Source organism: Manacus vitellinus, unplaced genomic scaffold, assembly GCF_001715985.3.
Source record: "Manacus vitellinus isolate BGI_N305 unplaced genomic scaffold, ASM171598v3 scaffold_34_pilon, whole genome shotgun sequence".
Classification (NCBI taxonomy): Eukaryota; Metazoa; Chordata; class Aves; order Passeriformes; family Pipridae; genus Manacus; species Manacus vitellinus.
The window spans coordinates 8,741,819-8,813,907 of NW_021940488.1; the positions used below are offsets into that span (position 1 = coordinate 8,741,819).

General features: G+C 37.8%; 1 protein-coding gene across 1 annotated transcript; it reads right to left on the reverse strand.

Moving 5' to 3' along the window:
* Window positions 1-1,919: 1,919 nt before the first annotated feature.
* LOC103766346 (roundabout homolog 1) lies at window positions 1,920-59,278 on the reverse strand. Its single transcript, XM_029961443.1, has 21 exons — window positions 59,078-59,278; window positions 57,603-57,684; window positions 57,265-57,433; window positions 57,000-57,166; window positions 53,276-53,397; window positions 50,604-50,835; window positions 49,221-49,342; window positions 45,536-45,707; window positions 38,116-38,313; window positions 34,660-34,686; window positions 32,037-32,079; window positions 28,232-28,386; window positions 24,570-24,905; window positions 21,999-22,106; window positions 19,278-19,422; window positions 18,717-18,929; window positions 14,998-15,407; window positions 13,171-13,323; window positions 5,690-5,998; window positions 4,218-4,420; window positions 1,920-3,607 (listed from the first exon to the last, which is right to left on the reverse strand). The coding sequence occupies exons 1-21, from the start codon at window positions 59,177-59,179 to the stop codon at window positions 3,593-3,595; spliced, it is 3,483 nt and encodes a 1,160-aa protein (XP_029817303.1). The 5' UTR covers window positions 59,180-59,278; the 3' UTR covers window positions 1,920-3,592.
* Between the last annotated feature and the right edge of the window lie 12,811 nt (window positions 59,279-72,089).

The following is a 72,089-nucleotide window of genomic DNA, read 5'->3' on the forward strand; positions in this document are numbered from 1 at the left end:
CTGTATTAACACAGCACACAAAAGTTATGCATTTTCTAGTAAGGTACTTGTTTTCTTCAGGTATAGAGCACAAACAAAACTTCTGACTACTACTTCTTTTGTTGTGTTGGCTTTTCAATCACTTCATAATTCTTTAGGTAATGTAGCTATGCACAGATGACTTTGTTTTACTGTACCTGAATGCCAAAGACTAAGTAAAGTGTGTCTCAATACCGATGAACAAGAGTTATAATTTTAAAATCAAGCTTGTGCATACTTTATCTTAATTGCATTGGTTTTGGTATGACCACAGTGCACAGAGGACCCAGTGTGGGTCAAAGAATCCTTGACAACTCTGCCACACACTGTCTCAAGACTCTGCTAATAATAGGTGAATGCAATCACAAAACAATCTAAATAACTTCTTAGGGAACTCCATCAAAAAATTCATAACAACTTAATAAAAACCTCACAGGGCAACATTTCCCACCTACCACTGTTTGAAGTCAGAGCTTCACCTGGAGTCTGACTTCCAGATATTGGCTGGGGATCCAGTGTGTGGTTTCCAGTTGGTCACCGTGCCAGTAAAGAATGGAGTGCCTTACCTGTTATTTCAGGCATGCAGCACCAGTGTTTCTGTGCAGATACACCTTAGAGAGGTCTACACACCACAGCTGCAACCAGATCCCAGTTCTGTAATGCACCACAACACCTTTGACAGTGGCTTAAGCTTCTGTGCCAAGGGTTGACGTGCTCAGAGACATTTCCTTGAGCTCCGCCTTGTTCCCCACACCCTGCTGTGGCAACAAGCTTGAACCCAAACCAAGAGGCTGTTTCCTGATGCCAGGAAAGACATTCAGCTGTGCCCATGAAACAACCTCTCCTCCCTTCTTCCTCCAAAGGAAAGGTGCAGGCCAGATGGGTATCTCCTGTGGCACATTCCAGGCTCCGGGCTCCTGTCTGGATAACACTGGCTTTAACACAGGGGGAGTCTGAATTCAGACACAAGGACTGAAGACATCACCAAAAAAAGCAACACAGAAAGGTTACACATATAACTTATTCTACTTAATACCTGCTTCAAAGCTACAATTACAAATAAAAATTATACTTGAGGCTTATTAGCTGTCAAGGCTCTAGCAGTGTTCTGTGGGAAGTCAGGGGTGCTGTAGTACACTGCAGCACCTTAGGATCTAGCTACAGCCTCTTTAAAACTCTCGGGAAAGGCAGTCAAAGGAGGCAAAAATGTTTTTTTGAATAAAAGATACAGTGGGGTTTTTTTGTTTGTTTGTTTGTCTGTTGTTTTTTTTTTTAATGGAACATGCTGGTTATCTTTTTTCTCTTTTCCTCTCTCTCTCTCTCTCTTTTATTTTTTTTTAACTAGGGTGACAGGAATAGGATAAGGAAAAGCAAGAATGGGGTGATCAATAAGAGTACAGGCTTCTGAAAATACAAGAGCCAAAAAGGGACAATCACCTGCCTGGATGTGATCCACAGCAGGACTCTGTCAACCACAGGATGGCTACAGCCCAGCAGGACAGCAGGTAGGTAAGAAAACTTGCATTTGTGCAGGTCCCAACAAACATACGACTCATAATATTCACTCTCTCCACTTATTTGGCCTTTGCAACAAATGTGTCTCACCCCTGAGGTAAATGATTTTGTTGGTACAGATTTTTGTCATCAGCTCTCTCTGGAAACTGGCAGGCTAAGGGAAGTTTTCATTATCACAGTTCATGAAGCGCCCAGAAATCAGATCTTTAAGGCAATCAATTGTAATTATGTAAAATCTTAGGCTGCATCCAGCTCTCCCACTTTGCTCATGCTACTGTAACTGCATGATTTCAGTGGAGCAGATTCTGACTCTTACCAATAGAAATAAGATGAGAGTTGCCCCTAAAATTATGTTTCAGGGAACACAAGAAACTATGCAAGAAAGATAATGTATTTGAGAACATTTTTAATAAATAATGTGACAAAAATTACTTTTCTGATTATTGGATCCTCAGTATGCAAAATTATGGCTAAAATATGAGGTTTCTTACATGAACATAATGAAAACATTAATCACATGGATTTTTCCTTTAGTACTGCACACCCTTTCTATGGAACCTTTCTTTAAAAATTAGCTAAATGAAAAATTTCAGTCCTCGGTAAACACCAAAACACTTTTTTTTTTTCTTCTTTTTTTTTTTTTCCATTGGGGCTAGTCCTGATAGCTGTCAATAAACAAACACACATTTTTCCATTAGCACCAATGACAAAGAAATTTTATAATTACAAAAAAGATCATAAAATCTACAGACAGAGGACATCATTTGGCAAATTCAATGCAACTAATGCCTCTATTTCAGCTTTAATGATAATCCAATGTTGAGAGAGGCCACAGAAAAATTGGTAATTTTCTGTAAGTCCAGGAAAAGTGAGAAGTGTTTTGATTATGGCCCACATTTACATTTGCTACTTTACCGTCTGTCATCATTCAAATATTCCAAATACAAACATAGAGCATTAACAAAAAGATGAAAATATCCCAAACAAATGCTTAACATTTTCAATAAGACAAAAAAAAAAGGTTAATAGTTACAATGGTTTACAAACAAAGTCTAGTGATTGTGCTTTTAAAACCAAAAAAAAAAAAAAAGATAAGCAGTGCATTACAAAAAAATTCATCGCCAAGATCAAACAAAACTTCTTTAAGTGGCACTTCTTCTTTAAGGTGAATTGACACAAGTAGAGGTCTGAGATTTGGGCCAGTAACAGTTGATGATATTACCTAATCATTATTAAAAATGTCCATTGATTTTCTTTTCATAAGCACTGTGGAAACTGAAAATTAGAAAAAGTTTCAGATAACCTTGCTCATGCTATGATTAGGCAAACAGCAATCACATTGGCTTACCTCCTGCCTATCCCAAAGGACATTTTTAATAAGAATGTACTTAATGATGAAAATGGAAAGACAAATCAAAGTACCACAGGGGATTTAAAATGAGTACATATTTACAATAAGAGCCACATCATCCCAAATTAATTTTACTTGCATTCGTCAAACTGTATCATCTGCAGAAGGTTAGCAAGAGACTGGCAGAAAACAAGACACACAGTCTGTATTGGAATGGCAAGGTACCATTTGCCCTGACTGCAGATGAAACCCCAAGAACCAAAGGATGCTCTGCAGGATGCTCACTTTGGGGATCTTTTTAATCACCGGCTCACTGGTGTGCCGGCAGTGCACTGAGCACTGCCTCGCTGGGGAGAAACCCTGGGATCCCAGGCTCTGGAATTCCCTTCTGTTCTACTCCAGAAGCAGCAGCTGGCCCAAGTACCACGAAGAGCAGCTGACCTGCCTTCTCGGGCAGCGAAGGGGATGCGCTTTAGCGTTACGGAACAGGCAGGGGCCGTTCCTAGTAAGGAGGGCTTAGAAAGAAAGAGTAAAATAAAAAGAACTAGCAATCTGATGGCATGAAGGAAAAAAAAGGAAAAATTGTACACTCTGATTGCACTGAACATTATTTCTGGCGTCAAACATCATCAGACTTGAGGCATCTTAAGTGATTTTTTTTTTTTCTGATCAGATTTTAAAAGCCTGTTACAGTACATGTCGCTGTCTTCAGCTTTCTGTTTCCTGTATTAAAAAAAAAAAGAGGACATAAATTACTACATGTTAAATTTTACTTTTTAAAATTTGTTTTACGTACCTCTTAGAGATTTGCTACCTTCACATGATAATTACTACTTTTAATTACGCACAGCAGCGTGACTGTATGTTGGCCACCCTTTCTACAATCAGGATTTAAATTGAATTAATATCATTAGGCAGGAAAAAAAAAAAGAAAAAAGTTCATTTATCAATATCTGAAAAAATACAGAATGATAAACTATTAAAAACTGTGAAAGGTGATGTCAGGGTGTTCTTAGATGCTCTAGTTCTTTATTTTCACTTTCAAAAGAATCTGGATAAGGTAAAGTGCACTTTAAAATAATGTATTTCTGCAAGTTCTATTCCATAAGTTTTAGTGTGTTGACAATTATATTGTGCTCTATATATATTATTTGGTTTTTATGGTTTTGACACATTCTTAAAGTTTATTTTCTTGAGTTGGGCATAACTTTAATAGACAGATAAATTTTTCTGAACAGAAATATTTCTGGTTCAAAAGTGTTTTTTCTTGGCATCTGTCTAAACACAGAAAATAGCCTTATTCTGTCATCTTCAGCATTACAACTGCAGTTACCTCCATCTCTTCTTCTTCTTCCTCTTCTCCTTGTTCATACGCTCCCAGTACTTGCATTTCCGCAACATTCCTTCGGGCTAGATTTACTTGATCTGCCCTCTGTCTGCCTCCTGATCCTCTTGACGACATAGAGCTGGAGGAGCTGGGATCTCTAGGATTATTTGATGTTGGAAACGTTGGTCTAGAATATGGCAGGATGTCCTCTGTATAATTAAATGCATACATTGTTATGGTTACAAGCCCAGCGATACCGTGAACCTAAAATTTCTGCATGCAGTTGATCTATTTTACTTTTTATGATTCCCAGGAGGTTTAAAGTGATGCCTGAAAGGAATATGAAATACACTGTTTCCATAACAGCATTATAGAAGCTTTCTTGAGGAAATTTATAGTATTTACACGGTAACATTCTCCACAGAAAAATTAATTCATGATTACTGTCCACTTCATTTCAATTTAGGATCCTTGCTCTATGTTCTACAGGAAAATGAAAAAAACACTCCTTGTAGTATATTTTCCATATGACTGAGTAGGAGGAAATGACAATATATGTATGATACAAGGAACTCATTCCATATAAATACTGGAACCTGCATTTTCTGGACTGAATTTGAACCACAGTTAGTGGTCATATTTCAAAATTTCAGCATCATCCTCTATGGTAACCTTCTAATAACTTTTCTCTATAGCAATTCACCGTAACCAAACTCTTACTCATGTGTCCATTGAACCAACTTACTACCCAATCACCCCTGATATTACCCATGGATACCTGCAGGTAGCAAGGACCAGGCATTTGTATCAATCTGTGTTGAAAGTCTTAGTGAACACTTGGCAAGTCCCATTAATCATGTTCCATTAATTAGTAATCTTACCAACTTCCATACACAAGAGATTATTTTGATTAGATCTAACTCATACAATGCCATGTCAGTTATAAATACTAAAATTAGTGCTTGACTATTAGGGCTTTCTTATGCTTTAAGCAGGACTAGGTATTCTGCTAGTCCTTTTCTCCTTTGCGAATAGGCAAAATGGGCCAAGGGCAGATTCTTCAGTAGAAAAGTTAAGTATCTGCTTTACAGATCTCTATCTGACTTTACTCAGTTCCCTTATAAATGAGATAATAATCAGACAGATTAAATATAACTAGACTATAAATGTATAGGTAGGAGCAAGGACACTGATCCTTACAACTCTCAAGGAATATTTCTGTTCGGGCTTCCTAAGCATTAGCTTTAATACATGATGGGTCTAAGGACAGTAAGATAGAAAATCTGCTTTTCCTAAGCTTGTATTTCCATTTTACCCTAACAAGAACCTGTGGTGTGACCTAAATTAACACTGTATAATCACAATAAAATGGTGGCAATTCAGCAGACCTAACTTCACTTCAGCAGCCTGAGAAGAGCTGGCCTGTTCCCTGTGATCAGCACCTAATACTTCAGCAAACCCAGGGCAGGCAAAACAACCTTGAAGAAGATGAGTTTTTGCTGGTGTGCCGTCTCGTTTTGGTGCTTTGTTTCCTCGCAGTTTCCCGTCGCTCTGCTGTTCCTGGGGTTCCCTCCGCTCCCCCGAGTTCGTCCGCACGTCCGAGTGCTGCCTCCCGTCCATCCCGTCCCTCCCCTTGTAGCTGGCTCCTTTCCTTTCCGCAGACCTGTCTGTCCTCGCCTCTATGGAAGCAAGTTTTGGCAGCATGACCGGCCGCACCTCCAGCTGGGATTTGGACTGGGCCGTCGGTGATTTTATAGCCGGAGGTGGCACAGGAGGAGGTGGCAAGTCTGCAGAGTGGAAAGAGAATAATGATTATGATGACATCGTACACCAGCGAAATTAAGACATAATATTTAACTTGAACCGAAGAAACAGATGCCCTGTTTACTTTCAGCCCCCCCTCTGCCCTCCTCTCTCCACTCCAAAAAATGTTGTTACTGTTCAAACTGCGTTTCTGAACCTTAACCTCAGAAAACACAAAGTAAGACCTCTCACTGCCTTTTCAAATCACGATATTTTCTTAAAAATCACTTACCAAAAACTGCAATAAACTTTAAGCACATGAATATTAACATGTTAGTTATGAATATCAACACAGAATTAAGGATACTAACATGATATCGCTGATATTTATCATTTTTGCTAAGTCTATTAAAGAGCACAGCAGCTTGTGCTATAATTGCTCAAGATCTTCGGTGTAGTGAGCATTAAAGCAAGCTAGCTGGGGTCTAAGAATGTATATCAGATCCACTACTGACATACATAAGGATATTTATATATAATTATATATTAATTATTGAATTTTTCTTTCAAAATAATAGGTTAAACTAACATATATGTCCTTGATGCCTGTGGGTATGTCATGAGATGTTAAAAAAAAATAATACAGTCAGCCAATGAAGTAATAAGCTCTCAGGAAGAACAAAAAAAAAAAAAAAGAAAAGACACACAGGACTTTAGAATTTAGTTTCTTAAATTAGCACACCTTAAGGGGTTCTAAAATTCTGAATATTTTAAAATACTATTTATAAAGCATGCCTATATTTTACTTTGTTGTATTTCTCTATTCCTGCATTAAGACATAAAACTAGAATGTGCAAATTGTTTATCAGGATTCAACAGTGCTCTGTGGAATATAAAATGCGAAGAAAAAATATAGAAGTCAAGCAAGGAAGCTACAACACAAAAGCAGTTCACAACAAAGCTGTAGGAACAATTCACATGGATATAAGAGAACTGGTTAAAAAAGGTGAGATGACATAGACATTTCTGAGGTTAATATTCTCAAGTGAGATTGTTAAAAAAGACAATAATAGCACTATTAAAAAATGTAACTTCAGCATTTTATAATACCATGCATTCATTCTTTCTACTTCCAGAAAAATCTTGGAGCAGCTGTGTTTTTCAGACACCATTACTATATATACAGCTAATTCTCAGTCTATTCAAGAGAATTTTTCAACCAAAATTTAACTAAATTGGGCCAAAAATAAAGGTAGTACTCCTGAACAAGAAAAAATAGGCATCTAACATATACATATCAATTCAGATGATCCTTGTGGGTCCCTTCCAACTCAGGGTATTTTATGATTCTATGAAAATAATTTCATTTATGGAATGGGAAATATATAGATTATAGACTGCAATATAAAAAGGCAGATCTCTGGGCAATGGGCTGGACTTGTTTATCTGAGGAAACTAAAACTGAAATGGAGACCCAACTTCTGACTCAGTAAGATATGAAATACAATATATTTTGGCAGGAAAGCACAGAATTGGTTATGTTGCATTCTTTTGTTATCCATAACTGCTTAGACATGGTTTACAGAGGTAACCTCTGCTCAGTACACAACCTTAGCAATGTAACTTTGTAATTCCAGCCATTGGAGTAGCACTCAGACTACCTCTCCTAAAAGAGCCCTGTGAGGTCCTGCCACCAAAGAGCAAACCAAACCACTTTCACTGGGCTGCCCAGTCCCGCAGATGCAAATTTGGATTTCTGGATCCCAAGGGTCCACAGAGAGGTCCATGAGATCTTAAGTGTCAATACCTGCTGCAAAAAGTGTTGGTCTGGAGAAGTACATAACCCTCTACAATTCAACAACTATGCTAAAATTTGTGTGAAGCCTGACTGAGACCTCAGAATAGTGTGTAATATGTTCCTTGAAAGCCCAGTGCATAAGGCCACGTCAGCTCCAGACTTGTAGCAATTAAAGAATTTGGACAAGATTTAAAAAATAAGATAAAGTCTGTATCAGGCTGTGGAGATTCAAACAATGTTTTCCTTTCCGAGGAAAACTTTGCTCTCACAATATTCCTTCTCTCAGAAGAGGATACACTGATTCAGAAGTGGATGAAGACACTCAAACCCAGAAGTGTAGGCTTCTGGAACCACAGCTGTTCACGCAATGTCCTGGGTCTCACATGCCCCATTCACTGTCTCTGTTATAAAGTTACCAGAGCACTGAAGAGCCATTCTGCTGAGCCTGCTGATGTAAAGGGAGTGTAGGTACTTAACATCAGCCTTTTCAGCCACCCCTGGAGCCAGTGTCCAACAAGTGTGGCACGGCAGGGCACTGGCTGAATACCAAAGAGAAGGAACAGCATCTTTCCTGTAGCCTATAAAACACAACTTGGAACAAACTACTTTATTCAAGAATTCTATCCAGCTGCACAGGGCAAGGAACAAAGTGGTGTTAAATCTTGACTATGGAAAGGAAAGATGCATCGATATAAAAAGTTTCATAAACCGGCAGCAGCTCTATGGTACAGCAATAACTAAAGAAAAGTGATATTCTCTTTTGAGAACGTTTTTGCAACCTGCAGGGAAACTATAAAAATCTTCATTATAACACAGTACTTCTCGCTGAGAAGAATCCTTTACAGAGGAAAAAAAAAACCCTTTTCAGAGGTCAACACCATTACACCCCTGTGGTATTTATTTTAACAGCTCAGATCACAGAGAAAATCCAGATTCAATCTGCCTCCTCGAGTACAAACTGGCACACTCCTTATTAAAAGCAAAATGGAAGCTTCCATTGTAAGGAATAAAAAGTAAATCACAAAGCAACATCAAACCAATATCAAGAACTCAGAAGTATTTGTTAAAGGTCAGCTGTGCTCACATGTTTAATTCATGTCATGTATTACTTGTACTGCTTCCCATGTAACTCAAACAATTAATGGATGCCATTTCATAGCACAGTCTACAGGAGAAACCTTCCAGATATGTCTTTTGAAAGGAGTGATGATAATTTTCTAAATGAGAACATATACAGGAACCATGGGATAAGCAGAGGAAAAATAATCTGCTAAATTAGTTTGACACTAAAGTAGAAAAACCACAAATAAGCACAAAAAGATGAATTGTAAGTAGTGACAAATGAAGCCTTATTAGGCAACTCTCTCTTTTAAACTCTTATCAGGCTGCAGATCTCCACAGTCATACCCTGAAGAAAAGAGCAGAGTTACAGGTTTGATGCAATATTGGAGAAAATCCATGGACGTGCTCAAGGTCAGGCTGGATGGGGCTCTGAGCAACCTGATCTAGTGGAAGGTGTCCCTGCCCACAGTAGAGGGGTTAGAACTGGATCATCTTTAAGGTCCCTTCCAACCTAGGACATCCTATGATTCTATAAGGTACAAAGTGAATGTTTTCTAATGTGTGTTTGTGCAGGTATGCAAAACTGAATATTGCTCCTGACTTACAAAAAGCTTTAAGAGCATTTAAGATGCCTAGACACATCTTAATCTGAGCTATTATTCATGTACTGAAGCTATTTTCATGCTTTGTCTTTCAAGAAGCATGGCTCAGATTGTACACAATAATCAGATGAACAAATAGATACAGCAAAACCCAATATGATGCATAAAAGCAATGGGTTATTGCCTTTTTTTTTAATCTACATTTACATAATTAGCAAAATGGTTTTCATTCCACGAAACCTCCCTCAGTATCAAAATCAGTATTTAGAAGATATCAAATATCTCACAATGGACCCAGAAGTAGGGACTGAGAAAAGGGCAAGTATCTGAAAATTATTATCATTCAATAACAAGCTGATTTTTAGCAGAGGTAAGAAATGCATTCCTACTTATTTTCTACCTTGCTGAATTGTTTTTTGTACAGAGTAGGTTTTTTTGTACTGCATAGGCAGAGGGAGACAAAAGTACAAATGGTGTTGGCATGGATAATGGCTTAACATTTCCAAATGAAAATTCGAGGAATATCTGGCAGATGTTCAATTGCCTTTTGTGAGAAATTCAGCTGCCCTCACGTCATGTCGCTGGTAACACAGCTAAATAACTCAGTTATAGTCTCAACCAGTCAGTTGTGAAAATGTTTAGTATTTTTTGTCACTTAGAGATTAAAAAAAAAAATGAATCAAGATTTAAAATCTCATGTGAACTGTCAATGGCATAATTTCTATTGAAAGACCCAACGAACTGAAACAATGGCAAAGTACTTTTATCCTTTTTATCTAAATGCTTACAATTCTGAGGGCTTGTAACTACTGATAAATCAATTCAAGACACTTCAGAAGAGACTTTTATATATATATATTTAGAAAAGACAAATGTATTCTTTTAAAGTTTGGTTTCTTAAATTAAATATGTAAGTAGGTCAGACAAGGTTGAGAAGGAGGATCCGTCTGCTAGTTGGTTCATGCAATGCTCTCTTAGTAAGCTCTCTTAAAAGGCCAGAGGAAGAGCAATTAAAAATTCATACATTTTAATCCTCACCACCTACTGAGCAAAGATGTTTTGCAACAAATATGAAGAACATTTCAGTGTCTGGATGACTGTCAAGGAACAAAACAGCTGAGCTGAAATCCCGTTTCACATAAAGTAGTAACTTTCTGTGATTTGAACTAATGCTCACAGAAAATACAAAACTGTTACTACTTGTACAATGCAGAGTAGATCAGAGACCACTGTCCTCTACTATAGTAGACCTTTTACTGGTACATTAGTAACAAACACACCTTCAGAAATACCAATCTCTTTCACAAATCTTGCTGTACAAAGAAAAAAAAAAACAAAGAATTTTTTAAGACTTACATATATTGCTGCTGATAAATACTCTTGGCATTTTCAATCATTCATACAAACATTTATTTATATACCCTTTCTGTCAACTAATCATTTAAATTCTTCATGACACTGGTATTTCATGAAACTTCTGGCAAATACTAATTCAGGTAATTTGGGAACAGCAGAAGATTCTTTATGTGTGAAAGTAAATTCCATCTTAAAGGCTGAGAAAGTAATGAAACAATGTATTTTTCTCCTTTTAGTAGTTATGGAATGCTTCTAGCAACCAACAAATTCTTGAATTCAGAATATCTGCTTTTTTTGCCTCTACTAAAAACACATGTATGTTCACCCACTATGAGGAAATAAAAAATCGTTCTATCAGGCACTCCTTTATAAAGATGATAAATAATATTGTGACAATAAGCCAATGGAAAAACCTAAGTATATCTGGGAAAGGTCAATGGTGCTTAAATGTTTCATTCATGCATCCATCATGGTTTTCTCCACTTAAGGAAAACAATTAGTAAATGTTATTTTGTAGCTAATTCTAACATGACACAATAATACTAGATGTGGCTATTAAAATGAATGGTTAGAATCTACAGTAAGGTTCCAAATAGGCCTATGTAAATAGACTGAGGGGGAAAAAATAATTAAAAAAAAATCAAATCCAAACAAGCCCTTCAACCTTTGAACTGGGTTTTATTGGATCTGCAGAAATTAAAGCCATAATTTGCTATTCCCTGAATGACCACACTGTATTGCACTCTAAAGAGGTTAGTGGAAATTCTTTCCTAATTAAAAAATATGCTGAAGTAAGCAGGTGCTACATAACACAAAACAAATATTGATCATGATTGTCAAATCTATTGCAACATCTAATGATGATGCTCTATGATTTAGCTCTGTATAACTACTTTTACAAAAACCCATCATCAAATAAGACCCACCTCTTATTTATCCCTGTGTTAGAAGCAAATGGCCACATAAAACTCCTGTCCAGATTTTATTTCTGATGTCCTAGCTGTTGTGTTAGTATTGAGGTTTGATGCTCTGCCAATTATTTAGCTAAGAGCATTCTCTTCAAAAGGATAAAAGCTGATAAAACGTCAATAAAATCTTGTGAAACGCCATTACAAGAGTCTCATAAACATAACGTTTCTGGTACAGTTTTGGGATTTACACCTTGTGCTGTCCTTTCACAGAAGCAAACACGCACAAAACCACTGTAACAACCTCTCGAAATCAGATAATATTCCAACAGCTCAGTTTCACTGACAGAAGGGGCCTGGGCAGAAGCCAAGAGGCCCAGGTGCACTGTGTCATGCCAGTATTTAATGCAGCCTAATACCAGATAGATGCTACTGAGAGAAAATACTCAGAATAAAGTACAGATAATAGCACGGACAACCACTCATTGCTAAATTACTTCTGCTCATCGTGCTTTGAGCTTTGTATTAAATTTTTTCATCAAGTGGCAGGAATCACAGGGAGAAGTGGTTCAAAACTCCCTTCTTGTAACCCTGGATAAGGATCTATAATATTAGGCTTTCATATGATAATGGCAAATGATGCCCCTCTTTGAAAAATTTCAGACTGGTAATGAAAGTCCTAATCAGATTGTTGTTGCAGAGGAGGTGGGGGAGTGATGCCTTTCTTTTCCCTACCCCCCCACCCTCCCCTGTTAGCAAATTCAGCAAACTTGACAAGATGAGTTAAGTCTTGGAGAATTTATCTTACGTGAATTTCCAACAAAGCCCGCGGGTTGTTTTATAAAACTGGAAGGTAGTGCTTTAATAAAAGCTGCACCACCTGAGGCATTTTCATTAAAGGCTCTCTCTAGAAAACATCACAATGTTTGCATTATCCTCCTACACCCCCAAGAGAATACAAGCACTACCTTTTCAGCAAGAGTTGATATTGTGTGTGAAGGCACGAGAGAAGATGATTAGATTTGCTTTTACTCACAAAGTAACCGCTTGCAACAACGCCGTGGTCAGGATTAGAATTCATTGATTTGTGTTGTCCACCACTGGGATGGTGAACTGTTTTTTTCAGGAAAAGACAAATTCTGAAGGTTTTAATAGCCGGTCACGTGAATGAAGATTTTAATCCTAACCACACATTATTCTCAATGACTGTACTATTTATGCTATCTGGGCTCTTAAATAATGACGGTAATTAGCCGATTAGGACACTATAGAAAACAGGTGCAAGGCTCTGGAGTGGAAGCATCAATGTACGGTATTAAGGAACTCTGGCATTTAAAATGATTAATCTGCTCAGCGTGTTTAGCAACAGGAAACACAAATCACTGGATTCTGAAACATAATGCTATCTCTGCGGAAAAATTTCACACACACGGGCTGAATGGATATTTAGAAAGGTTCACTGACGTTTTCAACCGTTTCAGTGGACTCACCATCTGTGTAGACTTCTCTGCGCAGATGTCCTGGCTGGTGTTTTTGCTTTTTGGCAGGTCGGACCTTCTGTATTACAACAGCACTCATGTTGCTGTCGGTAGATACAGGGCTGGTGGGTCTAGGACAGTGTGATGCATGGAAATGTCTACGGCCTGGAAATTGTTACAGAACAGTATTATTTTCCTTATCTAAGACCATTCACTTTTTTTAACAGCAGAATGACTAAGTTATACAAAACATAAAAAGACACTGCTGGAACAATAGTAAAATTCATCCAGTTTTAGAGTGATCTGTAACTAAATCAGAGCATTTGCTATTAGTAGGCAGGCTGGCTTAGTTGCACAGAAATTATCCAGCTGCTTAGTAGCTGGTAGCTCCTGCCCCAGGAGCATGAACTCCATTGGCAGGCAAGCACAAGCAGCATTCCCACCCTGCAACTTTCTGAAAAGAGCAAAATGTTTCCCTTTCCAGACAGGTTTCACCTCCCCTAGCTTGGGCCACGTGAGTTCACAGGTGCCATAAAGCAGAGCAAGTCACCAGCAGGTCTCAGGTACAGAAGCCCCCTCTGCCACCTTGAGTGAATTATCAGGAACTGTAGGACTGGATTTTATCACAGCTTATTTGCAGATAAGCAGTGTCACATCTTTAGGATGTGTAGTGAGGCAGAGGTAATATCAGTATATAGAAATCATTATATAACATGAACTTAACTGTTGCAAAATTATTAGAAACTGGGTATAAAAAGACCTTTAGTAAATACATAAAGCTACACACATGTAAACACACATATTTATACGAACTTATGTGTACAGAATGGATAAAATCCTGGCCATGTGGCTATGAATGGGAGTTTTGCTACCTACTTCAATCGGCCAGGATTTCGTCCAGAATTACTAAATTACCTCCCCTCTCACTCTTCATGATGAACAGCTGTGTTGAAATGGAACAAAGGACTGTTAACTGGTAGAGGATATCAGAAATGGGAGGAAGGTTGAAAATCTGTGGAGTCAAGAGTGGACACACTTGTGACAGAATACGTCTTCTCCAGGTCTGGCAGTTTAATAGGACTGGTTGTCAAAACATGAAACTTGTATCCCAGCCTGCTGTATTCTCATTTCTTAGCTGAACTATAACAATATCCATTTGGTCTAGTCAGGTTACTGATTACCTGTATATATCCAGTGCTATCAGTACCCAGTATATTGTATTTCAAATATCGTATTTCATATGTTCAATGGTGATTCAGGAGAAAGGAAAAAGGAAAAAACATATGCATAAGGCCTTGCTGCACATGCATGATCTATAATCCAAACTGCAACTCATAACATCTGTCAAATTATGAAACCAACACAAAGCCAGCTTGTCCCAATAACACAGCAGTAAGAGGCTGGACAGGATTCCTCAAAAGAAAAACATTATTTTTTTTTCAAATCCAGGGGATTTGAAAAAATAGGTTTACTCTTTATTGGACATTTCAGTACAGAGGGATTAAATCTCATGAAGAGTGACTGAAAACACTGGGAGCCTTGTACTAGAACATGACAGAATCCTGTGAGCCTTTTTCTGTTGTTTTTTTTTTTCCCTCATTCAGTTCTGGGTGCAAATCCACCAGCAGGGTTGAGGTTTGTCAGTAGTCAATGAGACCAAAAGATTAGGAGCTACTTATGAAAAACAATGTAGGGCAGCAATTTATTTGAACTGTTTCACAAGTGTTAAGGCCTCCACACCTGAATTTCTGAACATTCTAAGAACAGGAATGCAGAAAGCGTCTGTGGGTAGATTCAACTCACAATGGCCACTTTTTTTCCTCCTCCCATCAAACTCACCTCCTGCTGCATCCTGCATCTGACGCCTGGCTACTTTCAGACCAGCGTATTCCGCAGCTGCTGCCACAGCCTGTGCAAAATCTGCATCGGTAAAAAACGATCCGTCGGAGGAGCTGACGCTGGACCGCCCGCTCGAGATGTTGTCTTCTTCAGAGGCTGAACCCCAGCCATTGATCATGGACCCTGTCACAGAGCTCTCCAAATCCCCAACGCTGGAGGCAGGGGTCTGCTCGAGGCCGCGCAAAAGGAGCCTCCTGTTCTGCATCTTGGCAACCTCTATATCGGCCTCATCCTCCTCCTCCTCCGGTGCGTCGGTATCCATGTCAGAGACCAAGGGCCCTGAGATGTATCCATAGGTATGTGGTGGGGAGATGGGCCTTGGAGGGGGCGGAGGACTCACAGGTTGACGTCTGCACAAAAATACAAGGGAAGAATTGAAGCCACTTAACACAGTCAGAGGAAATAGGAGGCTGATGAAAACACTTCTTTTATTTCCCAGCAAGCTTGACCTGCCTTTTTAAATCACCAGAATTTATATCTGGAAGGTTCAGCACTGTTTGCTTTTTAGTTCTTATTTTTGCTGTAAATCAGAATTGACAGTTATGTCACAAAGACATCTGAATATGGCTCCTTTATCACTAACTTTAATGAAAATGAGCTTATTTTGCATTAGGCTGTTCAATTTCCCTAAGGTAGCACAGGTACAACTAGGCAAAGAGGTGGTTACAGATCACGTGACCATTAAAAAAATTACTTGTGCACCCTTGAGAGTATGAGCAAAAGAAATGTCTGTATATCTTTATAAGCTTAAACAATTGACATCAAGAAATGCATCTATCCAAACAAATTGCTCTGCAAAAGTTGTCTTCCCTCCACCCACCCCAGTGATTCAGAAAGATATGAAAAGAGAGATTGCTATTTCATTATATTTTAAATTGGTCTAGGTGATAAAATAAAAAAAGAATTCTCTACTGTAATGTTAGTTCTTGATATTAGGGATACCAAAATGCATGCAGAGGTATAGGTTAATTTATTTTGATCTTAATTTGCCAGTAATGGTGTGTCCAGCTTAAAGAAGCAAAGTATTAGATATCATTAGATCTGTGTTCAAGTTTAGTTAATACTTCATTCAGAAGTCCCAGATACCAACATGGTCATTAGTTCTTCACTGGGCCACAGACATGATCTTTAACTGCCATTTCTCTGACAGGAAAACATACTTTCTGCAATAATGGTTGTCCTGTTAGCTTTGCTCACCAGGAATTTTTACTGCAGCCTGCAGTAAAATTTGAAAATTTCCACAGTAACTTTCCTTTGTCAGTCTTATTATCTCATTGAGAAATGATGGCTCTCATAAAATAATATATTTTTTTGCATGTGTGACATGCAATTAAAAAAAAAATTAATAAGTAGGAATACATATTAATTTTGGAAGGCAAGAGCAAGTTGGAACCTCCCTGGACTACATCATCTAGCCACTGTTTTTCACTTGCTGTATTAAGTACTGGACAGAATAAAGAACAGGTCACTTACAGATATATATCCAATAATCATTTAATAACACCACTTCCTCACTGCCAAATCCCAGAAGCTGTTGATGCCTGGGAATCTCTACCTGCTTTGACTAGAGACCTTGCCCAACAAAGTTTTACTGCCTTAATTTAAAGCTCTTGTGGCAATTGTCCCTGTGATATATTTGCCAGGTTTCCTATTCTCCAGGTTTTAGTACTAGAGGACAGGCACCTGTTTACAAAATACATTAGGGTTCTTGAAAATATAGCTTGGCTGCCAATCTTTGAGGACAGGCCAATTGAGAGCAGCTGCTTCATGGGCATATGGAATTAACAATACTTATTCCACTTTGATGCAGTGGTTCTCACTTTCACAGGGACACTGTCCTATCTCAGCTCTCTCTTTAACATTGATAACATCTGCTATCCCACTAAATCTTTAGAGTTTTTTCTCTCCTTGTTGACTCTTCTAGAGCATGGATTTCTGTTTCAGTTTGCTATATTTCTACCAAGCTGACCAGACAGAGAAATATTACAGTACACCATCACTACCAGAATGCTATTCTAGGTGCTTGGTTCTGATCAGGAATTGAGAAAATATTCAGCAGAACTACAAGTAAAGCTCATGAAAGGTATGACAAACAGTATGTTAGACATTATTTTCAGTACAAAACTACCATTTACAAAACTCCTGAAATTAATACAGAGACACCACTTGTAAGCTATTCTTAATTCCAAAGTATTGTCACACCATGTTCAAAATGGAACTGCCCCTTCCAGAATGGGCTACAGCCGTTGAGCACAGTACACCCAACTCCTACACAGAAGCCATGGGTCATATCAATGCCATTAGATGGAACAGGCAGTCAGCCAAGCCTTACAAATCAAATAAATAGAATAATATGAATATTTTAAAACTGATGAGATGGATACAGCAAGAAGAAAAGAAATGATGTTTGAAAAAAGACAGAAAAGGCAAATTTAACACTTCTGTGGACCAACATATCAAGGCCAATGGAAATTACAGGAAAATATTATTAGTGATCTAATAAAAGAGTGATTTTAAAGACTCAGGAAGGTAGAGATAAAATACACAGTACAAGAAGTGCTAACACAAAGAGTAAAGAAAACAAACCAAGGCAGATCAAGTAGAAGTGGAGAGCAAAAGTAAAAGCAGATATAGGCCCTTTCAAAAAAGGGCCTATAACTACTGCTTACTTAAAAAATGGGAAACATAGACGTGAACTAACATTCTGGAACATAGACATTCTGGAAAATACATCCATAAATGTCCAGTAAGCTGTATTAATAAAACCAAAGTTCTACAGTTTACTCTGTAAGATCAAAATTAATTTTATCATAATAGGTCTGGATTTCACTAAAAATAGAAACTATAGCTAGAATATTGCAGGTAAGTTTATATATTTGTCATAACAAACAATGTGTGCAAACCACTGGAGGAAAAAATAATAAAAGAGACATAATTTGGGACAGAAATGCTGTGCCTTCTTTAAATAAAGCAAGACAAGTAAGCATCATACATAAAAAGCCTCATTCAAAATTCACTGCTTTATAGAAGAGAAGCTGTGAGAGTGTATATGCAAAATAGTTTGTACTAAAAGCAACTCAGAGAAGAAACAAAATTTCCCCGCAACAAATATCTATCTTTATTAATGTCGGTCACTTCTTTAAATAAGGGCAGATGGAAATGTTAAGAAAATTTTGCAAGCCGTAATTTCCTGTATTAGGATTTATGAGAGGAGGAAAATCTATAGGTTATATAAATTATATATTTATATATATTCATACATATTGGTGACAAGTTAATTGCACAGTTACTGTGAAATAATGCATGCTATTTTATGGTAATAATGCAGTAAATCTATTGGAAACAATGGAACTGTAATTATATGGTAAGCTGTGTTAACGATACCACTTTAATATCCTGATGACTGTGAATTTAACTTATGTCAGCACCGTACGCACCCTAAAGTGATATACGGCATTTCTTTCCCTGGTATGATAATAAAGCAAATTAATTACCTATTTCTTAGCTTAAAATAGTTCTAGCATCCTGGATTAGAAGTTAAATATCCACAGAATAAATATCTAGGGGAAAATCTTGGCCTCACTGAATTCAACAGGAATTTTCAGCGGGGCTAGGATGGCTCTCATCACATCCCTCTCGCTACATTTGCGTTCACACACCTCCGGTCAGGTTGGTGTTGTGTGTGTCCCAGCTCCTCCTGACAGTCCTGCAACATGGGCTGGAGTTCTTCCTGGGGAGAGGGGGTGAGAGTGGCAGTTGACTGGTGGCTATAGGAGACAGCGGCTGGAGAGGAGGCTGCTCCTCGGACAGGTGGAGTAGGACCTCGCTCATCTTCTTCCTCTTCCTCTAGCTCATCCTGCTGCAGGTACATCCTTGCGGGTGGGACAGGACAAGGAATTTCTTGGTCATAGCTAAAATTAATTTTTTAAGAAAATAAGGACTTAAATTTGTACTGTGGAATTAGCATATCTTGTTACATGTATAAATAGCCCAGAAACAAATCATTGTTCTGCGTGCTCTTGAAAATAGCTTAGTAAGGATGCATTGAGTGGATGTACACCACTGTCAGTAAGTGCTCTCTAAATAGCCACACTACAGCTAGATGAGCAGCACCAGAATGGTGCTGAAGGAAGGTCTCACTGCCAGCTTGTAGGGCAAATTACAGTTCAATTAACCAGTGATTAAAGTTGAGAAACGGTTGATGTCTTCGTCTTTCTTACCTTTCATCCACTGAAAGGCTGTAATCTTCACTATTGCTATGGGGGGGTGGATGTGCTGGAGGGGGTGGAAGAAGGTCTGCCCAGTTCATCCCGGCCTGCTTGGGGGCCTTTGGGGTCCGAGCACCCTTCTTGTGCCCTTGACTCCCTGCGAATAAAAAGCAGCACACACTTGTAATGCTTTTAACTCTCTCCTCAGCACTGCCTATGAAAAACAAAATAACTCTAGCCCCTCCCAGATGCTCTTGTATTCTCTGGGAATTTACTCTTGTGCTGAGTTTGGAGCAAATTTCCACTCCTGCTTTTTACACCAATTTCTACTTGTTGCTTCTTTGCAGAACTAGTCTACATTTTAAATGGTTGAATTTAACCAGAAACTTCTTACATAGTATGGAAAAAACCACATAGGATACAAAACTTTAATTGTCAATAAATAGTCAAAATGCGATAAAACTGTAAATGAATTTTACAAGCAATGTCATTAAGAGTGAGCTTCCTACTTCTATTAATTACATTATAGATTATCATCTAAAACAAATGAGCTGTAGACATATTTTCTAAAGTGCCTTTATACTATTTAATTGCCAGAATCTAATATACAATATTATACAGATATGATTACTAAAGTTCCACTGTTGCATTAAGTCACCGAATATATGTAATTTGTACTTGTCCACTGAAACATTTTAGGCACAATGAAATTACTACTTTTAGTCTAAATGGCAGGTGCAGTTGAAAATAATTGCTGGAAGAACTAAAATAACAGAAGAAAAATCAAAAGAAAGATTAAGTATTTCACAAATGTTTTCAACTACTATTACTGGAAAATTACAGCTCATAATAAACCAACACAGTTTTAACAGTTCAAATAACTTTGAATAGACCAATTATTCAGGTGGTCTTGAATTTTAAGTTTGGACACGGCTGTGATGAGAACTGACTCAACCACTGTTCCTTAGTACATATTTTAATTCTCCTTTGTTAATGTTACTCCTTTATTGTAGATAAAGCGACTATTTTTGAGCATGTTTTAGAATCCTTCACATTTCTCTCCTAAACTGAAGCATGATTTTATATTCCCACAGTTAAGCCTTATGCACATGATTAAATATGTTGCAGTGAGATTTAGGAAGCCTGTTTTTCTCACTTCTGCTGTCTCACATTTTCCACTCTTACAGACAGTAAGAGACATGTTTTGGGTATGTACAATTATTTTTCTGGTATCTCAGTACATTAAGCAAGACCCTAACTATCCCAAGGCGACCATCATCTGCATTCTCTACCCTAAGCACCATGATATATACTGGGTTCAGCACAACTGATTTATTACTCTGGTCACCTTGCTTCATTTCTGCTGGAGTCCTTAGTACGGGACTATAAATTGTCAGACTTCTGAATAACCCTAATAGGCATCAGCATGGAGAATACCACCTTCTCATTTTTAATTTGCATGGGTTCATACCCTTGAGATGCTCCACGCTGAATTTCAGGTCTTAACGTCACTGAGCACTGGCTCAGCACCACATCCAGATGTTGCAGACCTGGGAACAGGCAAAAGGCTGTCTCCCAGAACAACACCCCTGAGCAGCTGGAAGAACTGGGAGCTGTGTTTATCTCACTCCAGCCACTGGGAATTCAGGTCATCCAGAGGCATAGCGGGCTCATCAGCATATTTATGTCTCTGCTGTTCCTCAGTCAGAAACGGTCAAGACAGAGCACAGGTTAGGACTGAGGGAACTGGACTATCAAAGGTAACAGCAGAACAGAATGTGAAAAGTCCCTGTCTTGTTTAGCAGATGTAAAGTCCAGGGCAGAAGTGACTGTGACCATAACTCACCCTATAATTGGTTTGATGTAAATAAACACAGTCTCAGACTTACAGTAAAGCCCCAAACCAAGCCTATGCATAGTTTCTGGTTTAGCTCTGAATATTTCATATAGCTCTACTAGAAATCAAACCTGGAAGTGAACAGGTTATACCACAATGATAAAGAGTAACTTTTGAATTAAACCATAATCTGTGGTTCCAAAGCACAGAGTACAATTTCAGTGCCCAGGTCAGCATTCTCCAGCACAAAAAGCTGTTTTGTTTCAACATTTTCACAAAGGATTTTTAGATAGTTTGTACAGGAGGTAACAATAAGAAACAAAATTTAACTTTGATTATCTACTGCCTACATCTGAATGATGTACAAGAATAATTCTGACATAGAGTGACTGAAATATATAGAATTTTTTTTGCTCAAAAAAATGCATGGGTTTAATTTATAAAATTAAGAATTTCTTAAAGCAGTTCTGTTAGGTATCACTGAAATGCTCTGGTATCTTGAGCCTGTTCATGAATAAGGTTGTCTTGAGTGAGTAGACCCCAAACAGTCTTTTTTTTTTTTTGTGGCATTTGAAAAGAAATTTCTATGACTTGCCCACCTGGAGACCATAACATTAACAAGTAGGGTATTAACATTAGGAAATCCAACCTCTATTTGACTTCATGACTTTCACAATTCTGGACCACCAATTACTTAACTGACATTTAGATGACACTAAGCAATCATGAGTATGCAACAGAAATATAAGAACCTTTTGGGCCAGTTTTTGTGCTGTTCTCCTGTCAGTGGGTTCCTCCACATCATTCCTTCTCTAATCCAGCAGACAGTGCGAACCACGGCTACAGTGACCAAATACCACAAAGCCTAAGGTTTGGAAAACACTGTAGATACTCACCAGATGTACTACTGCCTCTGTCTGAGCTGTTGTAGGATCCACCTGTATTCTGGTCGTATGACTGGTTGTAGGGAATAGTTGGAGCAATGTTGTCATTTACTCGATAATCTGCAAGTTTAATAGTATAATTAATGCTACCCTTCAGAAACACATCTATGTACCTGCTTTAGAACACAAAGTAAGATCTCCTGAAAATAGTAAGAAATAAATTCATTTTTTTTAGTAAGCAAAATCATCCTACGATCGTGTTTTATTTTTAATTTGTCTCTAATTGTAAGCTTAAGGAAAATCATGGGAACTTAGTAGCTCCATGGCTAAAATGGAGTAAAATGAAATCCTATGCACAGAGTTTTCACAAAGCCTCTGCAACAATTAAGTTTCAATGGATATACATATATATACACACACATGACCTGTGTGAACATTTTGTATACAAGTACACTGTCACCTTGATTGATTTTCCATGGTCTCTGCCTAATTTATCCATGCAGGGCAACCAATGGACTGTGGTATCTACTTTTCGTATTTCAAAGGTGACAAACCCACACAGGAGCCAGCCCTGTATGACAAGGCTGAATGATCTGCTGGAGCAACAATGCAGCTCCACTGAATTTGGTTTGCAACAGAAGAGATCTTTGTTTCAGGTCTGTTGACTCCAAGAAGATTTCTATTTACACTGGATCATGCAGGTTCTACAGGCAGGGCCTTTTTCTGCTAATGGCTGTAACTGTAACTTTCTTCTCCAGTTCCAAAGCACTTGATACATATATAGTACTTTAAAAATCTAGATTTGGCAACCAGATCTCTAAAAATTTATCAGAAGTAAAATACTCATCTGGCACAACAATACTCTCACGCTAAAAAGGAACTGTAATTTACAGAGAACAGAAAGGAGCTGAGTTACTCTTCATACAGCAAATAAAACTGTGTCACAAACAGAACCACTGGACACAAAATAGTGACAATGAAGCACCGCATGTAACTCATCAAAACAGTTATTTCCCATCACAAAAGCTATAGGTATAATCAGCAGCAAGATGGCTTTGACTTAGGAAATGAGAAAACCAAGATCAGAATACTAACACATAAAAAAGCAAATCAAAACAAAAATAAACGAAACTAAGAATTCTGTCCCCATCTGCTGCAGAAATGTTTGTGACAATGCAAGCATGGGAAAAAGAGCAAAATGATAAATTCCACACCAGAGTGTATTCTGTAATAGTTTCTCAGCCTAGTTGCATTCCACAGACCATGCTGAAGCCCTACATACCACATATGTTTACACAGAGGATAAACAGTAAATCAGCACTCTGAAACATGTATATAGGACTGTCAGCAGACAATGCTTTAAGGGGGCCTTTTCACACTACAATATGCTAGAGAATATGCAGCTGTAATATACACAGTTTGAAAGATGCAGTATCTCCCAGCGCATAAAAACCAAACGTGTTTTAATTCCCAAGCAGATACGTAATACACAGTTCACGAAAGAAAACAATTACAAAAAATACAGCTTTCACCCTCTAGCAAGGAGCCAAAACCCCTGAATTTTCTTTTGGTACATTTATGTCAAGGGAAGGTGTCATGTTTTATATTGCCCATTGGACTCCTCTGTGAGTAGATGGGTCCGGTAGAGAAACCAACATTCCTGTAAGGAAAGTTTTCTTTTTACTGGATCACTTATCACTATGCCATCACTTGAGCTACAACAATCCATGTAAAAAGTTCCAAGTTAGAATGGGTCCAGTTCCTAGGGATACTGTTTTGCAAATCAGGTTATTAGAAAAGGTTGCATGGTAGCCTGGAGAGCTAGCAAGAAATCACATACCTATTTCGTCCAACTCCCACACAGTGTATTAAAGAAACATGCCCTCGAGGACACAAAAGCCCATTCTGATGTTTCCCGTTAACACTGAAATCAATTTATTTTTAGCTTCTGGATCCACAGACTTCAGTCAGGGTAACACAGGAATTTAGTTTCCAAACCTGTGTGCGGTAGCATTGCCTCTCAATACAAGAATTGAAGGCTTGCTAGGAACATGTCTAAAACGAATTGGATCACTCCATTTGTGTCCCCAGTGTACAACATAATACAATTTTGCAGAGTTTGATATGCAAAATTTCATTCGTTTACATGAACATGTAGATTTAATTAGTCTCCATCCACGACTGGGAAGAGTGGGTTGACCTATTTAAAATTTAAGGTAGAATATAATGTGACTACCATGCATCTGGCTTATGAATAAAATATCTGGCCTCTGTCCTAACCAATCCCTTAACTACTATTAAATTTAAATTAATCTCATATCCATAGGAAATGTATTTTATTTAACTCTTCTCTAAAGATACAGCTTGTTATTTTTTTCAATAAATTCAATATCTGAAGGTTATTGTGGTGCTAATTAACTTTCTGACACTGCTAGCTGCGGATTTCTAAATCTAAAGAGGCAGAAGTCTAAAAGCACCACAGAAGCCTGTAATTGCTGAACCTGAAAGCTTCAGACTCCCAGCACCAGAAGGTCAAAGCTCCTCTGATGCCTAAAGAGGAGAAACAAGCTAAAAGCTCTTCACCTTTGTTTAATTTGTTTTGCTCCATAATGTTGTACTGTATGGGTGGAACCTCTTGCTTTTGCTGAACAGAGGGTTTCCAGTGTTTCTCATTCGTGTCCCCGCTGCCATTGTTAACATTATTGCTGATATTTGACTGGATGAGTTGAGTGGTGGCATAAGGAGTGGGCTGCCCAGGCTGGCTGACAAATCTTCCGTCCTTTAGATTTGGACTATTGAAGGTTTTCATCTCATTCATTTTGTTGCTGAGGTCCACGTCCCCATACACAGTTGACTCAGGCAACATCAGGTTTGTCTGCTTGTTGTCCAGCTGATTGTTGTAATTTGCTATACAATCGGCTAACCACAGAGGAGAGAAAAGAGAAAAGGTCATTCTGTTCGCTTACACTGTACTTCCAATGAAACCCCCTTTAAAATTTCTTTTTTTAGTGCATAACTATATATGGCTTGCATCCATGAAGCAGAGATACTCAAGCAGAGATACTGTCATTTACTAAATAATTTATAGGATATTATTTACCTTATAAAGTACTGCTCCAAAAGTAGGGTTCACTGTTTTGTTTCACTGTAAATTAGGACCTTCTGAATTGCATCTACAATGACTTACCTTGCTGGGCTTTTCTACAGGGCCCATATAAACATGCATATTTTTAGACATTATTCTCAAAGCAGCATAGATATTCAATTAATAATTGTGATTAAAATAATATGCACTGCAGGGAAAAATTAACCAAAACTTAATAGTGGGAATAACTAAACAGTGACAATCACCTCGTGACACCTCAACAGCATTTAGATGTTCTTATATTTGTGATAAGAAATAAAGATACACAGATTTTTATAAAACAGAGTGAAAAATGATTACACATAGCAGAATTAAAGAAAAACAGTACAATGTAAAAGGTAACTCGGTACCCAGTAGCAAGCCTTTATTTGATCATTGTTTCCTTGTACAGTCTTATATTTGATTTGAAACAAAAAAAAAACAAAACCAGGAAAGCAATCTGGAATTTTTTCTAATATTTAGTTGCTTTGGATATTGCAAAATACATAGTACCATAGTAATACCAGTGTCCTGTATGCTAAAGATATATCAAAAAGACAGCATGAATTCATTCTTCTCAGAGTTTACTGCATCATGAAATGCACTTATTGCAGAGAGTAAATCAGACATGTGCTGATGCTCTGGACAATCCTGCATGAAACAGTGTCCCTGTCTTTCCAGGTTCTCTTGCCTCTGTGTGACAGCAGATCCACATATTTTTTTCCTCTCCACATCCAGTCCACTGGGAGAATACTGAATGGAGTAAAATAGTCTGTGGGTCAGCAGTCAGAAGGCTTAGTGAAACTAGCATTCAATGATCCTTAAGCAGAAATTCTCATTTTCCACTTGATTAATTCATCAATAATTACATAACACTCACCAGGAATATACTTTTGCTCTTTTAAAAGATGTGGTATTTATGTTAATGAATTTGATTCAAAGCCTGAAGTCCATTACCTGTGGCCACAATGAATTTACTGGAGAGGATGCCAAGTAAAACTACGCACAGAATTCAAGATTTTACCATTACTCTAAATGAAATAATCAGTAAACACAGAGGATGTTCAGTTTCAAAAATATTCCCTAATACATATATATCTTTGAGGAATATTTCCTGAGAAAGAGATATAAAATACTACTTGAGAATAAAAACCACTGATCCATATTTTCAGCAACTAAAGAACAATATCAGAACATGCCACAGAGAGCTTATCACTGTACACTTCATGCCCTCCAGCCTGTGTTTCCTTGAAGGTTTTTCTGGTTTGATATATTTTTCTTTATTTTGATATATTTTTCTTTCTTATGTGAGATGTTATTTATTGCTTCTGTTATTTATTGCTTCACAGTCTTCAACTTCTTGACTTCTACTGTTTAAATGTTTTCATTTCTGCTTTTTCTTTCACCTACTGAATTATATTCTATAATATAACTTATAACACACATTTTACCTCCTTCCATTTGCAGCTACCTCTGATTTGTGTGTAAGGCAATATAATCAATACAGTATGTGCAGTAGGTACATTTTTTTACATAGACACATTAGAATTCCTCAAACAAAGTACTTAAAATTGATTTACCTATATAACAGAAAATTTATTCTGTTAGATTTTTTTTATAACATTAACTTTTGGAGCAATCTGTTCCCATTCTGTAGACTTGGAAGACAGTGTTATACTTAAAAGCAATTAAAAATGCAGCTACTTAGCATATTCACAGCTATAGAGGGGATATCCATCGCTGCTGCTTCCGAGTATAAACCAAGCCCAAGCTGACAGAATTAAAAACACTTGTCAGATTTTCCAGGACAGGAGACCATTATGAACACATTTTCTGACCCCCAAGTTCAAAAGTTCTACTTGAGAGGAAGAATTCCCTTTGCAACACAACCAAGCTTAACATGAAAGCCAAAATGAGGAAGAATCCACTGCAGCTCATTACAAGACGTCATAATAGTTTGCAGCCCTCAAAAATGTGCGTTCTCTTCCTTTCCTGAACGTGTTAAATTTCAATGACTAGAATTTGCTATGTCTGTCCTTGCCACAGTGCAGCATCCCTGTATCAGAAATCTTTTTACACAGGTAGCTGTGGATGTGATATCCTCAGGCAGAGTGAGATCTAAGTCTCTAATGTCAAAATCTCTCATCTGAAGAACCTGGCACTGGTCACTGCCAGACAGCATAATTGCAGGAGATGAATCACCATTACCACCATCCATGAATTACCAACCATTAGAGCTGGTTTCACGTTAATTATAGGAGGTAATGCTGCTTTGCACTTATGCAACTTCACTACAGGTAATCACACTCCCTGTCTGAAATGCTGGGAGATGCTGTGAGCCAAAACCAGCTAGAGATGGTGGTAGCGAAAAGACTCGTTTCATTCCTCACCAGTAGCACAAACTGGGTTAAAACAAAAGGAACCTAAGGTCTGTTTAAAGAAAAATGTGCAACAATTAGCACTTCAAGATATATTTCCCCAACAGTGTTCCCATGGAACTCGTGAGATTTTCTTTAAGTGCACCCAGTCTGTCCAACCTCCCAGGAACTACCATTTAACCTAACATTTTGTAATTGCTTTTAGGGTGTGAAGTTAACTTTTTTATGCACACACCCTAACCAGAACACCAGCTATCCACTTTTGTACAGAATGGCTCTCCAAGGGAAGTTCTGAATGTGCCAAAGTAGACTGATTTTGCTGCAAGTACTGTAGCAATGTTTTATTTCTTGCTTCCCATCACATCCCAACCAGAAGGAAAATCCTGTGTCATTTCAGTACTTTTCCTTCTCCATTCAATCAGCAAGGAAGTACAGAACAACCTAAAAATCTTAACAACCTTATCTGCCCTTTTCAGAGGCTGAAACATGTCAGTTCAATGTGACTTCTGGTAGCATTGAACTTCGCAGGGACGCCTTCAGCCTACAGCTTGCTACAATTATCCAAAGGGGACCAAAAAAGGATGCAAAAAGGGACCAAAAGCATAATCATGACACAGAGGAGAAACTCTATTAAGTCTAAATGAACTGGAAATAAAAAGCAAACAAACCTGTACACTTTCTCAGGTATTAGAAGCATATAGTCTGTAAAGAAGATTCCTTAGCAAGGTAGAAACATATCTAACCTGGTCGACTGTACGTTGTGAGGTTGCTATCACTGTTTCCATTGCCAGAGGTGCAGCAGTTGATGGAGCAGTCATTGTGATTGTTCCCTGTGTTAGGCCAAGTATCTGCTAGCCATGGTTGAGTGGCTGGTTCACTGATGTTTAGGAGTCCTGGCCTTTAAAAACAAAGCTTGGTCATTTCAAAAATTAAACAAAAGCATTTCCACATTGCAGTTACACTCTTCTCAAAAGGTGAGATATTATGAAATAATATCACGTGTCTAAAGGCTTGAGCATTGGAAAATGCAGCTTGAATCAATTATTTAACAGTTTCTAGTCTCTTATATAACCTAGTCCTTGCTAAAACACTAAAGTGAACAGCCAAGGACAACATCTGTTCATTTTGCTGAACTACACATGTATATTGGTGTGTAACCTTTAACTGTCACTTTGGTCTTAAATTTTTTTAAAATCCTTTTTCTTAGAAGATTGTATTTTTGTTTTTCTGCCCCTTCACCCTTTCTTTAAGAAAGCCAGGAAATTGGCAAGTCAAACAAACAAAAAATTCACACATGGAAGCAAGATGGATATGGATAAATAAGAGCCAAATTTGGCTGTGAGTAGTCCCAATTCTTGGTGACTTATGGAGCCAAGTTCTCTTCACCATTAAACAGTATTACTGTACTGGATCAAAGGGAACAGGAGATAACAGAAACCTCTGTGTTTGGGAGCATTTGGATCTCACTAACCAGACCGAGTGGGTGATACATCCATGCTAATGAGGAAGCCACTCTCTCAATCTTTATGTGAGTAGAACAGCAGCAGCTCCTAAGAAAGTTTAAAGTAACTGGAAATACTTAACAGCTTAAAAAAATCCAGATATGAATGCTGCTTACTGCCTGCATTTGGAATAAAGCATATTCCTGCCATCAGCGGAAAGAAACAGCATTTCTTGTTTTCCAAGTTGCTGAATTTTTCTAGTGAGTGTTGAAAATTTCTGATGAATGTTCTGTAGAATGTTTCGTGCCTCTGAAGTTTTCACACTAGAAATGCAGTGGATGTTATAGTCCCACACAAATAGCATCTTATGTCTTATATATATATCTATATAGATATATATATAAATAACACAGTCTCTTTCTCACAGGATTTAATGGGCAACTTTTCACTTAAAATAGTGCAGAAACTAGCTTCCATAATATTAAATGCAATGATCTTCAAAAATAAAATATGCTAATCCTCTTAAACAGCAAGTTGAGAACGTAAACTGCATGCAGTTAAGTTGTGGGGTATAGAGTCTGTCAGTGCTGCAGGCTTAAGTCATAGTCTTAGAATGACATTTAAAAGTTCTACACATATATGTGTATATATATATTTCTGTACTGCATATGTCATTTGACAATTTAATATAGGAGGTGATGAGGCTTGACTTGCTGTCAGGCTTACAAAGCAGTCAATGCACATACAGTAAAGAAGTATTTTTTTCAAAAATCTGAAATAAACATAGGGCTCTGTAGGCCTGTGAGCAGGCCAGCTGATTTGAAATATCCTGCTTTTTTCCCTGCCATTCTGCTCTTACAATGAAACCACACCTCAAGGCTTTCAGAGGAGACAAAGCATTCCAGAATGTTTCAGCGCTTTAAAAGACCCACGTACGGGATTTTTGGATAGAGATCCTTTGTTTCTAAAATTCACTTTGCATTCACACCCACTGTCATGTAAGAAATTTGGGGTGAGGTGTATAAGTAGATGAGGATTCTACCAAACGGAGCCATTTCGGTGGGACTGTAGGCAAGAGATGCTCACGTTACAGCTCCATAGCCTGGTGATGATCTGAGAGTAAAATTGCCAAAGATCTTTAACCTTGGCAACAAATTCCTGGAATCTCTGAATTGCTGTACTGGGTCTGAGTAACAGTGGACCAAGCAAGTGGTTGTGTGGATGCCTAGATGGTGGCTGGAGTCAATCCACCACAATTACCATTACTCAAATACTGTCTAGAAAAGGCATTGCTACAGAAACGGGTATTTTTTCAGCATCACAGAAGTGGGGATTATGTTGAAATATATCACTGTGACATTTTGAATTCTGAAAAAAAAGCTTTAACGTGCTCATGTAACCGCACTTGGCAAAAATGCTAAACCTTTCCAAAACACTGCATATATAAAGTAAGGAAGTCAAAACCTTAGGTTTGGAAATCAGAGGAAGGTTTCACGTGCAAAAAATAACTTTTAATTTATTTTTTTTTTACATTGCAGAAGTATGTTTCATATTCTACAAAATAAGATACATCTTACATGCTGTAAATGCTATATATGCAAATGTACAAACCCAGAGTAGATGTCAGCACCTTGAATCAACTACACTGCTAGATTATGGCACTGCTGTTGAAAACTATGACAGTAAAATTGATGCTGCTTCTCTAGCCCTACCAAAATGACTGTATATGATGTAGACACTTCTGGGTTCATTTCTGTCCTCTGAGTCTATATGAGTGTGCTTTGTCTAGCTTGTGCTATAGGAAGAGCAAGAAAGCCCAGTGGCACAAAGAACACAAAGGCTGTTAACTGTGTATCTTTTTGAACAACCTTTTCAGGGAAAGAGAGGGTTCATCTCTGTTCTCTCTTATTTTCTCACTATCCTGGAGTGAAGGCAGCAGCCCAGTGACTTACAGATTTGTCCATTAAAAAATCACAGGGTAACTGTTCTAGAGGCTTCCCTCCATGCATTTATGGCCACGACAAAGCAGCAGCACCCAGTGCTGGACAAGAGATATCTGCAATTGCCCTTACCATGTGAGGTTCAGCTGCAGCAGGAGCTGAGTAGCCTCACCTCTGCACAGCATTCAGTTAGACTGGAAATATTTTATGACTAATCTTCACAATTAACAATTTTTTTGCACGATCTTGCAAATTAGGAACCACAAGATGCCACTTGTGAAACAGGAATTGATACAGGAATTTGTTGCCCAGCTGGTCTCTGAGAGTTTAGTGTTTATTTCAGCATCCTGCCAAATCTTTAACTGAGATGCTTATAAAAAGGCATGTTTGAATGTGACCTAGAAAAAAAATGGTGTGCTACTAAAGCACCACTGCTTTGACCTGCCTTTTTCTAAAACCTTTATTTTTTTTTCCTGGAGAAAACTTCACCTCTACGCAGGGAATATAAATTACTGTTTTGTTCATTGCCATTCATTAAGTAATAACGTAAAACCAGCAAACGTATTTTAGTTAAATCTTCAGTCTGGAATGGGTCAGGTTCTCAAAGTGAGGGGCTGTAAATTTAAAACCTACCTGTTTCCCTCTCCTTCAGTGCCCCGTCTCTTGTAAGTGAAGCTTTAACTATTTTGCATTCACAGAAAGATTTTCTCTTAAAATGTCACCTTATAAGCCGTTTATGTCTTCAGCAATTTTTTCCAATAAATGTTTTCTTTCTTTGCAGTATTTGTGAACCAGCTATATTTCTTAATCTTCATAAATGCCATGACTTAATTACTTTTACTCCCTTAATCAGGTGGTAAGCCAGGTCTTCATTTCAAAGTTAAAGCGCTCCCTCTGCTGCTCATTTTTTGAGATGCAGTTTTTACAGGTTAACAAAGCTTAAAGTATTTCAACTAATTTTTTGGAAGTCAACCTAAAAATTCAAACCATCTACCCTCCTTCTAAACAGAAAAATAGATGGCTACAATGCATAAATTAATACAATGAACTAAAACATATCTTTGCAAGAGATTATTCTGCTATCACTTACAAGGCCATTGTACTTCTGGCATCCTTAAATTTAGATGCACATGATTTACACCTTTAAGAATAAAGGACATAATTACCTGCCTCCACTGCTTACGGCCTCTCCTCCTCTTTGATACGTTACTGAAATAATTAAAGATAAAAAAAAAAGGAAATAATTTTAAAATCATAAGACTCCTGAAATAGCAGTATTACATTTGCCTTTGTTTCATTTTACCTAAGACAATAAATGTGCATTGTTTAGACATTAATTCTGAGTCTCATTTTGCAAGCTATTGCTTCAAACCAAAGTTTATAAGTAATATTTGTGATCCTTGCTAACTGCTAGTCTTAGCCCCAACAGGGTTTTATATTTCAGTTCTGTTCTGAAAAACACACATACACACACACACACACACAATGTATTGCTTAAGAAAGCAGGAAGCCATACATCAGGTTGAACTTATCCTTAACATAACTCTGCTGACTTCAGTGGAGTTACTCTGTGGAAGAATTTAGGTCATATATTTATTTCATGAATGGCTAGATGTTAAAGCTTTGCTCTACCTTATTATTCTGGCATGATTAAAGAGGTATCATGATTCCATAACAGACCTTACTTCCAGTGTAAACAATGGCTCATTACAGCCGAAGCTACTGCAAAAGTACATTCACTTTCTGAATGTTACTGCACTGCACTCAGGGAACAAGCACACTCTAAAAGTCCACAGAACCTCTGCATTTTATAACATTTTACAGATGGATTTATAAACAAAACTTTCTAATCTAAAAATTTAAATGTGTGAATCTTGCTAAAAGAAAAAAACATCTGGCAGAAAGAATATTTTGTAAATCAGAAGGAATGATTTTGCTGGCATTTCAGAAACATTCTACATCAACAAAGTGGATGTCCACATGTAGTTGTTTGCTGGCAGGGATTGCATATCCTTCATAGGAAGCATGGTGTTTGAAAAGTTCATTTTTAGGATGCAAACATCCAAGAAGAAACAGTGCTATAAATTCTGCAGGTTTGCACTGGGTTTGGCAAAAGGTTAAGGAGATTTCCTCCTGCAAATGCTGATGGATTCTACACTTTCCAACTAGGAATGTGTTGAAAACAAGCAGCCAAATTCTGCTGTTTAGTAGAACTCCAAACTGGGAGTCTGCAAGAGAGAGATAAATGCTGGCAGCGATCACAGTAACAGGATTAAAATGTAGGATGCATTCCTATAGGTAAGTATTTTACAACAGTTAATGCTAAAGAGGAGGGTCTGGTTCCATTTAAAGTCAAAGGAACAAATGACTGAGATTGTGGATTGAAAGAAACAATTTTTTTTCCTTTTAATGTTGTACGTGTTTTATGTTTATCCCAATCTCTTCTTTAAAAATCTCAGGGCTATTTATTTTGGAGCTATATAAGCTCTCTGTTAAGCCAATTAAGTAACAGCAAAATAATAACAGTTTGAATTAGTCTGGATCACAGATCTCAAAGGCCTTCAGAAATATTATGGGCCACTCTGACTCATGCTGAACAGGAAGCAACTCTACTGAAAATAAGAGTACAACTTTTGAAACAAGGCACTATCCAGATTGATTAAAAGCCCATGGATAAGAATCTAACCCAGAACAATTTGCTCCGTGGGGATGAGCACAGACAGACATGAGTTTGCTTCGTCTGCATCCAACTTGAAGGATGTAACTCAGCTGCTTCACAGAGGCCAAATTAGTCCAGTGCTGATTATGAGCTAATATGCCCTGCCAACCTGAGTGTGCAGAGGAGGGGGTGGGAGGTTTTTACCCTGCCTGGATATCCATATCCTACAAATCTCACAGACCTCTTGTGAAAATAAAGGATTTAGAGCACTGGAGGAAGAAACAACCTGTTTGTTCACTGAGGCTGTAGCTACAAGGAATGCAGTATACCAGTGGGTACTGAATGTGTTGAACTGTATCTACTGCAGAAGATGAGCTGCTCAGCTTCCAGACTGTGGGACCCACTGAAGGTCAGCTCTACAGAACAGAAAGGCTCTCATGGACTTTGGTGGGCTGTGGCTTGAACTGGACCATATTTGCACACTTCCAAACAAAAGGAAATAGAAGATGATTTTAAACGTGCATCGAATTTTAAATGCACCTCTGTTTAAGCAGAACAGGATAACTATTTTAAAATTTCATAGCACAAATATGGTTTAAGGCAGCAGGCAAAAAATCTAACAGCTGTAACACTTTGATTTTCTGTATCTTCTAAAGTAGACAACTCCTAGGTCACTGGATTAACGAAGATTCAGAGGAAAGAAAAGGAGCAAATGTGTCACCAACTATAATCCCACTGAATCCCTTTCAAGTCAGCATCTGGGTTCTGCTAAGTCATTCCTCCTCCATCAGAACCACCTTTTCATCCCTAGATGCAGAAGGCCACACTACTCCACTGTAATACACACGAAGAGAGCCCAGGCTGTACAAGCTGACAAGATCATGCTACAAAATGGCATGCTGGCAGGAAATGGTAATGCTACAAAATGGTACACACAAACAGAAAAAACTGTCAGCCACGAAGCAAATACACGCTACTTAGAGAACAAATAATGATAGCTGTCATTAATGGAATTGTTTAAAGAAACCCTTCAGAACAGCTGGGCTGGTTGGTTATGTCAGAAAAAGAGAAACAGTACCACAAACACATGCTTAAGTAACAAAGAAGGGGGGAAAAGTGCAAATATATACCTGTTGGTGTGAAGGTAAAAGACGGGACTGAAAAATCAAAACAAAATACAAACTGGTTATTAAGCTGAAGAGAGAAAGGGAAACATACCACATTAGTATAAACCTAGCAGACAGCTGAACATAAAACAAATGTATATAACTAACCCAGTAGTTCAGTCACATTGATATAAAAATAAAATTAAAATTGCAATTCAGAAAGAAGCTTGTCTCTGCAGGTACTATTCTGAAAAGAAAAAAAAAAAAAAAAGCTTGATATTCTATTGTGCTCCTGAGGAGACCTGATTGTGGTTTAGCCTTTCAAATCCCTCTCAGTTTGGTATTTTAAGGTTTTTTTTCTGAAAATCCTAGCACAAACAAAACCCCCACACTGTTAATCATTTCAGAATGCAGAATGACAAATTCCTTAACAAAGCCTTATCAAGGTCCTATTGAATCTTATCTGCAGTTCACTAAGTAAATGCTCATTACGCTGAACTAATAGGCACACTTAAGTATTCAGTAAGGAAATAATAATCATAAAAAGGAACAAAGAGAACTGCTGTTTTACTGTCTCTGAATCAAGAATGGCACCAACTCTCCCTGTAATAAAAGCACTAAAATCTATTGAAGCAATTAATTTTTGTTTTCATAGATGAAACCCTTACACAGAGTTTTTCTTTCTTTCATAAATAATCACAAAACAAAAAAAAAAAGAGTAGAATATCTCCCTAGATGTAACACCTTTCTACCTTTCAACCCTTGGCTTTAAGAGGGAAAGGTTAACGATGGAACAATGACATTGCTTGACAATCTTCTCTCTCACAGCTACTATAAATCCTCTTTGGATCAATAGGGTCTCTAATCCAAATACAGAGCACCAGCATCTGCTCTTCCTATTAGCACATGCTCCCCCTCCTGTTGACAAGACAGTATAGTTTCCCTACCACTGATGGGCAGAACAAGGCTAACATTGCCCTTTTCGATCTAATGACAGCAATGAGAAAGGTAAGAAAAACAATAAAATATTCACTAAAATAGCCTTGAGACAGAATTTGATCGGCAAACCTGGTATAGAAAGAAAAGATTCTGGCTAAGTGAATGACTTCTGTAACAACTCAGATGTTTGGGGGGAGTGCAGAGCATCTTGTTGTTATAATCTAGGATATGCTGTAGATTTCCCCCTTTTACCAAGTCAATTTATTTCCAGGGATATGACACTAAGCAAAGAAAGGAAAACCTTGGAGCATTTGCCCATTTCAGGCTGCATTTATAGCAAAGCTCTTTATCTTGGGAATTTCATTGTATTTTCTTTGGGCTAGGCATTTTCACACGGTCAAGTTTAATTTAGCTATATTCAAAAATAAAGAACCATCGTAACAAGCTTTCATTAAAATAGAAGGTGTGTTTAAACCCCAGCTATTCAAAAGAGAATCAAAAATATCAAAATTAATTTTCAATCACAAGGACATGAAAAAAAAATCTCAAACTACTACCTTGTTACTCTTCTGTGAGCTAAGTACTAAAACTAGTTTAGTTTCTTAAGGAACTGGGGAACAGATGAGCAGAGGTTCAACTATAAGAAATTTTTATCGTTACCACATGAAAGAACAACTTCTTTCTTAGAGCTTCTATTAATAAACTCTTCTGAGTGTGTAAGACTGCTAGTACAATATGTATGTGTGGGAGTAGTGAAGTATTTTAACAGCTGTCAGGCCTGAAGCTAAATATAAAAATAAATAAAGAAATGCAAGACTGAAGAAAGTTTGGGCTTGCAGTTGTGATTTGATGCCCTGCAGAGTGGCAAACTACTTTACAATCTATATTACACTAAAGACTGCTTTTTTTCTTGAAGAATACTTGATACCGGAGATGTAGACCCTACTTTTCTGTACAGTTTCATTTAAATCCCCACCAAATTACACAAAAGACATTTATACAGCTATTGGGGGGAAAAAAAAAAGCTGTTTTGAACAATAGCTGATGTCACTGAAGCAACCATTTTTAAGAACAAATTGTATGCCTTTTGCTTAATCATAGGTACTGCTGAAAGCACAGTGATGTTAGTTTGATAGAACTGTAGAAAGGCAGTATGGCAGCATGCTATTAGTAAAACAAAACAGCACAGGCCAATGCAGTAGAATGTGGGAGTCTGTCCTAGCTAAGAAATCCCAGCAGAACAGAGTCAAAGGTGGAACTCCTTCCCGATTCCAGTGGTTACAGCTCCACTACAGCCACTGTGCCTGAAGTCTACGGTGAGCATTGATACTTAATTAGCAGGGAGGATATCTCAACTCTGCAACACTCCAGAATTATTTCCATCTTTCCACTCACTCATGTACTATTTTTAACACTGCTTCTTTTATATAGCAACACACTGTTACTGTTTAAAAACATTCGTGTTAGATTTGCCTATTTTTCTTGCCTGTCAAGCATTCACTCTTGAAGGGACTAAAGAATGGAATCTCATGACACCTTTCATACATTAAGATGTGTCCACCTTTTAAGCCTAGGCCTATCTTTTCATTGCTAAGTATCAGATATTTTCCTGCTATTCCTTCAAAAGCAGGATCTCCCATTTTCTGATTCATTCCAAATTTTATAGCTCTTGCTCTAGGAGTGACTATGAGGTACTGCTTTGAGATGTAATGAACTGCAGCCCATTGAATTCAACTTCAACTTTGGGGCTTAATCAAAAGATTACTGAATCAGGAGGAATCCAGTTTTTATTCCAGAAGATCTTACAGGTAGAAATTCTAGCTTTGTTTGTCAGAGAGTATACTGGAAAGCACTGCGAGTCCACTGACAATGTGATATAAAAGGTGTCAATAACATGAAATAACACGAAAATGGAGAATGCTTCAAGCTGGCCCCACTGCTGCCATTCTAACCAAATGCAGATGCAGGATGTGACAGCCCCAGAATTCAGACCCGGTGAAGGGCCTCACAACAGCATTTATGAAAAGAGCCTTGGAAAGCAGACTTGACTGCTGTGCCTCTGCAAACAGCCACTTCACCACACTGCCCCAGAGTAGAAGGAAATCCAAGTACCCACACCAAAAGCGTTGCTGTGATGTACACCACTGTTAGAGTTCTCAGCAGCAAGTAAAGGGTTGAACAGGAGGGTCAAGGAACTACCATCCACCTGGCTCCTTTTCAGATGGTACTGTGTCAGACAGCAACGGCATATTGGAAGCTCCCAGTCTTAAATCCATCTTTACATTTCCCCTTTGTGGGAGCATCTTTATGAAAAGCTAGTCTAGGTATTTTGCTAAAGACTTATGCTTTAAAGCCAGATTTCACACGTTATGTAAATATCGCTGCTTTCTGCATTGGCTCCTCACCCACACCTCCTGGAAGCATTGAAGTAATCTGATAATTCCTGATTCGGGTCCTAGAAGAACAGGGGACTGATGACCAAGTAAATAGGCAGCAAACAGGCATTCAGCAGCCAGCAGACTGAAACACATAATACGGCACCTTTTCTGATACCAGCGTAAGTACTGGTGAGTCCATTCCGCTTCTTCCTGTGGCGATACAACCAGATGCTGAAGACCATAAGGATAATCCAACAGGCTGCACCAATTCCAGCAATAAAGGCAGGCTGCTTTACAACGTCAGAAATCTGCTGGGCTAAGCTGACTTGATCTTCTGAAGACACAGGGTTTCCATGAGAATCTGAAACAGAGGCACCCAAAATAGCCAATTAATTTGAATGAACAGCTGTAAAAGGCACTGTGAAAAGTTCAGTAACAAAACTGTTTTTCCATTTGGGTTGCCAGTCAGATAACTAACATAACTGTAGTCCAGTTTTTCAAGGTAAAATCCTTAAGATTGCTCTTTAAAATCTGTTTTTACAGGTCTAGATAGAAATGCTTTGTTTTCCATACAAGACAGGTACCTCCAACATCACTGACTTTTGTTTGTTTATGAAATCTGCTAAAATCAGGCTACCAGGCATACAAATAGAAATTTAGGCTCATAAATTACAAACTTTTGGACTGCTATGTCTTAATTTTTTTTTTTTATTTTAGCAAAGAAACATCAGCTTCAGAAAATTATTCAGAAAATCAGCAAAGAACACAGCAAGTAAAGGAAAGCTCAAGCTTGAATCATGAGTAGTAGGCTCTGTCCATAGGTAGAAATCAGCTCCTCAGACACCCACTGAAAATCACAGAATAACAAATTCAAACTACATTCATATGAGGTTGGTATTGATACATCTTAATCTAGCAGTTCCTGACAGATTACTTAAATCTTGTATTAGCACTTTAATGTACTCTTTGCAGTCTCGCAGTCTCTCACTTTGACCTCAATTAAAAAAAGGCTGAATATTTAAAAGGATGTAAAAAAGCAAAAGTATAAAATAACCAATCCTGCCCTCTTAGACATGGATATAAAAGCTAAAGGATAACTAAAAAGTGAATTGGCAAAAGTAGCCAAGCAGCCTCATTAGTACTGAACAGGCAGTGTTTTTCAAAATCAGTTTATCCTTAAATACCCCATGTCAAAATAAAGAACATGTATTTTTACACACACTATAATTTTTTTTTAAATAGAGACCACACCTGCAAGATTTGGTCTTTTCTGCTCTTGCTGTACAGAATTTTTGCAGGAACCTTCTAGGAACAGCAGTAAGAAAATCCAGTTAGTGACTAACACTTTCTAACCAAACTGAAGCAACTAAAAGACAAAATACTGCTTTCCTGGTGTGCTTTACCACTACAGTGAGTGCTTACTGGAAATTTCATTACTGCACAGGGTGAGGGCAAGAATTTGAAACCTCTACTCAGAGCGGATATTGCTTTACACATTCCACAGCTTAGTCTTTGAAATGCCCATTTTTACTCCTGTGTAAATCCAACAGATAGTTGTTTTTTACTATTGGTAGTGACATGAAATTCAGAATGAGAGATAAGTGTTTTAAGGAGAAAGGTGCTGTTATTAATTCTATTAATGTGAACTACGTAAGAAATGAAAACCTATTTACTTAAAACCAAGACCTTTTCCCTAGAAACTAAGCAGTGAATAGAATTTTTTTTACAATGACATCTTGCGTTACTTCAAAATAAGCTGAAACAATATATAAGAAATTGAAATACAAACAAGAGACTGAATCACAGCAAATTATACAAATGACAAACCTCCTCTGGAAAACGACACCTTTTTGAATGGGAAATGGTTAAATTGATAAGCTTCTTCCAATGAAGAATTCCAAATTCCAGTCTTTGCAACAATAAAGTCATATATCTGTTTTGCTGAGAAATCACCCCTGTCTCTGACTGCCACCTTATTGGAAATTTTATTTCATATTTCAGGTCCCTTTATCTTCTGTGATCCTAAGTGCACTGCCTAGCCTCAAAGTTCACCAGGCAGACTCATTCTTTTCTTACTAATACACCCTTTGTGTCTGCTGGGTTTATGGATTTCATGCCTATTTGTGCAAGGTTAAGATGGGTTGCTTCAGATTTTATGGAGACAGCCAAGTGAAGTTCCACACAAGTGGCCAGATGGGCTTAAATGTATAAAGTATACTGTGACCAATGAATTAAAGCTGTCACTCTCTATCTCATCTTTTGTCTCTCTGCAGCTGAGGCCATATTAAGATATGAAAACTTGCATCATCAGTCTCTTTTCAAAATGCATAATTTCTGCATTTTTAAACAGCTACACTACTTTCTACAATGAAATGCAATAGAGCAAAAGATTTATGGAGAATCTATGGTCCTGAATAAATTCGGAAGACTAATAAATATTTTTCTCTAATCCTTAAAATATATATATTTAAAACAATAAATCCAGGAGAAAAAAATAATGACTAACTCAAAAAACAAATAAGAATGCTTTTTAAACATGTCAACCATTCAGCCATATAGAAAGACAGTACTTTCACATACAGAAACATTTTGCATTGCTCAGTGAATGCCTGTCTGAAGACTATAAAATCCTGCAGAATCTCTTTGAACGTTTATTATTCTAATTTTTAATTAACATTAATTTCATGCTATTATTTGACTTGTCATTGCAAGCAAAATAATATACTTTCTTTTAAGAAATTACGCTTATGGCACATTGTATATGGGTGGACTGTTAGAGCTATTCCATTAGCTGGTATTTATTTACACACATAGTGAAGAGAAAAATGTGTCTATATTCACACTCAGCATCAGACAAAAGGAGATGGAACGGATTTCAAGAGGTCCCATTTGACCCATGTCCTACTTCTCTTATAATTCAAAAATAGAAAGTAAGCTAAATATAAAGCAAAGGGAATGAAATCTAGTGAACTCCTTATCCCCAAAAATTTCCAGGAACTTTATCTCAGAAGCCTTTCTTTGAGAAGGACATCTTCCCTCTCCACAACAGCCCTCAATCTTCAATGATCAGTCATGAAAAAAGCTCCTGAACAAAAAAAAAACCAACGTACTTTTTCTTCATCCCAGGAAATTTCTAGAAGCTTTGATTGAAATATAAATGGTTCATAATGAACATTCCTGTTGCTGCTTGCACTCCTTGGGGAGATGTGCCAAAATAATAAGTGAATATAAACATTCTACAGCAAAGTGCATCCTATTGCCAGAGCAGCAGCCGCAGCATTTAATGTACTTGAAAATGCCTCAGAGTTGTTGGAGCAGGCTGATCCCACAACTCCCTAAAACCAGCATATTATCACAGTGACTCATGCCTTCTTCTACCCCAAGATAAGAGCATTCTTTTTAATCACAGATAATGTTGCTATGGCTATTGCTCATAAGCTACTCGATTTGACTGTCTTGAAGCTCCAAGTTTCAAACTTCAATAAAAAACTAATTAGAATTTACACAGAGAAGAACCTCTAATTCCCTGATGTTAAATATTCATATAAATAATAATAACATAAAAACTATCACTAAGTTGCTAAAGCATAAATTAGAGATTAGTATACAATTAAGATTGGAATGCCAAAGATTCAAAAAAGACTGGAAATTCCAGGTTCACAGGTGTGCAAAGAACCTTAACTTGGCCTTGCACATGTACAACCTATGGAATGGTACTTTTCCACATGCATGTCTCATTCAGTACTCAAAATGTACAAACAGTAAGGAGAAATATCTAAGTGCTGTTAACACTGTTAATTCTCACAATTAAAAACTTGCAAAACACCTGGAACCTGTAACATATTGTCCAAGTGTCTTCTCAAATATATGTCCGTGATGCAATATGAAAATTATTTGGTAAAATATTACCAACATAAGAATATGCTATTTTGTCTCCTTTCTAGTTATGTATGCTTCCAAAACTGGTAAAATATCATTATTGCACTTCTATCTTATAACATACAGTTGGAGGAGACAGCACCAAACTGGTTTGCTGAGATGGAAAAAAAAAAAGATTATTTTCTTCAAGTCGTTTTCAGGCCACAAACAAAAATATCAACAAAAAAAGGGGTTGACAGAATGCCCTGAAGACATGCTAGCTAGTTCCCAAATCACATCTCCTAAATAAAGCAATTAGAATAATAAAGATTCAATGAGACTTTCTTGTGTTTTGTACACTTGAGACATCCAATGGTTGAATATTACGCTCAACCTTTAATTGTGCAGTAATTGTGCAGACATCTAATAACAAATAGCTGCATACCATATATTCATACAAACTGTGTGTTTGAGAGTAACATTAACCACAGTTGTAGGGCTTCTCAGAGCTGGTACTGGAAACAAAGTGTGCTGCAATATGTTCCAATGTCACTACTTATTTGTCAACAAGCATAGGTAATACTGCCAAGCTCCCATAGGTGGTAACCTATTACTTTGCAAAAGTTAGGCTAGAGATCAGCAAAAAAATGTTGTGCCAATTCTCATCTTTTTATATAAAGCATTTTTGTAAATGATGCCTTCAAGTTACGTGTTGTGACAAGACAAAAAAGGTCAATTGAAATTCTACGATTTTGTTTCTCCACAGCACAGTATTATAAGCAGAATACAGCAAGTTATGTCTAGGTCTCAAAAAATAATTTTTTTTCCCTAACAACAAAGCTCTTGCAGTCTTTCCTTATGTAAAATAGTACATTTCCTTTTAAAATAAACAAATTGTTTTCCGGTCCTTGGAATTCCACAGAAAGCTTTAAAAGGTCATTCAAAAGCCTAGAGGAAAATTCATAAGCCTCATGGGGGGGTGTGCTTTAAGAAGACATATGATTTTTCAGTTGATCTTATGATTTTAAACACTGGAAGGTGATTTTATGAATAACAAGCAAGTCATATTGTTGTCTTGTCCCTGGTGGCACGGGAAGTCTGGGGTACCACAGCTCAGTGAGCTGCTTCATGTCAGCTGAGACGTGGAAAATGAAAAAGCTTCGAGCTTACAATTTGTACCTGTCTTTGTAACAGGTTAAGTGTGTGCACAAGGTCATTTATCACAGCTCAGTTGATGCATGGGACTGTGATTGCACGCCTCAGCTCCCAGGGAATCCAATGTCTCCTGTCCTCCCCTCTTGCTCTCATTCTGGAAGGTGGCCTCCAAAAGGTGAAGTTTCCTCCTGTCACACATCTGGTTGAGACTCTGCCCAAGCATGTCTCATCTGTGGGGAGCACCCCACACAGCACACAGGCTCAAACTGAGGTCACTGTACAAGACAGTAGACTACACTGAGGAAAAAAACCCCTTATTTGGATGCTCCAGAGCCAGCCACAACCTAGTCTCACATTTTTGTAAGAAAAACACATTATGCGGAGAGAGATGTCAGATTTTAATGGAAAGTTCCTTAAAAAAAGTGAACCTCTAAATCACATAGTATATTCTGTTTTCACACAAGGAATTCTTATTTTACTTTTTTTCTTTAAAAAAGGAAAGGTTGTACTAATTCAGATATCAGGAAAAGACTTCCTAAAGAAATAGTTGGGGTCAGTGCCAGAAATGCAGAAACCTAAAGCTGTTGGTGGCAAGCATGTAGTTCCTAGAGCATGTAGGTACAGGGAGTGAGGGCAGCTTCAAACCTTCTAAAAGCAGCATCCCTAGTCCTCTTCCCTCCCCCTCCTTGGCCTCCCTTCCCTCTCTCTGGAACCATGTAATTTATCGCTGGTGAGAAGTGCCAATTGATGACATCAACAAATTAATTTCCTTTCTTCAGAAAGCTACCAGAAAACTCTAATGTTCCACCCCCACGCTGGGAGCACTTCTAAAAACTAAGAATGCAATTCCTTGAGGGGGCTTGTTCCTTGGAGGAACTTGTATCACAGGGTAGAGTTGGATAAACTGCAGCCATTCTTCTACCTGGATGATTTTAGGTTGATCTCTGCTACCAAGGAATATTACTCCTTAAATTTAAGTACAAATTTTCAGCAGCCTTCTGCAGTACTGTCTAGGTATTTATTTGTGATGCTTCCTGTGGCATGGATGTCCACAAGACTCCTGTCTTCAGATCTTTGCCATGAAACAAGCAAATTATGGGATCTACTACAGCATATCTAGAACTGGCCATGTCAATTAGAAGCCAGCAGTGAACACTATGAAAGCGAACTCCAACCACAAGGAAATACGTGTATTCTACTAGACTTGCACATCTAAACACCTTTTGAGGTGTGTGATTGCTTCTTGTTTTCTAACATAGTGCCAATAAAAGCCAGGAATCCAGGAGCAGGCAAAAATCTTACCCTGACAGTCTCACTTGTTTCTTTTTTCCACATACCAAAACCTCGAAGTGATTAAGTTCCATTACAAAATTCACCTTCATTTAGTATTTGCTTATCATCAGAGAAATGGGGGGGGAAAAAAGCGGTTATGAAATCTTCGGCTTTGAACATTTGAGGTTATCCTCATAAGCCTCACTAACGTAGAATTTTCAGAACTTAAGCCCAGAAAGCTGACTGGAAAGCTGACTGTAGGAAGCTGTGAATGGTAGCTGACCGTAGGAAAGAGCAATCCAACAAATAACCATGGGGTTTTCCTGTACTAATTCCACATTAATGGAATATCATAGAAGCAGTGTGTAATTTTGTTGTAAAATCTCTATCAGTGTAATTGGGAGTCATATGCCTGCATAATTTAACTAAGTTAAAGAGGGACTTCACTTTAATAGCCAAGGAAATGTACATATAATATTCCATATTAGTTGCTCTGTCTTGTTTTCACATGCTGTTAATTATAGATTTTTAAATACAACAAGTGAAATAAGAAGGAAGACCTACTAATGATACAGAGACAGACGGGACATAAAGCCCAAAGCAACGTGCTGAGTTTGCTTTCACAACTATATACTCTAAGGATAAGATATTTTGCTACAGGCATACTAGCAAAGCAGCATATGACTACACTTAAAGCTACTTTAAGTAATCTTCAGGTAACCAACAGCAAAGATGCATTTCTCCCAAAAAGCTCCAGGAGCAACGCCCCTGATGTGCATTTCTGACAGAGATGTTTGGTGTTAATGAAATTAGAAGGTCAAGATTATTGTAAATCATCTGGATACCTCCTTTTCCTGTACTCAGGTTATTTACTAGCTCTCACACAGAGTTGATATTTATTGTGCCTAATTTTAGCATGCTTGGTTGTTCTTTTTTTAAATAAAGATAAAATCTGATCAAGACAAATTACATCCCTAAACTAAAGTGATTCAAGACTTAGTGATTCATGCTCCCCTACATGTTTTATTACACCAGTCTTAAGGCTGAAAATTCACTTTGAAAAGTCAACAACCAAACTCCTGAACTGGGAGACTAAAAAAAATGTGTTGTTATAACCCCATCTTTACAATGCAGTTTTAAGGGAAGTTTTAAACCAGAAATGCCAAATCCTGCTATTCCAAGGATCAAGTAACGCTATCTATTTCACTTGTCTTGAAAGTATTTCCGGTGCCATAAAAGACAAAAGTAAACAAACAGAAATCATGGAAACCAAGAGGCAGGATTACCAGCAAGCTTACCTAACTGGATAAACTGGGGATCGCTTTTCACTCCAGGTCCTGCCCCAGTACTCGCTGCCACTTCCACGCTGTATCGAATACCAGGAACTAGGGAGGGGATGACTACGGAAAAGGTGGTGCCATCCACTGTCTTGTTTATATGGTATCGACTTTCATTGCCAAGACACCAAACCTGAGGGGAAGTAAGTGCATGGTATGTACAAATGTTCAACATTCAGCACTGAAGGATAAGCAGAAGGAAAGATGACACATTCTCTTCTTCTGGATAAAGGAATTTACACTTTGTCACTACATCTGCAGTCATGGATTGCTGTCCTAGGCACTTTACGAATAATGAAAAGCTACTTTTTGTTCCAAAGAGCAGATCCAACTACTACAATTATTTGATGTGTTTGTCATAAATCATTCACAGTTCAACTGGTGTTAATAAAACTAAAAGCACAGAACAAGGAAGGGAAGCCCTGTAGCCAAGAACTGTTCACATAAACAGCTAAGTAAGAGCATTCGGTTAAATGAATTTGCCATTCTCTTGCTCAGGAATTATTTGTCAAGCAAGGCTTTCATCACTCAAGTGCATGAGCAAGTCTTTCATCACATGACATCACAAGAGAACTGATGCCATGCTGGGATCCAAATGGTCTCTTTTTTTTGTTTTTTTTTTTAAAGATGGCAGTAAGAGGCAAAGACTGAGTGATTTTCTGTCTTCTAATTGAGAGACAACAGCATGACATCAGATCTCATTTTTTGAGATCTAGACCAGGATACAGGTCTAGCAACTTCAAATCATCACTTTGCAAATTATATCAGTGACATTAAATGATATGGGAGAAACAAGATGATGAGATATTTTTATCCTTGTAGGCCTGAACCACTGATGTGGTAAATGCTTTTTAAGATTATGGTTGAACAACTCAAGGTGAAGTAGCAGCCAATCTAGATCTGTTAAAAAAAAAGATGAAGCTGTGTTGATTTCGGTTCTGTCCCCTTTCCACAAATGTATTGCTCTACAAAGAACATCTATCCAGAAAGTTAAATTAGTTAAATTCAGTACTTTATCTGTAAAGAAGCAAACCTGGCTGAGAACAGCAGTACATCTGAGCCTGGGTTGATTGTACATAGGAGGGAAGATTTTGCTTTTGACATATGGAGCTCCTAAAAGATTTAGTACCCAGATAGCTGCTTTAAATCCCTTGTGCAATTCTGCTGCTGTGCAGATTGCCAGGTGAGTGAGCTACAGTTTCACATGTAGAACAATTGCCACGGCCCTTTCTTCCTGGACACTGGAAATTTTATCTCACCTTCAGGATGCTGTAAGACCCTTTTTCCTTCTCTGAATGCCAAGGATTGAAACAAGGCTAGTGGGACACTGTGAGGATGTGAAATGTACTTTAAGTCCCTTTGAAATCGAATCCCAACACAGGATATACATAAGTGCTGCTGCAGAGCAGGTCAGAGCACACAAAGAGAATCTCCTGTTTGTATTCTGATACTATATAGAGACTTTTTCAGTCAGTACTTCTAGTAAAATTAATACTGTTCTTAGATCCTAGAGGATGGTCATGAAAATGCTCTTATGTAAATAGGAACTCAATTAAGTGTCAAAGAAAACATTTAAATCTACATTTTGACTGCAGTAATTTTCACAGAAATTGTTACTGCCACCCTGTAAAATGGTGCATATGCAAACAATGGAAACAATTTATTATGTGCTTGTGACTACGAACTACTAATTCAGGAAAAAAAGTTCTGTTCTTAGGCACTCAAGTACATGAAGAAATGCATGATAAAAGAAACAACAATGTTATGTTAAACATCAGGTTGTTCAGTACAATACTGTATTGATTGTATAGCTCAATAGGCAAGTGAAAATGAACTTTTAGAGTGCTACAAAACAAGGGTGAATTCACATTATAACAGATGCATAAGTGAAGAAAGAATTAGTATAACAAGAGAATTTCTAACTTCATGGTAAGAAAGGAAAAAATGATTTCTGCTGTGAATTTGAATTTCTGGTTTTTTGTTTGTGATACTGACACTTCTTCAATTAAGATGGTTTACTTCTTCCTATTTAGTTTATCCTTTAATTAAAGTAGGTATACTCTTGCCTTTGATTTGAGTTGCTGAGAAAACAATGAATTCCCACACATATGCATATCTTTTTTTTTTTTTTTCTGGGAGAAAACATTAAAGATAGAAAAACAAAAAAGGAAACAAAAAAGAGAAAATTTCACGTGACTTCGTTTTTTTCCTTGTTATTAGTTTTTAATCTTAAATAACTAGTTCTGCATTCATTTAGTTTTTAGACAAAACCAGTAGTTACACGTAGCAACTTAAAGAGCAATGACATATATATTCATTGCGTCTGTTTTCTGTCTGTGGTGAAAAGCACAAAGGAAAATAATAGCATCAACACAAGAAACGTAGATGTGAAACGTGCCAGTGTGCCATCTACTGCCACACAAGCACTGCAGGATGCTTGCTCCTCCATCTGATAGCCTATTCCCTCAGAATGCTAGCAGGTGGGGTAGGTATTATATCTACTCGGAAATGGGAATTTCCTGACTTTTATTGTGGTGTCCTTGCAACCTTAACATTCCTCTCATGTAGTTTCTTGTTGGAAATAATTCCATCTCTCCAGCTCAAGGTCTGTCTTTAAATGAAATAACTTCACAAGTATTTTTTTTCCAATTACATTATATATCTGAAACTAAGCCATAAACGGATTTTTTTTACCAGTTGACCGGGTTCTTAAAAGGGTTTTATTATTCTAAATTGACCATGAAGCTTAGCAATCTCTTCTCTTTTCCATTTCTACTCAGGGAAAAGAAACATCAGAATGAGTTTTGATGGCTAGGAATATATGTTTATAGCACTGTGTTTAAACCTGAGAAGTAGCCAAGACATTCTCATTTGAAAGATTTTCTCAATCATACGCATTTGCAGAAGACTGAAACCAAAGCTCCTGCCTCTCCATGGCTACAAAGCTTACTTGATATCCACAACTAGACATTCAAAACATCCGTAGCTTGCTTAGGAAAAATAAGCTTAATTTACTTTGCTATGTAAATTATCACAAAAAAATTTGAACTGTTTGTAAATGAACATCAAATAATAAATATTTATGATGTACTTTCAAATAGTTAAAAGTTAAATAGCATAATGAGAACTGTGTTTGGAAGAAAAGAAAAATTTCCGTACACTAAATAGATTTATTATTATACAAGCACATTCTTCTCTTGAAAGTTTTCCGTTTGTTTCAACTACCCAGTTACGCATAATTTACTCAGATCTTAACACTGTTAATTATTATCCCCAAGCTTTTCAACTCATTAAGCCTGTTTATATTTACTACCTTGGCCAATGCCTTAGAGTCACAAAATGGTTCTCATACAGGTATGGTTCCCCCTCTACTTGAGTGTGCATTTCTCAAGTTTTAATGAAGGCAAAGGATGTATCTGTTTTCATTAAGAGTGTTGACCCCTTGCTTTGACTTATGGAGGCTGTTTTAATTGCCTTTCCACCATCTAGGCAGAACTACTAAATATGGAGTTTGAGTCACAGCAGTGATTTTCTATCCCGTTTTCTCTGAGTAACCAGAAGATGGAGCCAAGCACCCACGAACAGCCCATCCCTCACTACCTGGCCGTGTTCCCTCTGCCAGGAGACCAAGGCATGCCAGCAGTACCTTATATTCCTGAACCATCCCGTTCTGGTTGTCCTCAGGGGGTGGCTGCCAGGTGACCACGATTGCTGTCCCGTTCCCATCGTTCTTAGTTACTGAAACACTCTGAGGTGGAGCACTAGGAGCTGTTTGTTTGGAAAGAAGGATTGAACAGTTATGTTTGTCACACTCAGAAGCAGGGTTTTTAAAGAGGAAGATGGTTTCTGGGCTATACAAATGCAATCTTCTGTGCCCCATCCTTCAATGAGGGCAGCTCTGACTACAGGGTAAAACGATATGGAAGGAAAGTGTGTCAAAATGCAACCAGGTTCCTGGGTTCTGCAGTAGTCTTGCTGTGTAGGACAGGAAAAGTCACACTCATCACTAGACTCTTCAAGCTCAGATACCCTTTACCTGAATGTCACAGTCTTGAGCATTGAATTCATCAATGGTCTCAAATCATCTCACCCAGCACCAACAGTTTTAAAAAATAAAGACTCTAAACTGACCCCAATCTAAACTTCATTTTCCTCTAGTGTGTCAATAATAACGAGTAATATGAAACTTATTAAAATCAGGACAGCATGTGTTTACACAAATATTAACACATTTATAACAATAATTTATGCTTTGCATTTGAAATAGTCCTCCTAAAAACCGGATGCTTAGTTGATGCTTGGGATGAATGCAGCTATGCACACCTCTTGAACCACTTGCAGCAATAAACTGGAGCTACAGGGCATTTATAATGGGGAAGGAGGACAGAAGGGGAAAGGTTGTACACCCTAGCAGAGGCACTGAAGGCACTGGCCACCTTGCATACTCATTATGCCTGTGCAGCAACAAAAGGAAGAGTTTTATGAACCTTCTCTTTTTAACACATGTATGAGATGGAAATGCATAATTTAGTCCACTATATCTGTTGCCTTCATTCATCTTTTCACTTTGTCTCACTGATTGATCCAGATATAAAAGCCTTCTAAAAAGCATGGTTTCCATTCCCTCAGCTGCAGCACTTTGATGATTTCTGTGGTGTCTGCTATCTACTCAAGATAGTGATTAGCAAGTGCTTGAATCTGACAGAAGTCACTTGTGACCAGCCCATGAACTCAGCAGGGAGGAGTGCACACTGCAGGGAAGATAAAGAAGCGCATTTCCCATTGTGTGTTGGAGGGGATTTTTGCACATCCCTCTCTCTCTATCTCTCCTGCCTGGCTCTGAATATTTACTTCTGTGTCACCAAACAATTCACATAATGATCAGTCGGACACAGCCTCCTCTGCCACAGATTGCTGCTCTCAAACGGCACGCACTTCAAACAAAATCAAATAATGAACATATCAGAGGAAAGCTGGCCAGACTGCTACTTCAAAAAGGAAAGATGAAGACAGTCTGGCTCCTACTTGCCTTCTTCCAGGGTCTTTGCAAATTTCACTTCACTGTCTGCTCCCTGAAACTCATTAAAAAAAGGGCGGGCCTTGATTTCGTAGTTCACGCCTTTCTTCAGCTCGGGAATGATAACGCTGTTTTTGGTTGGAGTCCTCACTTCAAAGATTAACCACTCTGACTCTCCGTAGGATGCTGGTGTAGGCCGGTACAGAATTTTATATCCTTGAATGTACTGGGATTGCTGGTCCACCTGGCAAGACAGCAGAACACAGAACACGTCCATAAACAGACAGGAACCAGGGACGATGCCCGTGACACTGTGCCCGGTCCCTGGGCCACCCCGCTCGTGTTACTCAAAGTAAACATCACTGCCACAGCAGACAAAGGCTTCTTGCATTACAGCAAATTACAGGCCTGACTCGCAAGTGCATTAATCTGCTTGATGCTGGTAGAACTGTGCTGGTTTCCCTGGATTTAGGAAGGCATTAAAGGCGGATAACGGAGTTGTATAGTATGTCTCGGCTCCATGAAATGAACAGTCTTTGCATCCACAGGGTGACATAGCTCGGCACAGGCCAGACTTCTGCCCACCTGAATTTGCACAGCAGCGCAGGGGGCACACAGGGAAAGAGGGATCTACAGTGCCACAGTTCAGGGTGATGAATACAGAGATCAAAGAGAGAGCCTGCCACCTGTCCTGAGATGTAGAAGCTTCCCAAAACCCAAGCAATGAGCACTGCTTCCTGCCTGCTTCACTTTGGAGAAAGTGAATTGGAAGGACAGCCAGCTGGCACCTTCTCCATGGCTGTGGCTGGGCTCTGTCAGATCTGTCCAAGCGCTTCCCCCATGTCCACCCCCTCATCAGGAGGATGTTCTGATGGAAGGAAAGGGCTGTTCCAAGAGGGCTCTGGGGAGGCTCATAAAACTCAGTATGGCAACATGGATGAGATTTGGAAACATAGATCAAGCTGATGCTTAGTGCTCCTGAGCGCTTTTTAGACCAAAGTAATTTTATATCAACTGTATGGAGAAAAAGATCTTAATGTAAATAAGGGTGCATTCAATATGTTTGGCTATAACTGAAACAGAAAGCTATCATATACATGTGCTCTGTCATGAAGCATACACTATCTTTTAACTACCAATTTCAATTTCTAGTGGATAAGAAAGTCCAATTACAACCACAATAAAAAATTTTAAAGTGCATCAGACTTTCCCTGTTTTCAAAAAATCTCATACAGTGATATTAAAAAACTGTGTGCTTGCAATTTTACTCCGAAAAGCAACATATTTCATTTTTAATAATCACATAAAGAATCTGTGTGTTAGCTGAAAGTGAGGTAATGCTTATTTTTGAAATTGTAGAGAAGCCACAGGCTACCCCAGAGACTGACAAAAAAAAGCCTTTCTGGAAAAGGTTGTTCTACAAGGAAAGGTTAAGCAAAATCGTGCTAGGAACCTTGAAGATGTTTTAATGTTATTAGCTAAAACAGGAGATTGCCTGCTGCAGGTGGCCATGTTGCAGGTGAGAGTGTAATTACTGTACAACAGTATTACTGTATTATGGTGCAGCACATATTATTGGTATTCTTGCAGCACTGAGAAGCCCTGGCCATGGACCAGGACTCCTTTGGGCTACAGTTCCTCTACAAAGTCAAAAATCCCTTTGTTCCTGTTCAAAAAATCCTGCCATGACATGGCAGGGGCTGCAGCCTGTGCTCACCCACACTATCCCCATCAATGTATTGACATGTTCTGGTGGAAGTCCTAAAAAGACCTCAAAGTTCACTCCCTATGTTTTTACCCCTGTACCTGGTATAATTACATCCCCAATTTTTTCTTCATTCCGCATTTCATTTTAAAACTGCTCTTCTTTGAATTACATTTTCTTACCTCATTGTTCACTCTTTGCAGTTTCCCACATTACCCTCTGTCTTTATTTCTAGCTCAGGATTGCCAAAAGTCTCTCACAGTGAGCCATTTTTAATCCTTTCTCACACTGACACCTCAGCCTTGCAAGTCTACCTGAATCTTTTTTTATGTATATTCCCATCCTCCTTGCTTCAGGACTCCTAGAGTATTGTTTCCCCACTCCCTCATTTCCTCTGTGATATCCTCCACGTGGCCAACTTCCTGCTGCCTCCCACCACACGCCAATGTGACACTGCCCTTTTCATCTCCTCTCCCTGTACCATATGTACTCCCAGGACAGCAGGGAAGCATAGGTTCAGATGAGGCTATATGGATTTGGGTGTGTTTGTCAGTATGTCTGTAGGATGGAGGTAACACTTTCAAACAGAATTATGCAGTATTTCTCTGCACTGGTGACTGACAGACAGGGAAGTGCCCGTGCTATCTCATTAGGGGACTGATACACTCCCTCCTGAAAGCAGTGCAAAGGCTTCAAATGACATGACTTAGGAGGCCTTTGATCAGTCCTTTAGCTTCCAGAGGAGGACTCTGAAACTCTCACCATGTTGTAAACAGCACTCTCTATGGGGACATAGACGAGGAAAATGGGACAAAATTTAATGAAGTGGGAAAGCAAAGCCCAAGTCTCTTCATTCCAGAGAAAAAGGATCTGCAAGCATACAAACCACACAGCTTCCTGAAGTGTGACTCCACTGCAGTCAAAGCAGGACAATTCAGCAGTACCTGTAACCACCACCATAACACAGATTTATACTCACAGTCCAATGAACTTCAATTGAGGAGGAAGAAAGGATAGTAGGGTTGTGCAGATGTAATACCACGTCACCCAGCTCTCTCTGGACCTGCTTGTGATCCACACCTTGGCTTGTTGGTGGAACATCTGTAATAATTTAAGATTCCATTCTCACAAGTACATATGATTGTTAAAATAAGTACACATAAATACAAATGAATGTATCAGAAAGTATATGATGCTATCACTTACAAAGTTTACCCTAAGTACTTCCCAATTATGTAAGAAAAAACTACGTCAAATGTTTTCCTGAGCAAATCACCAGTGCTGAGGTGGTACCAAATCAACACACTGCACTTCCTCAGAGAGAAACACGAGGGAAATGCTGCAGAAAAAGCCACACTAAAGGATGGCTTTGGTAAATGTCTAAAGCAGCATTTCTTTATTCTTTCCTGTTGGGAAGAAAAAATGTTCTGCAAATTCCAAGAGATCAGGAAACCTGTAAAGAATGGCAGAACCAAAAGCTGTATCTTCAGATAAATTCCTGGCAAACTTAGTGTTTTTAACTACAAAATCATGTAACAACCAAAGAAAAAGAAAAATTAGTCACATGGTTGCAGCTTCTCTGATGGTAAGTGGCTTCTGTAAACAGGAGGCAGAGCCTGGGTGAGTCCTGTCTGCATCGTTTGATACTTGGTCCATCTTATAGCTAGAAGAGTTATTCGTATCAACGAAGGGACAAATTCCTCTCAAAATACTCAATGGTACAATGGAAACATATTTTTTTGTATGCTGAGCCCTTAAAAAGCATATTTAACTGAAATTGATGACTGTCAGATGCATAAAATTTATAGGGCAGAACTAACAGTGTATCTAAAATAGACATATACTATGGACAGCAGAGTGACAGAGTTTCTGTAGTGATTTCATACCTCTCTCCTTGATCACTTAATTTTAAAGAAATACCATGCTGAGTATCATTAAAAATCACAGGCTGAGAAATTCATGAAAAGTACTTGAAATTCTTACTTTTTTTTTTTTTAATTAATCTAATTCCAGATATAGAGTAATGCATTACATAAACTTTGCTCCAGCCCTACTACTTCTCTGCCTGACCTCCTCTAGTGAGAAAGCAACATCAGGAAATCTTCAAGGGTTCTGTTCTCTGAAGATTGGAATTTCCTGGGAATTTCCATAGCTGTCTGCTTTCAAGAAGTGCTAAAGTATACAGAATTTCTGTATATATATATATATATATATATGTACAACTACTGTAATAAGTCACTGCAGGTGTGCAGACTATCTTGAAAGATGAGATGATGCATTTACTAAGTGTCTTCTACATCGGTGAGTGCAACTGTTGTAAAACATGCTTTTTGCATGGTGGTCATATTCTCCATTTACCAGCTTTCAATCCTGACTAATAATTAGTAAAACCATTGTAAGGTTGCATCAGGACAAGCCATGAGGCCTGCTTTCCTTCCAGAAATATAGTTCCCATTCACACAAAGCCTATGTCACTCTCGACTTTTATCATACGGTTTCCTCAACATAGGAAACCTCTTCTTCCTTTACAAGAAGCTGGTATTTCTTCAAAGTTTAAGAAGCAAACTGAGGTTTGCGTGCAGTCTGTGAGTGACAAATCTGGATTCTTAGCAAGCAACACTGATAACAACGAAACGACAAAACAAAAAAACTCTCCAATGAGTCACTGCTATTTCCACATGTAGTATGTTCTGCCAAACAGTCCATTTATCAGAGTATCTCCCTCCTCCCAAAGTTTGAAAGCATTAAAGATAGAAGCTTCTGTTTGGAGTGTTGCCTAAACATCACCCTGCTTAGAATGTAAGAGGAAAGTCAGTGGAATAATTAGTTCTATCTTCGCTAGTCATAAAAGATGAGTCATCAGCAATATGAATCAATCTATTCAAAGGCTCAGCCATTTGCACATCTGTGCTATACAATGATGTGTGTGTTTCCTTGTTTCAGCTCCAAGCTTCCAAGGCAGGGACTGTCAGTGATAACACCCAAGCATGTGGTTGGTAATGTTGGTAAAGTGCAAAGATGAAGGTAAGTTAGGTTCCTGGACTGGACATTCATTATAGCAAGACAATACCACCCTCTAGACAAAAGTGAACTGGGAAAGTTTTGAACTTTTTTAGCTAGACCACAACTTAAACAAAACTGAAATGATATTGGAAGAAGAGCAGAACCTCTTTGAAGAACTTGACACTTGACTGTATTTCTTACTGTTGAAGAAGATTTCATGTATTGGTTGTTATTTTCACTGAGGTTCTGCGTGGCTCTCCGGTTTTCAGTTCTACTAGGTGCCCAGAGAACAGCAAAGCTTTTCCCCGTTACTATAAACCATGCAGTTGAGTGAACAGAACATTTGCTGTTTCTCAGAATCAGGTCAGTGATCAGTTGATTTGGGACAAACACAATACCTTCTCTTCAGGAATGACACTGCACTACACTCCATGAAGAACAGACTCCCGTAGAACACTGCAGCCTGCCCACATAATAACATGTGTTGCTCTATTTCCAGGAATCAGGAATCAGTAAAAGGTTACTAAATCTTTCCTTAGTAACAGACTTAGGAACCCGTGCAACCCCTCTGCTGTCTGCATATATCCACTGAAATTGTCATCCATCAGGAGAAACGCATAATACCAAAAGACAGCAATGTGAAACTGGTCACTCCCCAGGGGAGATCAGCAAGACTTGCTTTCAGACCAATTACAGAAAAAATGAGAAGTCACCAAAAGAAAACGCTTTGTTTCCTCTACAGAACTTCCTTTCAAAAACAAACATGTACTTACTTGTGCAAACAAAGAAACAAATATATAACACAGACACTCTTAATAAGCCAATGGGTCAGTTTCTGCAGTGAGTAGGAAGAGCAGAAAAGCAAACAAACAAAAAACTTATGATCTGTATCACTTTTCCTTTGAAAAAGAGTATTTCTAGTTTTCCCTTCTCAAGAATCTAAGTATTTCTACTGGGAAAATGCAGGCTTCAAAGTTGCAATGTATGATTCCCTGTACATCATCCAAAGTGTCATTTATTTGCTACAGTGAACACAGTTATTTTTAATTTTACATTAGAGCTGGATTCAGTCCATAGCTGGACTTCAGTCACAGCTGAAGTTTGTGGATGACTCCTTCATCCACTTCTATCCAGCCTTTTCTTTCACTGGGCTATCTGTAAGCATTGTCTCTCTTCCCTACTATTTTACTTCCAACAGTTGTATTATTGAAATACTTTTAACATACTGCCAAAACCTCTTCTTTACTGGCTCATGATGCCAAATTCCTTCAAATTTTAAACTTTTCTCTTTCCTAATGCAGCAGAAATCAACTTAGATTACATAATTTTTCTCTCTCTGTCTCAGTCCTAAGCTTCATTTGATTCACTGAACATAGTAATAACGTTTTCATGGAATTTGAGGATTTGTGTGGTAACTCAGAAAAACAGAGATTACTTTTGTTACTAACAGGAGCTGCTATTCTGCAAGATGTAACTATCTTTGGATAAGAGATACTAGGGTTCCCTTAGGCAACACAACATGCTGTCAGAGTCTATGTTATAGAGAAATGCAATTTTAAACACAGTATTTTACCGTAGTATACATTATAGCCAGGACAGGCAGACGGTCAAAAGCTACCAGAATTCCTGCATCTGGTATCACTTAGTCCACTTGTGACAGCTGCTGTGGACACCCAAAATGTTCAGTATCAAAAGCTTACCTTGAGTTTTCACTGGATCAGATATTTGGCTTGGGTCGCTTAGTCCATATGCATTAGCTGCTCTCACAAGGAACAGGTAAATTGCATTAGGTTTTAGCCCTTTAACTGCAAAACTCTCCATTTTCACATTTTCAGCTACAGTTTGCCAGCTGCTCCCAGATGCATGGCTGAGGATAAAACACACACACCAGCAGGTTAGCACGTGCTTCTTTAATAACATATTAAAAACAAACGTACGTACAGCAAGATCACGAGACTCGTATACCTGAAGGCCTCAATTATGTAAGAGGTTGGTGTTGCACCTGAATTCAAATTAGGTTGCCATGACAATGTCACTGTATTTCTGCTGACATCTGTAACCTCGGGTTTTGACGGAGCACTAGGAATCAAGTTTGGGTCAGTGGGTCTTGGTGGCTGCACTGGGACTCCAAACTCTGACAAAGGAGAGAGAGAAATGCTGAATATGGACAGGACGCAGCTGTAAGCTAAGTGCTGTTCACATCTGCACTGGCAATTTATGACAGAGTCAGATAACTTCTGCATTTCAATTGCTGATTTTCCTTTATGCATTCTCTCCTTGCAGAGGAACCCTAATTGATTTACCTTGGACCTCAATGTATGCACTCCATGTAGCTTCGCCACTCGGGGTTGAAGCGATGCAGGTGTACCGACCGGTGTCACCCAGCTGAATGGGGAAAGAGCAGAATAAATATTTGAAACAATCAGGCACTCAGTGGGCTAGAAAAGTAATTACAGCTCTCTATGTACCCCCATGAATATGGATGAATGTATTAGAGGCTGCAAAAACTTCGAACTACAAACTTCTTCCATTAGAAGTTATGATTTTGTGTGCTGTAGAAGGAAAATGGGTATTTTATTTCTGAGCAGTCACAATAGAATTGGAAAAGCTGCACATTCTAATTTAGTGTTGACTATTCTGTAATGAACAAAGTGAAAGCAAATTTTGTAGCATTTATTCCTTACTCTGCAGAGGTCTTAACAAATAAATTGAGAAGGAACTCAGATGACAAGACCCCATGCAACTGTCAACCCTCTACATAAGTAATGCCGGGGGATTTATCAGGACTGAGCACTGGAGAACATGTCATCCTTAAATCAAAGCTTAAATATTCCACAGGGTACACATGAGGTTCCCTGTGTTAGTATAAATTTCAATCTACAGCAGACCCAAAAAGGAATCTCCATATGCTATTCTCATTCAGTCCTGAATGTTGGATTATTTGTCCATATGTGACTTAATCACATTTCATAAGAGTTTCTTTTCTTCCCCCCCCAAAGAAATGCTATCCTCCTAAGATCCCAGCCTCACCAGATGAGCTGGACAGAAGTGATCAAAAATCAGAGGTTCAAGTTCTAAGCCAGTTTAACTTGTAAATGGCAACAGGGCAACTCTAGGGAATATGGTAAAGTGATGTATTCAGCCTGATTTCAAAAAATCACTACATTTCAAAACACAGAAAAGATGGCAGAGAATAAGCAGTATGACAAAATTGAACATTTTTAAAACATTTTACAGTGTGCAAGACATGACCAGCAGCAGTACTGACCAGGTACTAGAACTCCCTGAGGAGTATTTGACAAGTGGTTAACCATTTTAAACTACAGTACACCGAGGAGTGAATATGTTTAAGCACTAAAAACTCTTTTGAAAAAGCTGTGTACATGGTTCTATTACTGCTGTATGCTGAACAAAGGTTTTCTTTATAAACATTTGAATTAACTAGATAATTTTAATCCGTTAGTGCTAAAGCCCAAATAATTTAATGATTTGTCTTACTGAAATACAAGTTTTGCTTTCCCTTTCATGTTTCAAGTACCAAATAATTCCCTTAATTAATACCTTTTAAAAAGCATTTTTCCTTATGAAATCTGAAATAACGTGCCCTAGGCAGGTGTTAAGCAAAAAGAATGAACTATCTGAAAACACAAAGTATCAGATATTTTCATACATTTATGCAACATTTCATTAATTCTAAATGTAGGATTTACTACATCTAAAGTGCCTGGAGGTGAAAAAAACCAAAGTGAAAAAAACAACACTGGCCATTTCAAGCTACCTTGGCATATCGGATCTGCAACGCTCCCGTCTCCAACTGCTTGATGCGAGAGTCCTGGGTGGAAACGAGGATTCCATCCTTTTTCCAGAGGATAGTGGGCATTAAAGTGCCTGTGGCCACACAGTTCAGTACTAAAGTACCATCTACAGCTACGGTCTGATTCACAGGACCCTGTCGAATGACAGGGGGAGGCCGGTCTGCGATCACTGCCAGGAGAAACAACAGGAAAGAGATTTCTGCAACTGGAAGCAATTTTCTAATCATCTAAGCAACAGCAGTTGCTTGAGGCTTTGAAACAAACTAAAGATAATTAAACAAGTAATTAAAGTTGGAGGCATGCATTATTCAGGGCAGGGTGCATTATAATGATGCACAACTATGGAAGTTTAAAATGATTCCCAACACAGGATTTTCAGAACGTGGAGAGTATTATTGCACATTTCACTGTGGTATCCTCTAGGCACTCTCTATTCCAATCTCTTTATAAAGTGATAATGGAAAACGAAAGGACTTCCCAAATTCTTCCATCTTCTACCATGTGGCAGGCCTGCATAACAGAACTCATACTTCCAGTATTTAAAGACAAGAGAAAAAGGATGTGGGCTGTCAGGGGATAACCTTACAAATGTGTACTACTCAAAAAAAACATTCATTACGTTCCAGCAACGCATCTTGGTGCTGCTTCCTAATCAGGAGATGCCCAGCAGTGGGGTAAAGTAAACACAAAGCTAATGGATAGAACTACCATATTAAAGAAATTTCAACTCAGAAATATTTTTCCAGTAGTTTCTGACTTTTAGTTCTGTGATGACTTAATCTGTCAACATGACTTCAAAGCCACAAAGAAAATCCCACAGTGTGTTTACATCAATTTTAATGCATCTTTCATGGGTTATTTAATAACTGTACAGAGAAAGGTATAAAGCAGTCTCAGTATTCACAGAAAAGAATGACTGTCTACATGGTTGTCTACCAAAAAAAGAGGTAAAAGTTATCTTATTGTGTTTCAGTGATCTGCTGTACCTGTACCATCCACGATGACATGGACTGATGATCTGAAAATAGCCATAACTTTAAATGACATAAATCTGTTCAGCAGTGTCACGGGGCTCACGTAACTCAAGAACTGGTTTGGTAGCTGAAATACAAACCTGAAGTTCTGATAATTTGTGAACATCAGATATTTCTAAATTACTTTTCATAACAACAGACAGGGTGTTAGTACTGCTTTTTTTGGCTAAATTCCAACACCCATAATTTCATTTGCATGTTCAAATGACACTCTGTTTTCAACTGCTTCATTTATCCTTTAGTTCTTGTCCCAACCTGTTGCATTGCACTGTGAGGCCATTAGTATCTTTCTCTGCAGAGACAGTCAAAAATAAGCCCACCTAAAATTTGTATTTGACTTTGACAAGCTTGTAATCAGCTTTGCAGTTGCCAATGGTAAGAGTCTGACCCATCTGTGCTCTAGAGGAGAAATCCAATGCCACTGAAATTCACAGTTAATTTAAGTGCCACTGAAGTTGATGGCAACTTCTATTAAGAACACCTAGGTATCATTCAGTATATCCTGCCTTCGCTTTCATGAAAGTACCAAAAAAATTACTGTCCCAAGACATTATAGAAAACAACTACCCATCAGATATCCATATATCAGATATATCAGATATCCATATACCTTAAAATCATCTCTATATATCTATCATATATTTACCTACCATATATATCAGACATCCATATATCCAGACATATAATCCAGTGCATAGAGTAAAGAAAATATATTTAAAGTGGTTTTTTTCCAAGTTCAGATGACATAGGCCACTAGCTGAAAAACTCTTTCATTTTCTTAATTTTCTATTTTAAGTTTATCTCTCACTTTGCCACAACCTTCTCCCCAGTGAAAAAATTGGATAAAAGAGGATCACAAAATGTGGCTTATCACTTGTGAGAAACCAGAAAGGATGTAGTCCTATTCCTCCAATCTCAGTTCAGGGGGTGTAAATAAAAAATTTTATTCTCCAGGTTCACTGCATGTTTCTAGTACTGCATTATTTCTATGTTTTCTGTAGTGCAAAGGGCTATTTTATATAAACTATTCTCAGACAACAGCTTCCCTCCTCTTATCCTGTTTCTCCATAAGTGCTAAGATTAATATTTTCCCTGAGTATCTCTGCTGTTAAAAATATGGAGTTTCATAATTAGAAACTGGCCTCACATTAGCATGTAGTACTGTTTGTAGTCATGCTCCCTGTAGCTTTTTCATCCTAATTTTTTTCCCAACTACTCCTAAAAAGAGATGTATAATAATTTTAATTTGTATGTTATCCTGCTGATCTCTACATAGGTTGAGATTTTTTTCATTGCTAAAATGGAATATTAAAAAACAGGGGAGATGCTAAGCAAATGGACAATAATAGGGATAAAGAGTGAGTCAGCAAATAATCTGAAAGTAAACTCAATGTAGTGGGGGAAGGTAAAAAAGAGTGAGATAAACATTAACAGATTTGACAAAAATCCATAAACTGAATGTACTTACCAAATACAAAATGGAAATAGAGTGTAACACAATATCCAGAATTTTAAACCCCTGACAGAGACGGTCAAAACAGGATTTTTATGTTCAAAGACACATGCAATCCACATTTATGCAAAGCAGATTTCAAAGCAGTGTCACATCACTCCACTGCTGTCTTCAAAACAAAAACAAAAACTTGGAAATGATAAACTGAATCCATGATTACCGTCTGTAACTTCCAAGTAGGCTTTTGTTATGATACTTCCTGCAACATTTAAAGTCTGGCAGATATAGTACCCAACATCAGATCTCTGGACATTGGTGATGGTGAGGTCTCCTGTCTGGGAAACTGAAAATCGGCTGGATGACTGAGGGGGCTGGTATGAGAAAAGCAGATTCTGCAAGATGTACAGGAAAGAAAAGGGGGGGGGAAGGGTTAAACAAATTCAAACATCAGTAATCTTAACTTTAATATATCTAAACAAATCCATCTTTTTACATTACACAGAAAACTTGCGGTTCTTCCTGTCTTAAGCATGTCTATACCACAATGTGGTATTCTATAGGATCTTTTGTGATAAAATAGGTGCAGATACGCACACATAATTGTGTAAGATTTTTGGGAATGTTCTAACATCCTCTATGGTTAATGTCAGATGTTGCACAAAGTTAAACAGACGCCAGTGAAGATGTGATATGTACAGATACCACAATGGTGCAAGCAACTGTGGTGAACCTCAGTAATTTGCTTTTATGTTCTTTTTTAGAACTTGCTCCAGGGCATTCGATTTCTTTCACTTAAATGCAGATGTTGGTTTACTTATCTGTATTTTAACATCTGCCTTCCTAAGAATGGAGAAGTTTTTTTAAAAAAAAAGAGATACTGAGCTTAGTTCACAGAATTTTTGGAGCTGGAAGGGACCTACAAAATCATTGAGTCCAACTCTTAAGTGAATGGTCTGTATGGGGACTGAACCCACAACCTTGGCATTACAAGCACCATGTTCTAACTGATGCTCTTTAGCTCTTGCTAATCATAGTGTTTGTGTTTTATGAAAAGTCTTATGATACAGAAGTAAATCCTATGCCTTTTTAGATAGTTTTGGCATGAAGTACATAGTATTTACCAACACTGGTCAAAAATCAGAATGGTAATCAAAATAATATAAGTCCTTTACATCAAATACTGAACCCAAATTTCTACTACTGTCTGAAAAATTTGTGAATGGAAATACTTAGAGGTTACAGAGGCTATTTTTTAACTCTCTTTCTTGTTTAATTACATTTTGCATTTCCAAAAATCATCCAAAGGAATGGGACACAACATTCTCTACTTCAGTTTTAGCAAACCCTGGTCGTTGACCTCTTTCAGTTCCTTCAGTCATCACAACTGGTCATCACTCAGCAGAGCCAAAAATGAGCCAAAAAAAATGATGTTCTAGACAACACTTGGTAAAATAAGAAAATAAATAAACAAGATCCAGCTAACACAAAAATATAAGAATAATATTCTGGTATACTTATACTATTGAAGACTATCATCTGAATCTGGTTTGTAGTCTAGTTGTACTTAGGTATTCAGACAGAAATGTTGCAAATGGAGTAAAGAAGCCAATCTCTAAGTGTTCTCAATTTCTCTGACCTATTGTTTTGTAACACAAAGAACCCTGTCATATGCTATTGCACCATTCATTCCTTCATTCACAGGAAAACCAGAATCCCATATTCCTTCTTTCCTTCCCATAAAGAATACTTTGTGTCACATCCCTCCTTCAAAAGATGACTCTGAAAGAAAACTGTGATTCTCTTGCTGTGCTATATTGTGTTTCACCCACTGGCTTTCAAGATCCTTTACAAAGAGGTTGGAAATAATTTTCCCTCCCATTCAAGTAAGGAACCTGGGAGAAAAAGTGACCTATTCAGGTATGGTCCGTCAATCAACTGATGGAGTGGGAAAGTAGATTTCCTCAGCCCATAACTAGAGCCCTACCCATGCAGTGATGCAGATCAATACAGCAAATGGGTTAGTTTGCCAGACACTAAAAAACACATGGCAAACTAACTGCTGTACCACAAACCCAGAAAGAAACTTTCTGAAAACCTGGGAGTATTTGGGGGTTTCCAACAAACTTTAGCAGAAGTCATCTCCACCTCCATGTCTTAAAAGTTCTCCCTGTTGGATGAAGTAGATTATCACAGCAGTGAAACATGGAATGTTTCTAGCTGATTTACAGATTTATTTTTTTACACTCATGGAGAAAATGGAAGACAGCAAAACATAGACATCCCTCTTAGTTGGGTTATCATTGCACAGAAGGTACGTGACTTAGAAGAAAGGAATAAATACCCAGCAACTCCAAGCTCTAAACCTGTTTTCCACACCTTTAAAAGAATAAATAAAATATTTTTCTCTCATGTGAAATCATCTTTGGAAGAAGGCAGAGAAAGGTTGTTTTACCTGACTTCCCTCTCTCCGCCAAAAGATGGCTGGCTGAGGGTTCCCAGTTGCTTCACACTGGAAAGTCACCGTTCTCCCCAGTGCAGCTACCTGATCTCGAGGCTTTACAACAAACTGTGGAGGCTCTGAAAGGAAAGCACCAAAAAAACCAAAAAATAAATCACACTGCTATTAACCAATTCAAAAGAATAATTAGCCTACTGACTTTAAGTGGTGTAAACCAGAAAAGTTTCTTTAATAAGGAGAGGCAGCACAAAGACACATCAGTCTCTAATGGCCTTGGCATCGCTCAGATGATTTTTTTAGTGTCTGGACCTCCCAATTAAAACTGAGCAACATGTGGTTTTACTGCTGACCGTGTGTACAAGGAAATAAATCCCACCAACTTGATGAGACAACTTGCAGAGCAACAGTCACCAACACAAACAAATCTGTTACAATTTGGTTTTTAAAGGACGAATAGGGCTGCAAGTCAGAATGGAGAAACCTTCGAGGGACGACTGGCCCAGAGGACACACTTTGTTAAGGACTGCAAGAAAGACTGCTGAGTAACCACAAAGTCAGGCTTACATGTACAAAACTCATCATCTTTGATTTAGGAAAACTGAGGAGAGAAAAAGCCCTTAAGTGCTTATATAAGAGACTTTTGATGTAGCCGTGGACTCAAAAAAACTTAAAAGCCCAAGAAATACCATTCGACAAATTATAACCACTTAAAATCTTCAGTTCAAACACTGAAAAGGAATGAATTTAAAGGAACAGCAGAGCTAAATGTCTTCCTCATTTACATAGGCAAGAGCATGTTCAAACAAAATATATATGCAAATGAAGGCAAATTTGAAACATCTGCTCGGCCTAACGTTATAAATACTGCCAGCACTGCCCAAACTGTTTGACTTGTACAGACTTCAACAACCCCTTCATCCAGTGGTAAACAGAATGTCAAAAAATCATGTCAGTCACATTAAAAAAAAAATATCAGCATAGATGACAGCATTAGATATCTTGGTGGTGCTAGCACAGAAAAAAAATCTAGTGTGTTTTATACGCTGTTAACTCTTATTTCTTAAAAAATGTGCATTCAATGAAAGCCCATTTACTTATTCATTTCCAATTTCTTCTGATCATCTGTCCAAAACTAATTATGCTCTCCTGCTTCTTTGGACTGAGAATAAAGGGGATGTTTTGTATCTGACTTCAATAACTTGAACACTTTTTGGTGTTTGTTTTTTTTTTTTTCCTTCTTAAGATTTATGTATTTACAAGATTTTTCATTAGAAACGGTGTAATATATAGAATTCAAAGACATGCTTTATAATAATGAGTTTTACAAATATCAAGCTATTGTGGCTTTATCTAGAATAAATTCAATAACACTCAAGTCCTTTCTAAAAAAAAAATCACTTTCAGTGTTCCTGTGGGTCAAGATTTGCATTTATCTGTTCCCCACGCCTTGTGTTTCTGCTCCCTAGTGAGTTCACATCAGAATACGCTCTTCCTATCACCCTCCATCTTTCAGAGGAATTTTTAAAGCATAACATACTATTATGCACATTTGGATGCAAATGCTACCTTCCCTAGCATTTCCTTAGATAAGAAACTATGCAAAGTGAAGGTAAGATTGACCTACAGTAATTAGCAGACTTCAAAACATTTAGCTCTGAAATGCTGAACCAGTACCTCGGAAGAAGATGTGGGAACACTTTGAGATGACAGCAGGTTTCATTTAGAACAGAAGGTGAACTGGTTGGGGGTTTGCCACAGGGTTGTAAGGTATGATGGGGAAAATGGAGATGAGGGTGAAGCACCTTTGTTATTCTCTTACATTCTAATAACGAGAATAAATTTAGCACCGAGTTGAATTTAGGGCTTGGTTGGTTCTATACTAGACTGTGACACAATGTCACACAAAAATGGGACTGAGGTTCCAAAATCCTGTGGTAGTGCAGAGGATTTATAAGGTTTTAGATTTTGTTGTACTTGAGGATGGATACAGCTATAAAGAGATATTTTTTCTGACCATTGGAGAAACAGTTGAATGCTTGTGTTTGTAGATGACCGTTCAGGGACTACTGAACACAAAAAAGAAGGGGGAATTTAGTCTTACAGGTAGAATTTATAAAATGTAAATAGGCACATGTTTCTCTAGATATTATTCTAAGTATGCATTTGTATGGATATTATTCTAAATATATATGCATATATATGCATTTTACCCAGATATGTATTATTCTAAATCTATTCCCATTAAGGTAAATTAATAAAAGTTTTATTAGCTTCAATGTCAGAAGAAATGAAGCAGGGTTAAGTGAAACTGTTATTAAATTCCATTCAACGTTAACTGTACTGGAAGCATTTTCACTGTCTCTTTTCTTTAATGCCAGTTTGATTTCACACCTTGGGTCACACACATGTGGCATGTAATGATAAGACTGTAAAAGATGCCAAAATAATAATCCATGTAAAGAGAGAACAACTTTTATCCTTGAGACCTCTAAACCAAACATTATTTTTTATAGCACACTTTGAAGTTCAACTAATGCAGTCACCGAAGAAAGAAGACATTAGGATTTGACTCATTTACATCACATAAAAACAGACAGAAAGTTTGCAACCCATTACCTTTCTCTTTGCCATTAAGTTACCCATACTTCATGCAGAATTTATTCTGTTCGATGTGTCTTGTCAATAACAAGTAAAAGATGGGAGCTGACTGGTTGAAGGACATGGAAGGGGATGGATGGGAAGGGGAGGAGAAGTTCCCGTCACAGTGATACGATGACTAGAAGATGGCCAATAAAATTTCAACTTACCAGACACAACTAAAAACAGAAACAAAACAAAAAGAAAACATGGAATAAATAAAATTGAATAGACATGAAACAAAGCAAAGAATAAAGCAAAACTAAAAAGAAAAAAAAAAGGAAAACAAAAAGATCCATGGTAAGGACCTTAGAAAACACATATATACATTCTGATATATGAAAAATAAGTTTAAAATGTTAATCCACATATTTTTAATTTCTTTTTAAGCAGCAGTCTTTCAAATACTGAAAGCAGGTGGTAGAGGAAAATGGATAACAGACTGAAATAATGATCAGGCAGTCTGGGTTCTGCTCCAAGCCTTTCTAATGAACTGTTGTGTAACCCGGAGTAATTTTTTTTTTTTTTTACATTATCATTATTCCTCTGCATCAAGAGCTTTCCATGGCAAAATAACTTAAAATCTCTAGTAAATATTGCTCTGAAATGTTGCTGAAATGGAACAGTGACATTTACACCCTTTCTAAAGCATCCAAACATTTACAAACGGAATATTTCTTTCTGAAGCTACTAAAAAGTACAAAAGAAAGTTTATTAAAAAATTAATAATATGCTAAGGCATTTAGCCCACACACGAACCTCTTTAGTACAGGACTGCTGTGTCAAGGTCATAATGCTTGCTATTAAATGTAAATTAAAAGTAAACCACAATTAAAATTAATTCAAAAAGATTCTTAACTCTTTTCTTTGCCCCCCAAACCTCAATTTCATTAAAATATTCAAAACCAGACATTTATTGCAAAATATTAGATTTTCCAATGGAAATGGTCAGCAGTTAATTATCAAACATTAAATTATCCTTCAACCATAGATGAAAATTTTCATAAACTTCAAAATGGCACAGATCCTGGCAGGCTAACTTTACTTGTAAAAGAAAAGGCATGTTAGAAAGCATTCCAACCACATATCACTGATGGAAAGAACAGATTGAAAATAAAAACCTAAAAATAATGTATTTTGAAAATATACACAGACACTGACCAAAAAAAAAAAAGTTACTCAAAAAAGCATAGTTCGTGTAAGATATTTACAGTAGAAGTCCAAAAATATATAATTTTTTAAATGCATGTTAAAAATAGTGAGCCCTTCTGCACTTTGGTGCTCTTTATGTTGAAAGTAAACCAACTGTTGTTCAGCAAGGGTAAAGGTACACTGTTGTATCAAGTAGCTAAGCACCCTCAATACAGCATCCTCTGATAAACACATGGAGGAAACCAACAATAATCAAATTTGCCAACATTCATTAGGCATGAGGAACAGTGGCTTCCTGTTGAATGAATAGAGGGGACTCCAGGTGTATTATGAAAATGAAGCAGAAACAGAATATGATATAATATTGGAATTTGGAACATGTTGAAGCCAAGAAGCTGCAACTCAATGTGCCAAAACCAGATCAAAGAGATTTGAGTTTTATGATATTAGAGATTCTTTTTTTTTTTTTTTTAAGGAAATGATCCCAAACAGAGGAAGTTGAAATTACCATTTTTCAAACATTTGAGTTTCAATTTTAAGGCACTATTCCGGATGTGCACTAGGCTTCTCTAGGTGTCTGGGTTCAGTATTTCTCAAAAGGAACATCAGTGTGCATTACTCTGCTCAGATTATCTGCAAGTCTGTGATTTGTAAGAGAAGTGGCCAAAAAATGATACACATGAATTCCTGAGAGAAACATGCTCTTCCCAAAGATTCAGCTCCTAGCTGCTCTTGTTTGTGTGTAAGCAGATTACCCAGTAACAGTTCCTTTTTAACTGAAAAGCTCTTTACTAAACTTGCAGTTACAGTCTGACCTGGAATTATAAATGCTTCTCCACAAAACACAACTCATATTCTACATGAAGCAGCCTGATAAGAGACTTAATAGGATGCAATTCTTGCATGGAGGAAGTAACTCTAAATTATCAATTTTCCATTAGTTGAGTAGTGCCAAGAAGAGAAAAGTTCAGCCTTCTTGGTAGCAGTGCAGAGCTGCTCAAGTCCTCTACTGAAAACTCACCTGAAAACCTCTAACAGACAGAAATCTGTCTTGGTTGCTTAATTACATTTCCACAAATTAAATTAGCTTCTAAGTACTGAATTTCCACTTCTCTTTTCACTAGGCATTTCTTACTGTAGGTCAAAAGTAACCCTGTCAAACGAACATATTTTTTTGCCCACCTGTAAAAACAGAGGGGATACTGATACGTGAAAATAAATCCCTGTAGAAACAGGGCATCACATTGGTTGCAAATCTGTGGAAAGGGCAAAGGGTGAAGTTTCATAGAAAAATTTAAACAATTCTGTCACAGGGATATCATGTGGTTTAAAAGAACAACAATAATAGCAACATCTACAACAAAGACCACATTCTTAGTCTGATTTGCAGTCTATTGATATCTAAGGTTACTAAAACAGAGAAGAGGTTTTCCTCTATTATGGCATATTTTATTTGACAGCACTTTCAATTATAAAGTAAATTAATTTTCCCTGTGTTAATCATGGCTTTTCACATGGCAATTAGGAGGAATAACCTGTTTGTAAAGACAGGAAGTTAGCATGTAAAACCACAACTACCAAAGGAATAATATTTTTGCCTTTTGTATAACTTCCTTGACATGTGGGCTTTTCAGGGAAGATGTGTCCATTCACTGAACAAAAAACCAAAAGAAAAGCAGTTTCCAGACTAGTGATGTGATCTTTTAATGCCTTATTCTTACCAGCAATCCTATCAACCTCACTGGGACTATCGATATCATTAAATGCACTCACAGGAGTAGGAATTTACAGTTTTAGGACTTAAACTACAGACCAGTATAGTTGCCAGATGTTAATGGAGCAACTATTGTATTTGACAGATGTAGTATTGTAGGTTCATATGAGAATCAGGTGGGAAGCAACCTCAGAGGTCTCTAGTCCAACCTCCTGCTCAAGCAGGGTCAGCTACAAGGTCAGCCAAGGCTTGATCCAGTCAGGTCTTGAAAAACTTCAAGGAATAAGAATGCACAGACTCTCTGGCAACCAGCTCCACCACTTGGCTGTCCACCCAGTGAGGAAATTTCTCATCACATCCACCCTTGATCTCCCTTGTTTCAACTTAAATCAATTGTCTCTTGTCCTCCCACCATGCACTGCTGCGATTAGCTTAGGTTTGTAAATGCCTGTAACTCATTGGTTTCCTCATAGTTAGAATAAAATATTACAGTGTTGTGTCTATTTCTTGGTCTGATATTTGGGCAAGTTATAAACTGCAAGTATCCTGTTCTTGAAAGCAGTGGTAGTAACTATTTATTCCAAAGAGAGCAGAATTATAGAAATTTTCATTCATTTAGACTAAGAAGGCGCTTTTGAGATCTTGAGATCCAAGGTGGTACTTAATTACCGACCAGTATTTTGTTCTGCATATTAAATACTCATTAATTATTGGTCTGACTAGTACTATTTAGGAATACCTTCCAGGTGCTCAGAAGATATCTTGTTATTTAACTGACACAAATTGCATATTTTCAATTTAAGCTCAGTGTGTTTCATTTTTGAATTTTAAAAAAAAATCTTCATGTCTTCAAGGAGTGCTTGACACTTCTAGAGACAATTATAAAAGAAGCAAGAAAGTACAACTCTACACCAGAGAAATGAAACAATCCCAATCTTCAGGACAATAATAACATACAACAGTTAAGCTCATATACAGTCTTTAGCTTCTGTACAAATCTTTGGCCATTATGACTCATCTAGGAAACGGCAGTCACAATCAAATTTAGATTCCTTTCAAATAATTCTGTGATCTGTTAATCCCAGTTGAAGTGAAAACTCTGAGAGATTGAATGTGCCTATAGAAACAAACTGGTAGGAGAAGGGACACAAGTTAGAGTGGGAAGCAGGCATTTCCGAGGGGATTGGGCAGATACAGACTGGACAGTGACAGAGGAGAAACTCCAGAGCAGGGATAGTACAGAGATAGCTGCATTATCTGTCATGGAGCATTGCAGTTCTACACAGGGGCTGAAACTCAGCTGTTTATCATCTTGGGATGAAAGGAATGGGTGAGAAACCCACTGTTTATACTCTCTGTCTGAAATGAGTGGGCACAGTAAATTTGGGTACTAGAGTTACATGCAGAGGAAATGTGAGAGTCTCAGTATGTTTAGCAAAGAGGTCAAGCTCAGATTGTTCATGCCTTAAAAAAAAAAAAAATTCTGAACAATTTCGCTTTCCAAATCTTTCCCTAATTCCAAACAAAAAGTGAGCAAAAAGCTGCCAACATCTTCTGTTCAAAAATATGTTTAATTGTTAATCCTGCTAAATTCTGAGATCTAATTAACTACTTTTTACCTTAAAGTATCTGAATGAGGACCATTGAATGCCTCTCGGCAACATGACTACCAGGTATTTATGTTGCTGTTTTGCAAAAACTATTATTAAGGGAGATAGTTTAAGACAATGTGCCATGTTCCATTTCCTATCCAGTGATTTGTAGGTTATTTGTTCTTATCAAAGCAATCTGAAACACTCAGTGTCCTCGATATGCACATCTCTCTGCAGTCATTTGTGGGACGTATCACTTTCTACAGAGAAATAAACAAAGGTCTGAATCTCTTTTTCTGAAAAAAATATAAATGCTGCCATTCAGCTGCCTCCAGGCTTCAGCCAGTGAAAAACACGGGAAAATAACACCAGGTACATCACAAAAGAATCAGAGTGTATAATTTTTCATCCTCACCGGTCTCTCTGTTTTCAGCTGTCACTTCCTGAGGTCTAAATGCATATATAAATAATTCATATTTTCCCCGATTTTCACATTGATGTAGGACCAGGCTGGGACACCCTCACTCACCATGAATGCTTTCACAGTGCATGGTCCCAGAGCACCAAGTGTGACACAGTGCAGCGCAAACTTCTGAGGAAAGGTCCAGGAGTCTGGCGCCAAACATGTCACAGCCATGCGAGTTGAGGCAAAATGTTTACATGAGATTTTTGATGTTTCAAATCAAAAGTGATGACTTGTAATTCCAAACCCCCACCAAGGGAGCGATTGTGGTTTATTATATTTACGATGACTGGAAAAATTCTGTTTTAGATTGCTGTTGATGTGTCAGATAAGCAGTTCTTAGGTTTAAAGGAACAAGTGACTATAATAACTTCAAATTTACCAAACCTGAGAAGATAAAAATCTAAGTGATTGGAAAAGAAAGAGAGTAATTGTTTTCTATAATGGTACTGTAAGAGAATGAAATTAAGAC

Bases quoted from the DNA above. Each gene is read 5' to 3' on its own strand.
- LOC103766346 (XM_029961443.1), bottom strand. From the start codon at position 59,179: ATGCCCACTATCCTCTGGAAAAAGGATGGAATCCTCGTTTCCACCCAG. The intron at 32,080-34,659 runs GTATATATTTGC...TAATTATTTCAG, and splicing joins TTTTACCTTCACACCAACAG to TAACGTATCAAAGAGGAGGA. The intron at 5,999-13,170 runs GTGAGTCCACTG...TCCACTCTGCAG, and splicing joins CAGAGAAGTCTACACAGATG to ACTTGCCACCTCCTCCTGTG.